Source organism: Dermacentor variabilis, chromosome 6 (assembly GCF_050947875.1).
Source record: "Dermacentor variabilis isolate Ectoservices chromosome 6, ASM5094787v1, whole genome shotgun sequence".
Classification (NCBI taxonomy): Eukaryota; Metazoa; Arthropoda; class Arachnida; order Ixodida; family Ixodidae; genus Dermacentor; species Dermacentor variabilis.
The window spans coordinates 176,083,942-176,149,377 of NC_134573.1; the positions used below are offsets into that span (position 1 = coordinate 176,083,942).

At 42.9% G+C, this 65,436-nt stretch overlaps 3 protein-coding genes across 7 annotated transcripts; 1 reads left to right on the forward strand and 2 right to left on the reverse strand.

Moving 5' to 3' along the window:
• Nucleotides 1–4,276: 4,276 nt before the first annotated feature.
• LOC142585842 (uncharacterized) lies at nt 4,277–11,488 on the reverse strand. Its single transcript, XM_075696888.1, has 3 exons — nt 10,430–11,488; nt 7,750–7,922; nt 4,277–6,342 (listed from the first exon to the last, which is right to left on the reverse strand). The coding sequence occupies exons 1-3, from the start codon at nt 10,826–10,828 to the stop codon at nt 4,347–4,349; spliced, it is 2,568 nt and encodes an 855-aa protein (XP_075553003.1). The 5' UTR covers nt 10,829–11,488; the 3' UTR covers nt 4,277–4,346.
• Nucleotides 11,469–20,971, forward strand: LOC142585843 (dehydrodolichyl diphosphate synthase complex subunit nus1-like). Its single transcript, XM_075696889.1, has 5 exons — nt 11,469–11,879; nt 12,634–12,762; nt 18,284–18,448; nt 19,277–19,367; nt 20,220–20,971. The coding sequence occupies exons 1-5, from the start codon at nt 11,561–11,563 to the stop codon at nt 20,308–20,310; spliced, it is 795 nt and encodes a 264-aa protein (XP_075553004.1). The 5' UTR covers nt 11,469–11,560; the 3' UTR covers nt 20,311–20,971.
• Nucleotides 20,972–26,991: 6,020 nt separating this feature from the next.
• LOC142585844 (uncharacterized) lies at nt 26,992–59,223 on the reverse strand. 5 transcript variants are annotated; one of them, XM_075696894.1, is made up of 12 exons: nt 58,991–59,223; nt 58,258–58,363; nt 56,858–57,049; nt 51,629–51,936; nt 50,373–50,517; nt 49,883–50,049; nt 43,036–43,227; nt 41,623–41,725; nt 38,056–38,112; nt 36,145–36,405; nt 29,853–30,576; nt 26,992–27,429 (listed from the first exon to the last, which is right to left on the reverse strand). In XM_075696894.1, the coding sequence occupies exons 2-11, from the start codon at nt 58,334–58,336 to the stop codon at nt 29,870–29,872; spliced, it is 2,211 nt and encodes a 736-aa protein (XP_075553009.1). In that variant the 5' UTR covers nt 58,337–58,363; nt 58,991–59,223; the 3' UTR covers nt 26,992–27,429; nt 29,853–29,869. The 5 variants fall into 5 exon arrangements, with proteins under 5 accessions (XP_075553009.1, XP_075553005.1, XP_075553006.1 ...); XM_075696890.1 differs by having other exon boundaries at nt 49,883–50,109; XM_075696891.1 differs by having other exon boundaries at nt 49,883–50,109; nt 58,258–58,401.
• Between the last annotated feature and the right edge of the window lie 6,213 nt (nt 59,224–65,436).

Here is a 65,436-nt window from a genome sequence, read left to right on the forward strand (position 1 = left end):
CCTATGTAATGAAAGAAACTGTGCTAACTTTAAGAATGCTGGAATGTGGACATCGTTTTATATCAACTGTGATAAAGGCTATTCATTATTCAAAAGACTATTCGAAAAGTGTTCGGTATTCGATTCACTTCTTGCACTATTCGATTCGTATACGATTTGGTCTCAAAAATCCCTATTCGCACAACCCTAGTTGATAGGAGTCCCATAACTGTTCTCGTGCGGCGTTGAAGGCCAGCCTGCGGAGGCGTACTTGGTATCGAAAGATACTCAAAGAACAGCCAGAGCCCCGAATTTCCGCTTTAATACGTAATTGTCAATGATTATGAAATAAATGTTGCCTTGCGTATACCTCGAGGTATACGCAAGGCAAAAAAAAAGAAGAATGCAATGAAGTTGCTGTTTATTGGAAGGATCCTTCCAATAAACAGCAACTTCATTGCATTCTTCTTCTTTTTTTTTTTTGCCAGTAATCCGTAATTTTTGTTTCCCACGTCCCACGTGCTGAGCTCCACAGTGGAGCTCATCTAGGTGTTTGTACGGCTACGGTGGTGAAAGCTGATACCGCTGTGCTGCAAAGGCGTCTGCGTGGAAGCGGTCACAAAGATTAGCCAGCAAACGGACCCATAGCACTTGCGAAGTGCGTGGAAACTCGCTTATACAGCTTCGCTGTCCGGGATGTATCAGTTGCCGAGACTGGTATACATCTGCAAACGATACTTTTGTTTTTGCAGGTGGCCAAGTTTGAAAGCGGTCATTCGTACATCATGTTATCGCACTCGCGCAGAACGCACGCTTACTGTATATGCCACAAACTTTCGTGAGCGTTGTCGCTAATTGGATAGCTAGACAAGGGTGTCTAAGCAGGCAGCATGCGCGACGCAAATATAGTGTTGAACAATTTCGAACCTTCGTAAGTAACTACGATTAATGTGGAATGTACGGCGACGCATGTATACCAGCTGTCCCGTTAACATAGGCCATGCTTAAGACGCACACACTCCGGCCGCTAAAACACACTAGACACACACGCTAGACACACACTCTGGGCGCTAGCGGCCGCACAGACTCCGGCCGCTAAAAGCACCGTGCATGTCCTCGTCGTACTGGAGCCGACTATCGTTGCTCTTTACATAATTTAAAGTCATTTCTTGGTACCTGTGAGGCTCACGCAGAAGAAGCCCACACACAAGCTTCATCGTTGCGCCTTTTTTGTGAAATTGCAATTGGATTCACGACTTAGGTCGTGCTCTGGAAGGCGGATGACACTTCCGAATGACCTTTTTGTACCGTGTTGGTAACCATGAGAATGCTGAACTTGCCTTCATCGTTGTGCATCCTTCTTCTATGTCACCATCACCCATCATCCAGCATTTACGTGCACCCTCCCCTTGTCCCGAGCAGCAGGCTAGAGCACGCTAGCTCAGGCCGACCTTTCTGCCTTCTTTCGAATAAATTCTCTCTATAAAAAGTACCGGATAATTCTCAAGGAGGTTACTAACAACGTACAGTTGGTTTCGCACGCACAGTAAGTCTCGCTTTCTTTTTTTTTCTTTTTTTTTTCGTAACCCATGTTCGTTGGGACATCCTGCATATTCAGTTCAGGCTCGAGCAGTGAGACTGCATTCGACGACCGCCGACCGTGGTTACAGCTATTGTTGCCATCAAAGATTTTTTTTTTTTGCCTTCTGGACACAACTTCGCCAAATAAATAGCTCGTTTGTTCTCTCATCCTGCTACTGTTTTGTTTGAGCACGTCACTACCACACGACAATATCGCTCTCTTCGTGTCACAGAGCAGCGCTCAAGCATTCTAGACAAGTGTGGACAGTTGGGCGCCATAAATTACACCTGTATTGTCATGAACGGGTGATGTAGCCATATCTTGAAAAAGTAAAGAACCACGATCAGTTATTAGCCCTACGACCAATGATCCAACATATAACTTGGGATGGAACTAAAAAAACAAAGCATGATCTCATATGATATAATGTTTTATCGGAGAAGAAGGTTCCAGCGCTTCCTTTAGAGATGAAACAGTAGTGTCAAAAAGTATCAGGTGCAGCAAACAGGTCAAGTTAACAGAGGTAAGGCATAACTAAACAGCAATCGAAGGTAAATACATAAGTTTACTTAAGGATGACGTTTCGCGCGAGCGGCTACTGTCTAAGGAACGCCAGTGAAAGAACGCCTACGCGGTCCATGGATGGCTGCAGTCACTCCTGGAGTGGCTTGGAAACTTGCGACACAGGCAGTGCTTGCCATGCACCTACAGGCCTGTTCCTCCGAGCGTGTGTGCGCAGCTCGTGAAAAGCGCTCGTGCAAGCTGGCTTTCCCGCAATAATGAGTCCCGTGCGGGGAAGCACGCTTTCGCGCTGAGAATATTTACGCATGCGTGCTACAGGAACATGGTTGTCGCGGGTGTCATATTGAAGGAAAAGGATAAATAAATATTTGACTATCATCCGTGGTTATATTGCGCTCAGTTTTACAAACACGATATTAAGGAAGGACAGGACGTGGACGGACGAAGCGCAAGAACCACGATTTGCGCTTCGTCCGTCCACGTCCTGTCCTTCCTTAATATCGTGTTTGTAAAACTGAGCGCAATATAACCATGAACGTTCACCAACTAGCCCCCTTCATTGCTTTACTAAATGTTATTTCGACTATTGCGCTTCGTCCGTCCACGTCCTGTCCTTCCTTAATATCGTGTTTGTAAAACTGAGCGCAATATAACCATGAACGTTCACCAACTAGCCCCCTTCATTGCTTTACTAAATGTTATTTCGAGTATTGCGCTTCGTCCGTCCACGTCCTGTCCTTCCTTAATATCGTGTTTATAAAACTGAGCGCAATATAACCATGAACGTTCACCAACTAGCCCCCTTCATTGCTTTACTAGACTATCATCCGATTTTTTATGAACCTGCGCCTGCTCAATCTTGAGGCGGACGTTTAACCCATTGCATCGGCCCGGATACCTAGCTGCAAGCAGCAAAACGATAACTCGTAACTTGCTTTACGAGCTATCCACTAAAAACTTTTAGATAAAAAAGCTTTAAAATTAAAATTAACGCATTATAAACTTCATATCGAACAATTATGTGTTATATCATGAGTGTCTGTACATGATCAAAAATGATCGTACGGGATTATTGGATGGTAACTTAATCGTAGTATAAAATAGCCCGCGCACGCACGCACACACACACACACGCACACACACACACACACACACACACACACACACACACACACACACACACACACACACACACAGAGAGAGAGAGAGAGAGAGAGAGAGAGAGAGAGAGAGAGAGAGAGAGAGAGAGAGAGAGAGAAAGAGATAGATGAAGAAAGAAACAATCACAGGGCAGGGAACGAAGACAAGCGAAGTGACAGTTTTCTTCGTTTTTTTCCTTGTGTTTATGAGGTGCTGTCCATCAAAAGCATCTCTTGTATTGATATTACTATTGCATGACAAGCCCCTTAAAGTGTATGTGCGCGACGTTCCCCTGGCTATCTTCCCTTTGGCCTCCATGTCGCCGTTCCACCTTTGTGCAGTGCAGCAAACCGGAACCTATTACTGAGTGACCCTTCCTGCCTGCTGCTTTCTCTCTCTCTCACACAATTCTTCCAACACCCTGTCGGCTTACTTCGACTAGCTACTTTGAGAGCGCCTCGTTGATCCCTTTACATCAGATTCGCTACGTTGCACGTGGCCTCGACCTTATGAAGCGCCAACCTAAGCGTGAATACCAGGAAGCGAATTTTTCACGAATGTTAACCTCGTGAGAGGTAACAGAGGGTCGCATATCCGCAGCGCCACAGCTCATTTTCGCAGATTAGTTCGACTGAAGAATCCGACCACTTTCTAGATAACAGAAGTCCTGCGCACATTGGGCTGTAACGCTGTTCTTTTTTTTTTTCTCTTTATCCTTTTTCAAAGCGTAGGCTCTCGGCCTTACCGAGTGACATCACGGCTCAAATCACACAGGCATTCCGATCTCGCAATATACTGTGTTGCTCTGCTGCATTGTCTTCGAGATTCAAGCATGGCCTTGCACTTAGTTGCTTCTATTATATGTATCGAGAGCATGTCCCCATACACCGAACACGTTTCCCGCAATGAAAGACGCCCTTGTCATCGGGATCTACTATATGAATAAGGCCCGAGGTAAAACTTCTTCGCAACGTTGTGAAGAGCTGCGCGCCTTCAGACCGCACATAAACTATAATTCAGACAGCGAATCTTTGACTTCTTGAAGTACACACGAGTGTATATGAACAAGATATTTTCTCTCTTTTTTAATAAGCGGAGGAAGCTACATATCAGCGTCCAATAGTCAACTACCACCAGAATCACACAAAGCTGTCCCGTCAGCTAGCTCCTTGGGCTCAATAGCATCGACACTGCCTGTCCTCAGTGATTCACTTTCTAGAGGACAAGGAACTGCGTCCTCAGGAGGCGGTCTCGGAACTTCCGGCTCCTGACGCACACCAGTGTCCTCTTTCGCTTGCACCAACACGACACTACTAGCCACGCTCGATGTCCTTTTTTCTGGCCTCTTAGTCGGCTGCTCGTTCAGTTGACTCACTTTGACCACGATATCTCTGACCAAAGGACTCATTGGTCTCCTTCCAGTCGAAGACTGTCTTCGAGACGTCCTTCCCAGCCGAGCTGGAGACGGTGAACGCACAGGCCTTTCTGATCGATGGTGTCGGCGAGGCACGGGCGAATAACGCTCTCGCGACCGGCGACGCACATTTCTATCCTCAGGGCTGTGGCGACGGTGGCTTGGAATTCTGTGTCTTTCAGGGCGAACGCCAATGCGGTCACGCACCGTTATCCTGCGAACTTGTGAGTGCTGCCTTGGAGAGCGCGGCCTTGGCGGAGGTGAAGCTGACAAGGAGCGTGAACGAGACCTGCGCCGTTTTGCTGGCAGGCTGCGGGAGTCTTTGAACTCTCGTGCACTGCGATCTCTCCATTTCTCGACTACCAAGTCGCGCCCAGGAGAGCACTCTCTGAGAGGCTTTTCTACGGTGGAGTTGGTTTCAGGCGCTCGTTTGTTGCCTGGCGGTTCACTAGGAGACCTCCGGCGCTTTATTACCAAACGCTCCCTAGGCCGGACTTCTAGCGAAGATCTGCCCGACCCTGCAGCCATCTCTCGGTATGGTGATGACTTGCCAATTGCAAGCCTAATTGGCGCCACGGCGTTTTTTGATGGTCCACCAATTTCGGTAACTTTAGACGGCGTTGCAGGCGATTCCGTTCGCTGGTCTTCGGGTTTAGTTTGCCTTACTTCAGCAACTATTTTACCTTCGAGGGGAGGAGTCTCGGTTTTGTCGAGAGCCCACTGCACCGACTGCTCCTCAGGTGGTGTGTGCGGTCCTTTAACAATTCTCTTTTCTTTGGGTGGTGGAGTACGATAGATCCCTCTGCTCGATGTATTTGTCTGGTATTCAGGTGGTGCTTGGGAACCCTTAGGAACAGTTTTCTCTCTGAGTGGGGGCGAAACGTAATATGTATTAATTGATTCCTCGGGCCAGCCTTGATGTGGCGTGCGGGGTCTTTCAGGAACTCTACTACCAGGGTGGGGTGGTGTCCTCGGCTGCCTGACTCGCGGTTCCCACGCCCAGCGTTCGGGTGGAATTTCTGATCTCAAAGCACCTCCCCTCTCTTTGTGGGGTGCACTGCTACGCTTCTCAGAAAATGCAGCTCTTTCAGAAGCCCTTCTCCTCTTCAGCGGTGAGGAGCCATTCTTTGTGTACACTTCCAGCCACTTTGGTTGTTTGGCGGGGGACCCAATTACATTCTTGATGCTATTTTTGACAAGCCTTCTTGCATTTATCTGTGCTGCAGACTTTGTTGGAGTGACCACTACTCTGGAGGCACTTCCTTTCTTCTGTGGTGTGAGCGCCAATGCAGGCACCTGGCTGAACTCAGTTCTGTTCTCGGGCTTTACACTGTTGTACTGATAAAGCCGCTGTAAGTCCTCCGACATGTCAGCCTTCGCTTTTGTTGGAATAGCGGGCTGCAGATGACAACTATGCTCTTGGAGGGTAGAGTCACGAGATATTTGTGTGGAAGGAGTTCTAGGTGAATCCCCTGACTCGCTTTGCTCCTGATAGTGATGCCGTGCATCTCTTGTGCTTGTAGTGTAATGTGGTGAGTTTTGTAAAGCTTGGTTTCTCCTGCAGGGGTTTTGAAGAGGAGAATCATGAGTGCTCAGTGCTGTCATTATACTGGGTGAATTGCGCTGCTGCTGCGCACCTCCACTTGCTGTGGCATGTGACGAGTTTTGCGACCCCCGGTTCCTTTTGAACACAAGGTTGTCTAGCCTGCATAAGAAAACATGTGACATTAGTAACAATCACAATGAGTTAAGTCCAATTTATTGACAAACAAAGCAAGGATGCTCAGCACAAACCACCAATGGCATGAGTTCTTTTACAAGTCATTGACAAAAGGTATAAAAGGAGACTGCTTTGGTACACTACTTTGCTTTTTCATGAGCGATGCACTTACCGTTGCATAGCAATCTGGAAACTCCTAGAATTTAAGCTCATACAAATTTTGCTTTTCAATTTTATTTTAAAGCTTGGAATCACCAATAAAATAGCAGACAAGGCCTATTTCTTTAGCATTGTCAATACCACTTTTTAAAGTCTGAACCAGCCAGAATATCTTGAGTGTCTGGGACACAGATTAAATGATCTTTGACAATGATACACTCCAACATACTGACAGAACCCAGTACATAAGAGCACAGCTAAAGAAAAAAAGTTACAGCCCTGTACTGAAAGATAAAGGTGTACAAAACTGAGTGACTCTCTCTGGTGAAATTATGCACAGAATGCATGATCATAAACGTTGGTCTGGAGCCCTCTGCTGTGGCATCCGTCATTGCCAATGTGCTGCAGTGGCACATAAAATTTCAAAAATCAAATACATGACCATGCATATGCATCACTGTAACCCCTAGTGATGGTACAGCATGCGTTTTTGCATCTAACTAATTTTGAATTTTTATATTACCACTTGTAACCTTCAATGTAAGCTTCCTGCTCACCACCCCCTTAACTTTTCATTGAATGGCGCTATAGCAAACGCAACTATATTTTCGTGAACCATAATATAGCTACCACTGCTAACGACTGATGCTTCCGGAACATGACTATATATAGATTAAAAATTCTACAGGTTGAAAAATTCCTTCACAAAAAAAAATATATATATTCCCCCATCATGCTTATTATGAAGGTTAGTTGGCTTTGCAATGCACATTCAACCACATTAAAGAAAACATCTTAAAATGTCAGTTCTCACTTATTTGAACAATATGACCCACATAATGAACATTCTGCCAGTAATACTCTCATCAGCACAAAAGAAACGCTTTCTGCACTGCATAATAGCAAGAAAAAAAAATGTGCACCAGAACAACTTAGCTCTTGTCGAAAAAAAAAATATTCAAAGGGGCTCTCTTAAAGTGGGGTTTCTGACAAAGAGTGACACTAAGTCAGTTAGCTCAGGCGACACAGGAAAGAGGTCTGAACAAATCTTTCATAAGGCAATACACTCTAGTTCTCCAGTAATAATACAGTATAAATTCTTTAATGAGCAAAAGATGTGTTGCCAAACAAGAAGCACTAAACAAATGTTTGTGACAGCAAGTCATTACCATGCTTAACTTTATGTCTGCCACAATAAAGCAGTCACGAAATCTTGCTAGGACATTTACCCACCTTCGCTTCAAGTTTACGATCTCTTTCTCCTTTGAGTCCACAAGGTGCTTGGCCGTCTTGTACAGGATGGAAATGTTGTGCCTCAGCATCTCATTCTCTCTTTTCAATGTAAGAATGGTCTTTTGTGCATCAGTTGATACAAAAGAGGTGCTGGGCTTGACACCTTTATCAACCTGAAATCAAAAGGCAGGAAGCAAACAGCTCTAAAAACACTAAGCAAAAAACAAACAAATAAGGGCAGCAACAGTCATGAGCATTTACTGTAATTATTGTAGTTATTGGTGAGAATTGCTGCTATAGCACCATGACAATGTTGAGAAGAGGTGTACATTGCAAATATAGATGTTTATGTTATGTGTCTGTAGACCCGCTGTGGTTGCTCAGTGGCTATGGTGTTGGGCTGCTGAGCACGAGGTCGCGGGATCGAATCCCAGCCACGGCGGCCGCATTTCAATAGGGGCAAAATGCGAAAACACCCGTGTACTTAGATTTAGGTGCACGTTAAAGAACCCCAGGTGGTCGAAATTTCCAGAGTCCTCCACTACGGCGCGCCTTATAACCAGAAAGTGGTTTTGGCACGTAAAACCCCATAATTTAATTTTAATTTTGTGATGTGTCTGTAACAGGTGTGACTTGATACAGACTTACATTATGAAAAGTAAAAGGTGAAATGTTTGAACGTATATTATCAGAAAAGTGCACAGAGTACATATTTAGATTTGCTTCAAATTAGCTATGCGGTTAAAGACTGCTAAATTGAACACATCTTAGCCAGTGCATGTTTTAGTACAGCAATGCAAAGCTCATGACTAAACAAAGCACAAGTACTAAAAACTGCCCACGAATCTGTGATAAATGATATCACTTTGGAAAGCATGGTCAGAGCAAGGTCCTACAATGTGAATAAAGAAGGTTTAAACATATTGATAAGTTTTTTTTTCTTCCTTCAGCTTTTCTGATGGTCGCTAGCATGGCAGTTGAACGCCACATCGCAGTTCCAGAGTTGAATCCTTCACAAACATTGTAGAGTGACAAGTTGGGCTAGTTGATGGAAGTTCATCTTGTAATACGGGGATAACTGTGCTGTATTGTCCGCTCTGTTGTCCGTGTGTTTATAGCGCAGTAACCCCCGTATTCATAAACATGGCAGTTTTAATTAAACGTCTGAGTGTCGACATGCTTTTGACATTTTGCAACCTATGTACACCAGTGAGCACAAGAATATGAAGAATGGGTGCTTTAAAAAAGTTATTCACAGCATGTAAACAGAGCCGTGAATCACAGAGAGGACTGTACTATTCTGGTAGCAAACCTCATGCTAAACATGTTGGTTATAAGCACATCTATGCTACAAGGAAATGTGTACAGTTTTCTTTGGAACCACCCATGACTCATCAGTGTAGGGTCTTTGAAAGAGGTCCTTAAGTCAATCTATGAGTGACAAGACTTGTTGCCAGGCCTGCGCAACCACACATGATGCACCATTCATTGGTAGCTCTTCAGAATGAGCAGCACTACCCCTTGCAACCTCTGAAGCTTTGGAGCAATGAAAGTTCAACAGGGGTATCAGTATGTTGCCTGCAAGACAAATAATATTGAAGCACAAGGAAGACAACAGAGACGACAGTACAGACACAGGCAGCTAATGCTTCAAGATTATTAGTCATGGAATACCAACTAGCCCACTTTCAAGGCTTGGTTAACTTTAACACTGCATCTGTCACATAAGCAGTGGCTTTGAAACTTTCAACAGAGCATGTAAATTCATAAGTGTACCTCTTGTGTGACTGATTTTATGTACCAAAGCAACATAAGGTGCACAAGATGTTTAGCTTTCATGATGCGCAGAGCATTTGCAATAAAAAAATGACATACTGAAGCAGTAATAAACTCACCAAAATCAGGAAAAGAAATGGCATATTTGTTTATATGCCCAGTACAAGCAAAACATAAGTATGCATTACACCCCACAAGGAGGCTCAGTAATGTGGGAAGTAATTTACACAGTCATTTGGCAAGCTAATTATGCATCTTGCATTGGGTGCGACATATTCGGGACTTTGTCGTGTATATTGGTCTTTTCCTTTTTCTGGATGTGTTGCTTAGGTATGCTAAGTATTGTACAATTCATTTCACTTGATTTCTGACATTAGTTTTCTTGGAACTTGTCTCTCTTTTCATTATATTCACCATTTGCCGAATGGCCTGGGCGATTTCCTGGATGTAAAATATCGATTGTCTCATGTCACGCTTATTTGGAAAGGTTCCACTGCTCTGCTTTGCTAAAAAGGTTCAAACCTTCATTAAGTTAGCCAAGTTTTCACTTTCTGTTTGGACCTCTTTCAAGTTGTGTGGCGTACAACTGAACTGAAATTCATTTGCCACTGACTGCAATATGTCGTCTAGTAGAATCATGAAACCAGATCAATGATTGCCAGTTGCAATACTGAACGCTAAGCAAGTTTCCGAATTACAGCACAAATGGAAAAGCTATGTCTACAAAGATGAGCTATTCGGCTACCATGGGCCCCATCAAACAGAAACAGTAAGAAATTTCAAAATGTAAACAAATAAAACAACGTCACGTATTTGACGTTGTGACTGAAAACATGACATGCGTTATATATCCAATTTTCTTTTTTTCGTTTTTGTACTGTTTAGGCGTGCATGGGGCGCTTACCAAACTTCTCGCTGGACGAGGTCTCGCGATAGCCTTCGGAAGGTGGTCCATTTCAACTGGGTTAGCTTGTCTTTGTAGCACAGAAGCGTCCAAGTGCAACTCGGCAGAGACTGGCGAACGAAAAGCTTTGGAGTCATTATTACTCGCGGAAGACGACTTAGCGAGGTCTAAAGTGTCAGTGGTACTATCGCGTTCCACTGCGTCTCCAGCACCAGGTCTTCCGCGGACTTGTGACCGATTGACTTTCTTTACAGGTGAGACTTCTCTTGGTAGCACAGAAGAGTCCAAAAGATCCAATTCGACAGCAGACGCCGAGTGCGAGTCCTTGGCGTCAAGTGTGCTGTCAGAATGGTATTCACCAAGTCCAAAATAAATGTCTGCATCGCCATCATCTTCCATTGAGTCAACAGCACCTGGATTTTATTCCTATGCGATGGACGCAGGCATACAACACGCGAAACGTACACGGTATACAGCTGCAGTCCGTGGATCACTAAGGTGATCAAATGCGCACAGTGACGTTCACACCAGCACACAGCGCGATGTATACATGGCTCGTGGAGCAAACACCAACAAAAAGAAAAGAAAAATGTGAAATAAGCTTTGCAGCAACGCGATTATCGATACTTTCTATCAATCAGTTATTCTCACAGCGAAACCCATCACAGCGGTCGACCGGAGGATTACAAAGACGATAAAGTAAAGCACAAAAATACAGGGACAAACAGAAAGCTCCAAAGACTGTTCGCGTGCGCTAATTGAGCTAATTAAGTTCAAACCCATGAGCTCAAAACCATTTCCAAGAGACTACTAGCTACAGCTTGCAAAGCAGACAATTCGCGCCATAACATAGATGGAGAGAGCGGCGAGAGGGGTTCGCAGCAAGATCATTAATAACTTATGTATTTTTATAAAGCTAGCTAAGTATAAACGAATAAGTAATAAATACTTTTTAAGAGAAAAATATTTGCAAATCTAACTGAACTGAACGCTTACAACTTGATTTGCTGCGTTCCACCGCATTCTGTGCCGCCCTGTAAACACGACGCCACCAGACGCCTCCTCGCTCTCCGCTCTCGCGCTTTCGTATAACTATGTTGATATGAGCCGGTGAATTTTGCTTTCTGCATAATGTTCATTACTAGCTTTGTGTATAAAGTTATACTGTGTATTTTACACGTATGTCTATACGTCTTAGACGTATTTCTTATGGTGAAACACAAGCTGCTTCATCGGTTGAAGTACTCGAGTGTGCATGATGCAAAGTTTGCCGACGCGAAACTTCCGTGCTCCTCGAGTGCTCACACCGGCATGGACTTACTGCAGAAGGTTCCCAAGCACATAGCTGTTTTAATTGGTGAACACGACATTTCGTATCGAGATGCCGCAAATCTCGTAGTGTGGTGTTTGTTTGCCGGAATACCGCACGTAACTCTCTACGATGCCGAAGGTGAGTTTAACACACTTGCCGACCTCAAGGTTTTTTGCGTCCGTTTCTCTTTACTATCTCATCCACAGCACGTGTCTTTCTTTCATCATATTCTAGTTGTTATCTTCTAGAATAAGAAGTGGACTAGCATTTATATATTTATATCTTAGGTCGGTGCCCCAACAAGTTGTTGGAGGTGATGGAGGAGGAGGATGCCGGTTATGCCAGACCGCTTCACGCAGACTCGGCATATTCGTATCAGGTTTACTTTCACTTGCAGTTACCTTGGCGCCAAGTTGTGCCCTCAGCCCTGTTTCCAAGAGCACTTTAACACTGAACTTTATGATTAACGGCGCGTGACTCTTGGCGAAAGCTTACCACGCAAGCTTATCGCCTTGCTACCCGGCTAGTCGGTAACCTCTATGTAGCGTTACGATGGCATCAATACTGTCGGGCGCCTGATCGTGCGTCAGCTTTTCCCATCGTTTTCCTTAAGCCGCTGTATTGGCGAGCAAGCGACATCCGTGCGCATGTGGCATTTTACACTCGGCGCGCTACGCGTTGGCGAGTACACGTGTGATCTTTCTCCATCGTTGCTAGCGTCACCCTTTCATATTTGTTTCTTTTCTGTCTCGACTTGTGTTCCGCATCGACAGCAGTGAAAGCACTTCTGGTTTGCGCTATACGGACATGTTTGTCTAACGTCGTTCGACGCTGCATGCAGCTACATATTTACGAACCGGAGATTTTACCCTCCATCCTTTCTTTCTCCAAGGGGCATTAAAAGAGAACGTCACCAGACTCTACAAGGAGATCTCAAGGAGCCAGGTTGAACACTTTGGATGCAACGGCCGCTGCAAAGTTGTGCTGCATGTAAAGGGCCAGGAATTGCCAGAAAAGAATGGTATGTCTCCTTAAGGCCGTTCTTGCTGTAATAATTTTGTCTCAAAATTGTATACGCGAAAAAAAAAAAAGAAAGAAATCGTATGTTGTAAAAATTATTCAAACGTTGTGTAATATACTGAGTGCATGCTAGAACATTTAAAAGACAAGGATGATGCCATTTTTTTCCCTCCGTTTTCTTAAAACTTATGTGCTAATAATGGTGCAGTAAACATTGATCGTCTCGCTTACAAAACAGGTTATTGCCATTTAAAAATTAGCCCCAGTTAGACAGGTTTCGGAGTCATTTATAGGTTTCGGAGTCATTTATTTGCCTTTTTGTGGAAAAAGGAACGTTGGTCAGATGAATAATAATGTACCACTTGCATATGTTGTTTTCGGGGTGTGTTCAGATGAGAATAGACTAAGGGGGTCCTACAGTTTCTCGTGTTCAACGAAACTTTTGAGGTGGGCGAATGTCCCTGTAGAAAGGAATCAACCGTCGTTTTGTGAAACTTAGCACGGATTTCCTGAAAAAATTCTGATTTCACTAAAGGTGGAAAAGAGTGTTTTAACAACTTGCAGAGTTTACAAATTTGAAGGCTTATCATTCTAACATTAACGCATTGTACCCTGCAAAATCTTTTCGGTAAATCTGCGCCACTAAGTACTATTTGCCAAAGGGAAGTTAAATTTGTCTTCCACAGTATGTTTTTTGAAAAATTGTCAAACTTTGGTTTCTGAGCAACTGCATCTGACAGACCCCAAAATCAGGTGGTTTTTTTGGGCCAGTTTAGCTAAGGCGATGAAGCTGAAAGATATTTATGAAAAATCTTCAAAAGGTTTTTTGCAAATTAATAAATGAAGTATGCAACTACGTCACATATTTACTTTGTTATAAAATTTCTGAAATGCCAAAAATTGCAGAAATAATGATAATTAAAACATTTTTGAGGTTATTAAAAAAATCATTGCAGGTTTTTATGAAAACTTCATAGAATACCCACCCAGGACTGATAATAAATCTAGTACTGCAGAAAATGTGTTGCATTATTTTATGTGTGGGGAAATTGAGCCTACTTTAAGACCCATGTATGGTCATTTCAACGATGTTTCTCATTCTAATAATAAAACAAAAATCACATTAATTGAATTCTGAACTCATTCTTTTTTTGTTGTAGTAAAGCAGTGCAACTCAGATTGTGTCTGTTCGGCCTCTTTTTAGCCATGAAATAAGTTGAGATTGAGTTTTCAGGGCTCCTGCATCCGTAACCAACCGTGCAAGAGCATGTTACAGCAAGCTTTTAAAGACTGGTCGGGGGAACCTATTTCCGGCATTGACCGCTAATTACATCTGCTATCTGAAATGCTCGCCATGTACATGACCATGCAACAGCCAAGTGGGAAAGTGCGATGATGCCACTACAGTTGATGAGGACAGTTGCAAGACTGTTCCAGAATATTTCCACTTAATTTTTTCCACTTAAATTTTCGTGAAATAAATTTAACTTCCCTTGGACTGATATTACTAATGGTGTAGATTTATCGAAAACAATTTTGGTGGGCTACAATGCATTAATTTTAGAGTGATAAACCTTTGAATTGCAAGTCATTAAAATACTCTTCTCCACCTTTTGTGAAATAAGAATATTTTTCTAGAAATCCACACTAGGCTTTGCAAAACGAGTGTTCGTTCCTTTCTACAGAGACATTTTCCCACCTCATATAAAAAATTTTGCTGAAAACTAAATATAGTCCGGACCCCCCTTAGTCTGTCTATCTGAACGCACCCTGCTTGCATACAAGTTATGAAATTGACATCAGAAAGTTTCAAGGTGTGGGCTAGTTGATTATTGTACACATGTACATAATGAATGTTAGAGGTTTAGCCAACAGAAGAGATACTCTTTAGATTGGGTTTAGCTGTGAAGCCTTGCATTTATTTTTTTTAGAGTATAGAGTTCTTCCCTTCCCCTAGTGAATGTGCAGCTGGATTAGAATGTACAGGTGTAGACAAAAGTAAGTGGAACACGGGAGCTGTGACCGATTTCCATCCTGATGTCCTCAGCAGAAAGCACAGGGATTGAACTTCTATGATCACCAGCCTGTGCACGTGTGTAATCTAATTTCTTGCTCCCCCCCCCCCCCCAACTGCTCAAGGGCATTGGGGTGCAGTTTCACCATAGCTCCCATTTTCCAATTATTTTTGTCTGTACCTGTATGCCTTCTGCAAAATAGTGAAGGCCAGCTGTCCACTGCTGACAATGGTTAACTGGCCTGTTTTTTTTTTTTTTACAATAGGCTGTACCAAAGGCCAACCTTTCAGCTCTTATGATTAAACTTTCCGTCTTTATTTGTCTTAGTTTGCACTAATCATTTATTTGGATTTGCAATTAGAGTGCATAATGTGAAGGAGTGCCATTTATAGCACATCATATCTTTATTTGTGTACATCTCAAATTATCAAAGTGCTGTCCTGCTTTGTGGAACTACCGACTGGTACAATAAAGCACTCTAGTTTTAATCATACATGGACTTGCCGAGCTGCGTTCTTCATATTGTAAACATCCTTTGTCCTCGTTTACTATTTACAGTATTTTCTCTTGCAAATCGAAAGAAAAAGTGTAGTGTTACATCCCTAGAAAGGGGCTTTGGTTTCAAAAAGGCATGCATGTTTTTGCATCTGGGCCACATTTTCATTCAAGTAACTTTTGCACAGGACCAAGTAAGAATTTGTTTGCTTCAGATGTTACTTCAGAATTTGTCTACTTCCATAGCGAATGTTGGTTGTAACAAACACTGTCACTTCACTGAAATGAGATTCAGCTGTACCAGGTGGCGAATAAATACTAGCAGTTCGTCCACAACACCTTGCAGAAAACCAAGCTGTACTGCTCACTTCACATACCACATATTTAGAGACATACTTTGTGGATTTTTTTTATTGACCTCATCAGCAAGCTATGCCTTATGTCATCTGTCACTGCTGAACACTTTTCAACTGTCTCCCGCTTACCTATGTTGAGATTGTGTAACAAATTGCAGAAATAGATAAAGAAGAAAAGCAAATTTATTGCGGTGTGAACTGAACTGTCTTCGACTCAAGAGCATGTAAAGAAAGTAAATACATAATAAGTTGCATGTCTCAGTGCCGATTATTCCGAAATTTAGTGCTGCCCATTGTAGCACACTGTTTCATACAAATTGACTTTGATTGCACTAATGCCCAAGTTGTTCTTATTCGCACCTGCTTTCAGTGCATGCTTGTCACTGGCAGCATCTAACATCAGTAGCATCATTTCTGCAGTGCAAATCAAAGGTATTGTTTTAAAAAAGCTACCTGAAGGCAAAAAAAAAAAAAAATAGTTGGTTAGCTAGTGGCATTTCATGAAATGTAGCCTACTGTATGAGGCCCTAACATCTTTTCTGCATGTTGTGTCTGCCAGGTTTATAGGTGAAGAGCTGACCAGTGCAGAATTTTAAGTGTTGTGCCTTCTGAACATGGTTCATACCCATGAATGGTATTGGCCTCGCTAAAGACGAGGAAAACTATGCACAAGGGCTAATGAAATAAACAAACAATCCAAAAGGAGACATTGCGTAACATTGAAAACAACAGAACTTTCAGCATACTTCACAGAGAAAAGGAAAAAAAAAAATTGTACTGCTTGGCACCCTTAGCAGTGCTACCTTCCCAGTGCTTCAGTGAACTTGCGCAGGGCTGCTGTAGTAAGCCTGTGGCTGGGTACCCAACTGACACACCACCAAATGGCAATAGGTTTGATGCTGATAAAGTTAAGCCTAGATTACTAGTTGCAAATATGAAGAACATTCTGAGGATGAGGGTGAACATTCACGCAACCGGTGATAGTTGCGAGGCAGTTGTTATCCACACACATGTGATGGAGATTCTGTGTGTTAGCTCCCACATTGCATTATTAAATAGTTTATTACTTGGCAGATGTGAAGCAAGCGTCATGCTAGCCTTTGTCATAGTGGTGTGAGGAATAAAACTGCGTGGTTGATATTTAGCGCTGTGTTCTGTTTTCTTCTATCTTTCTGTGTGAATTGTGCACAAAATGATTTTTTTTTCTCAATAGACGAATGTTTCACCATGATATATTATGTAGGTAGCAGTTGACAGTATTTTAAAAGTTCACAAGGAAAAGCATTAAGCAAGAGTTTAATCATGGCAACTGTAAGATGGTCGGGACCAGGAGCTGATTGGCGAGCAGTTACGACTACATCTGGCAGTTCTGTTACAATAACTTCAGCAGCTTTTGAAGTCGAACTAATCAATCTTGTAGGTGTATGGCATGGTGAAGACTTCTGGCAAAGAGACTAAAGGGCAATACAATGGCTTGCAACATCACATACTGTTGAATGTTAACCCTTTAACCACCAAATTAATTTGGAAAGATGTACCAAATTTCCAAAATTTCTTTATGCTGTCAATTTTTTCTGTTATTCTGATTTTGACAATGTATTACTTGATTGGTTTCTGGTTATAAATAACATTTTTTTTTAATCGAGAGAAAATCTGCTCTTGAGGGCAGCTTTCCCTCAATGCCGACTGTAACTCATCTTTGGCAGTGGGAACAGCACAGCAGCAGGCCGAACGAGTGCAACTCGTCATTGCCAATATTGGTACAACCTCCCATTATCAATAAAGCTAAGGATAGGGGTTTAAAGGGTTAAATACCATATGTAAATTTGTAAGAAGCCAACAAACAGAAAGTGAATGGGGAAATGGCGCTGCGGTAGCTAAATTGGTATAGCACCGCATGCGAAATGCAAAGGTTGTGGGATCGTTCCCCACCTGTGGCATGTTTTTTCATCCACTTTCATTTCCATTAATTTATCGTTTCTTTATTTCATTTATTAAGCACAAGTAATTTCCCCTATGTTTTCCTTAGTTTCACTGTTTGTTGGCTTCTCATACGACTAATAAAAATCGGGCCCCTCGGTTAACCCCCTTTCTTCTCATCTGTACATTTGAGAAGATTATAGCCTGGTACAATCAGCACTCACAACCACTGTGCAGCGCAATCCAGGCTGTAGTTGGATCCCAAGTTGAAAGTGTCAAATCGAGGATTCATCTATCATTGTGTTTTTGTACAAAATGCATTCTTGTTTTGCCCCTGCTGTCGAGTTTGCATATTTATTTTCCAGCTGCAACAACTTCATTTTGATGGGACATTATTACTGGAACATAGATTTGAATAATCTGTGTGCACAACAGAAAACAATGAAGATTTAATTGATCAGTTGATTGAAAGGAGTGGCTCCATTTCTTAGGTCATTGCATTTGGCACTCTGTGCAAAGGTGATCAATAGCTGTCCTGATGAAGACAGGTTACCTTGTCAAAATGCTGGCTCTGGACTCAGCCACCCCTTGTTTTACTGCTGTTGATTACCTTGCCTGTGAAACTTTGTTTTCTTTGGATCAGTGCAAATATGAGTGAAATGATGCTCCAAGCATTTTTCTCTTTCTAGCAGTGGCTGCAATGCTGCAAAATCTCATCATTGTCTTGCACTCCCAGGTCAAAGGAATGGCTACAAGCAGCACATAAACGTGCACCTTGCGAGCGGTGATGATGGCCGCCCACACCTGGCGAGCATAGCTCGCACATTTTGCCAAGCTGTGGAGAGAGGAGAGATGGTGCCCAGTGACATCACTCCTCATTTAATACAGCGAGAGCTGGGAGGTGGGTTTGCTCTTCACACCATGCTTCTTTTTAATTTCTTATGACAAGTTTAACCATATACACTTGCATAATAGCTGTGCCACTTTCCTTTTAAATATTTACACAAAATGCCTGGGCAAAGCTGTCACACAGATAGCTATCCAACTGTAAATGTTTTTTAGTGTCCATCTTAACAAAGTGGAACCACAGCATGGACCCATCCAAGCATTCATGACATCAGGAAGTAATAAATGCATTGCCGTTTGACAGCACGAATAATAAAACTAAGGAACAATAAAGATTTCATTGATTGGAAGTACTACTCCATTTCTCACAGCATTGCTAAGCCGGGATTCTTGCTTGCTTCTTAAAAATACAGCTGTTTTCAGCTCACAAGTACAAAATGTGGCTCTTACATAGACAAAATGTAAAACATTTGCAAAGGTGGGGGGAGGGTTGAAGCAGGGGCACATCATCTGTCTGATAGCTGCTTTGAAACTGCCTAGAGTGTACAAGCAGAAAACCTTGGGCAACTTCGTAATTTATAGTAAACATGTTGCTGAGGACAAGCACATGTTTCTTTTCTTTCATCCATAGCTCAGCTTGAACATTCTTTAATGCCTGATTGCGTACCTTGAGATTATAATGATACCTTGAGGGAAGGGGGCCATTGGAGATTTGAGCAGTTTGATCAATTATCAAGTGCATTGTCTGCCACAGAAATGGAAGGGGGAGGGGGGCTAGATATTTTTAACCATGACATTGCAAGCACTGGAAGATGAGTAACTAATTACGATTCCAGGTACATTAAGGAATGTTTTCTTCAGATGTGTGCTTTCTTTGTGACAGATGTTCCTGACCCTGAATTGTTGCTAAGGTGTGGCTGTGTACACAGCCTGCTGGGTTACCCACCATGGCAGATTCGGCTAACAGAGATTGTGTAAGTCTGCCGTCATTGTGCCATACATTTTACTGATGTCAGTCAATTAAGGCTGCTTAACTGATGGATTTTAATGGCATTGTTGGTATGACTGATAGTGTTACACCAAAACACAGGGGCTATAAAGATGGAACTTTGGAAAGCTCCAGATTAATTTTTGATCATGTGGCGTTCCTTATCATGCTGTTCAAAGTTTGAAGCTTGATACGCAAGTGTTTCTGCATTATGCCCCTGTCAGAATGTGGCTATGGTTTCCGGGAATGAAACCCACAACCATGTGCTCAGCAGCAGACTGCCGTAGCCACTGAATCACCTTGGCAGGTGTGACAGCGTAATCTGTTGCTCTAAGCATTCCTGTACTGCAGGAAATGAAATTGTACCGAACTTTTCAGGATTCCAAGGACGTGTACCAACTCTGAATCTGGCTGACAATGGTAGCTTCAGTCACACCATAAGTATGAAGAACGACTTTTGTGTTAACAAGCATTTCCTATAACTCAATTTCAAGTTGCCACAGAATTTGCAGCATATTTCTACATTTCGAATTGGAACCTTGTCATGCAACATTACAAAATAACAAAGATCAGTGGTAGGGTAAAAATAAATTTGAGTTACTCATACAGAAACACAAATATGATTAGTGGAAACCCACGGGGCAGCACTCCAGTTCTCTCAAAAGTTTCGTGTAGAGGCTACGACTTTTAAAGGCATAGGGTTCAAATTTTAACTGTCCAAATTGGCAAAAGCACAGCAGCTTATTTTTTTATGTGCAACTTGCATTATGCATCTATACGTTGTAAAGCTAGGGATGAGAGAAAAAAAAATAAAGGTTGTCTGTGTTGTTACTTGCAGCACTTTGCCAACTCATCACAACCTCCGGCTTTCGGAGTTCTTTGAAGCACTTGCCAAGTACAACAAGAGGGAACAGCGCTTCGGGAAGTAACTGTGATATATTGGGAGCACAACTGTTCTTCACCCAGGACTTCAAGTTGGCTATCCTCCATCATCCATAACCCATTGTCCCAGTGATGAGATGCTCCATTCTAAAGGAGGAACACTAAGTCTTCCTATTAGAGTATGAATGTGTTGTTACTTAAGTTTTATTAATTTGGATGTTTCTTTATTGCTCGAAGGTCTTGCAGGTACCTTTTCCGTTTCAATCTCTTGCCTTCACAAAGACATGCCCTTGACGCAAGATGAGCTTTTCAGACATACAAGTTTGCGTGGGCATTTAAATGAAGATTTTAAATGAAGATTCCAGTAATGAATATCTGGAATTTTTCACCATGTGGGTGGGCATAGGCTAGTTAAGTACAACATGGCCACATTATGTAGGTCTGCTGGAAATTGCTGTAAATAAATATGTTAATTTGGATTCTTCCTTCACTGCCCAGATGTGAAGTTTCCTTTTTTGTTTATTGCCCAAAATGTCTTGCTTTTGACATAACATGAGCCTTTCAGACACGTGTTTGCATGGGCAGGGAATGAAGGTTTTGACCAGTGATGGCAATCCACTTGTTTTTGCCATGCTTGGGCTAATATAGAATGGCCATTGTTAGATGGCTTTACTGAGAAGTGCTGTAAATAAATGTTTTCCACATGTTGCCAGTAGTATTTCCGCTTAATGTTTAATTGCCGTTCACATAACAGTGCCATTTGTTACGGCACACTACCAAAAACAGGTAAGCAAACATTTCACTCCTAAGCATTAGGAATTTTACATAGTCAAATTTTCACTGCACTGCTGCAATGATCACTTTGAAGGAATACTATTGTTCCTCTTCTAGCTGGTTGCCGCGCCATGCTTTCTAAACTTCTATCTCGAGACTGGATGCTTAAAAGGGTGGGAAACACTTTTTGAGCATTAAGAAAACATTCCCAATCTGTAGACAATGCTTCCATGAAGATACAAGCCAAATATTACTATGCATGCAGCAAAGAAACTACAATATTGCATAATATATTGCTCTCTCCTGTACCTTTCAACATAGGCAACATCACCAATGAAATTACATAAGATGCGACAACAGCCCATAGATGTTGGTGATTGGGACATATGTCCACGTCGTCCCAGATTTTCTAGGAAACCTGTACCTTTCGACATAGGCAACATCAGCAATGAAATTACATAAGATGCGACAACAGCCCTTAGATGTTGGCGATTGGGACACATGTCCACGTCGTCCCAGATTTTCTAGGAAACTGGGGGGGGAAGCGGTGGTGGTTTATGTATCCCACCTGTTCTATCATGCCTTCTGTTTTGCTCTTTAGCAACTTTGCGAGACGTTGGCCTTGAAGGAATACCAGAAGTTCACCATGTAGAAAAGAAAGTGATTGGCGGGGCATTGCTACCAGCATTGCCTTGGCTGAAAAAAACCAACTAGTTGAGGAGAAATGGGAAAAGTAAATATTGGACTCGTATCACTTTTCATATTAGGTAATCTCGAAATTTTTTTTTTTCATGAAAATGTTACCGAAAGGCATCACCCGAATTCCAGTGCGTTGCTCAACTTGAAGAAAAGGTGTTTCAAAGCCCATCTAAGCGAAAGATGGCTTTTGGAATTGTGTATTGTCCAACAGCATGTTGGTGTGCCATCTAACTTAGAAAACCGTACTCTGTAGATGGATTTTCTGAGAAGGCTAATAAACTCTGCCAGAGAGTTGCGCAGATGCACCAATCTAGGTGCACATATTTTACAGTCGTATCTGCAATACTAACTGTTTTACAGGCTGCCAGACAGTTTGCTTTTTAAGAACTCCTCTTAAAGCTTCTCTTCCAGTACAAAGATGTTGCATCATTTGCAAAAGTGCCAATAAAAGTAGAAAAGATTATCAATTGTGACTTCCATTTGTGTTGAGTAAAAGAAAAAGTTGCAGCTTCACCCAAAAGGCAAAGCAACGATTGCAATAGCAAATTAGTAGACAACTATGCAAAATAAGGATAGTAGTTTTATCAGCCGTATAAATTTTAAAACATTTACGTACTAAATTAACAAGCATGGTGTCACATGCACACAAGCAAACATGAACACATCCACTCGATGACCGCGGTAATTCGCTGTCAGAATGCTGGAGTGAGGAAGCGTGGCAGCTGCAGTGAGCAAATTGATATTCGTGCTGCCTCTCGCTTCAATGCAAATTAAGCGACGAAAACAGTGCACACAACGCTATCAGCACTCGGCGCACTCTGTCCCGATCACTCTCAAGATAGGGCCTGTGTGGCATATACTATTTTGTTTAACAAATTACAGTACACTGCATTCATTTACATAGGGTCTGCAAGACTGCTAACAATGCTTGAACTATCACAATTGTGTAGATTACATGCTGGATAACTTGCAAAAAGATTACTCTTTTCGCATTAGCAGCATTTAGCTCATTTCTCAATCTTGGCATGGCAACCACTGTCACTTTCAATGCCATCTTTTGCATTTCGGCAAAAATGCAAAGCAATTCCTGGTGGACTACACAAGACTGGAGACAAGTGAGCTATTTCAACACTTCTCTATTAGACAACACTGCCATAAGCAATTAGTAACGTGAAATGTTCCTTGGTTTTACAGTACTAACAAACATACAAATTATCATAACTGTACCCATACTGTCAACCACGGAGCAAGAACATGATCTGTGCTCTCAACGAATAATCTGCGACCATTGTGGTCCTGAATACAAAACTGTGTATGTTTACAAGGTAACTCCTGCCAATGTATATTCAAATACTGACATCTTTGTTCACTTAGGTCTAAATAATTTTGACTAAATACTGGAGTGGCATCTGGAAGGGTTAAGCCAATTTTTCACTCCAAAAAGAATAAAGCTCTAGAAAGAAAAAGCACAGAACTACATTGCACAGCATACAGCATCGATCCACTATACTATTATTCGAAGCACACTTCATTGCAGGAGTGCTTTGTGATAGTTCCGCATATCCAAATTCCCTTTCACATATGATGACCGATGTTCTAGCATGGACATCATGCGGCATAAGCACGCATATAGATGCCGCCACAAGAGTCGTTGCCTGCTACTTCTTTTAATAAACATGGCAATACTGCTTAAAGTGGCAAGCGTCTGGCTGATCTTCCAATTGTTATGTTGTTAGTACCGCTTGCTGCTTTATTTATGGATTTCACATGCTTAATTCTCACACAAGCATAATAACTTACTATGCAGATTCCACACAGTGTGGGAATTTATAATAATGTGAAGCATTCAGCCACACAAAGCTTGTGGTCAAGTGTCATAACTTTTTTCGTTTTGCAATTACTTACAATTACTGCTCCTGTGTACAAATTCATCTTACAATTACTGCTCCTGTGTTGTTTGAGTTTGTTAGGGGCCGTTAGAACCAGACTAACGCATAACCTCAGAGCGCCTGGTGTACCTGTAGTAGAATGCTAAACTCCATCTGGAGTACAATGCTTGACACATCGTCTAGAGAGAATGATGTGGAATGAAGGATGTGGAAACTACCCGGACGGAAGACAAAATAACAAAGTCAGGGGAGCTATCCTATAAGTGCTTTACATAAAAAAATTGATACCATTGAATATGATTGTCTGAGAGAATGGCCTAACCTAGCATAGGAACAAATGGCAAATCTCAACAAACACTTTCCCACATTTATACAGGCTACACAAAATGTGCCCAGACAAATACAGCAACAAACACCCGTGGTGCGAAGGAACACCGACATTGGAACACATAACATTCCGGAGCTACTGTAACCAGTGGGGCCCTGGAGGAGGGGCTCCACCCACCATAACCAAACAACCTCTACTACAATAAACGTTTCTCTCTCTCTCAACAAAGAACACACAGCGAACTATGGCGTCAAACAAAACTAGCAATTGTCAGCCCAGGTGACACAGCACCACCACTATCCACAGCATCTAAGCCTTTGGATGCCATATAGCTCACATAAAAGCATGTGCTAGTTGGCATTCGACAACGCACATGCTCTGCAGCCCTCCTCCTCTGTCACTGCTTCCCTCTCCTGGTGCCCGATTTTCCTTGAGTGACGTCAGTTGTGACAGAGGCACTGGCGTGGGCAATCAGCAAGCACAGTGAGGACCAATCAGCGAGCACTCTCTCCTCCTCTGAACACGCACGCTGCCCTTTCCCTCTGCAAGATACTTAGCCAACAGCACTCGGCCAAACAAAACTATTTGCTTTAAAATGTGCATGTTCTTCAGAATCACTCCTTGGCGCCCAAGAAAAAATTAGGCCAACCTGCCACATGCTTCGTTATTGTGGCGAAACCCTTCGAAGTGACAAGTATCCATGTGATGCCCAAGGTTCCATCCATCTAGTTGGCACTGCTTCCTACTCTTCTTTAGAAGCAAACTGTGTTCATAACTTTCAGCTTATTCTTCTAAATCCTAATAGTAATTTGTAAAAAATAACTTGCATAATCTTCAGGATCTCTTCTTGCCTGCAAGAAGTAGTCCAGCGAAGGGTGCAACCCAGCCATTGCCGCAGCTATAAAACCTATGGTACACATAGATAGTATATGCTGGGAGAAGATTGGACATTCATCACATTGTTGTTTGGTACACTATAAGCGTGTAAACCAGCGTCTTAGAGGTCAGTGCCTAAGTTGATTAATTATCCGGGTCGGGCTGTTCAAGTTGCGCAGTATAAATTACGGATCAGTTTGCAAGACAGCTGAAATCCCACAAGTGTTCCAGCGTTTCAAAGAAACACATCAAATTATCATGTTTTAAGGTTGAATGCACGTAGTCCCCATAAAACAAAATCAGGCCAACTTGTTGCTTGGCGACTTTCACTAATAAGCAGGAGAGGTATTATAAGATCACCACATTTGGGGATATGGTAAATTACACAAGATTTCTTGTGACGGCGCTTTTCTTAGCGTGCCAAGCACATTGCCGTCTTGGCACAGTGCTAGAAATGCTGACGCTCGTAGATGTCAATGCGTTTGGTGCTGATTATACGAAATGTAGCGAGAATGACTATTCCTGAAAGTAATAGTTTGAGAACACTGCCCCAACATCCATTAACAACAGGGCTGCAAACATATGGCTTGTGAGCAGATTTTTAGAGGCTGCGACTGTTAGCAGGTGGTAATTCAGCGCCATGTGTTGTCCCGTGTAACTTCCGTCTGTGTCATTCTGCCTACACTACAACAAATCACAAGATGACCTATCAAGAAACCCATATAGCTACCTTTATTTGCAAATGTACTATTTAGAACTCGACTGCAGCAAAGTCGTCCTGCCAGTGCAGTCTGAACCTTGCACTACCTGTGCTTAGCGTCAGCTTCTGCAGAAATTATGAGTTTACCTCGCTCATAATTGCGCACAAGCAGTGCCTGCTTCTAGTTATATTCTTCCACCAACTCGAAAGCTCACATCTGCCCAGAAGGAAGCTGCAAATGATGTGCGAGTGATTACTGAACATTAAGTGGAATTTGTTCTGTGAACTTCAATCTTACTGCTGGCCTGGTTCATACAACGTAGTGCATGCGCTGTAATTATATATTGTCTACTTTCTCACACTGTTAGTATACTGTGAATCTGTACTAAGAAGTTTAAATAACTATGCTGCAGTACGCAGCGCGGTGGCATAGCCCCATGGCAAACGCAAAATACACTGTTAGGAGTACATTTGTTTATTTAATAACAAAATAGATTGCTAGAATTTCGTATTCGTAGCGACAAGTGTAAAGCAGGAAACTAGAGGAACTATCTGCCAATCTCGTCAACATGTGTGGCCAATTTTCGGATCGAAATAACTAAAGTTTTGGCCCATAGAAATACATAAGCACTGCGTGGGACCTTTGGTCAGGATCGAATTAAATGAAAAGTAGAATTAACTGGAGTAGAATTAACGGAAGTCTACTGTGAATTGCCACTAGCCGAACTCATTTCGGTATCGGCATGCAGACACAGCCATTTTCATTGAAATGGTGAATAGTCCATTCTAATGGTGAAAGCCGTAATGTTTTCTATGTGCATCAAGAACTGAAATGGAGTCTTTTTAAATAATTTCTAGCAACAGATGCTTTCGTTAATAAGAGAAATGCTCGTGCACATGTGGAAATCTTCAACATGTGTGAAGAACTTTTTTAGCAGGATTCAAACAGTATTTTATGTCATTCGAAGGTAAGAAAGAATGACCACCTGTTTTACAACTCTTTCCTCATTGATGCCAGAACACTACAATAATGCGAATGATACAGTGCAGCCAGAGCTCATTGACCTGCATGGAGAATAGCCCCTCCAATAGGAGCCTTAATAAAACACAGAAACATATCTAACAATGCCTTGAAACTGGCATTTCTTTTAGGAAGCACCAATGTCTGCTATCAGTTTTGTTTGAACAAAGCTGCCTCCAGTGTTCAAGGACTAACGTGACATTAAAATGTTAAGCGAAGGACAGCAAATGACACCAAACAGACTGCCTTTCTGCAAGCAAAAGATGCTACACTTCCCTCTATAGGCAACCCACGTGGCTCCCATAAAAGATCAATTTTGGCCCTCCGTTGGTTTTGAGTTGTGCAAGCCTTGACTTACAAGTTATATCAATCACACCACATAGCTGATTTTATTGAGACTAGTGATGTTTGCAGCACAAATTTAAAGGACAACTGCTCAAGCACAGTAAACAACATTGGCAAAGTTTATTTTCAGCAGAACGCAATCCACAAGAAACCAAATGTGGCAAATGCAGTTTTATTGGGCGCGAAGAGCAGGACTGAGTGAATGAGGAGAAGTGCTTGTGCAAGGTAAACTTGGCTGAGTGATTGATTGATTGATGGGCGAGGCTTTTCAAAGCCCCGTTCTATTTACACATTTGACAACACAGTGCAGGGAGGAAGGACGGGAGGTTGGTTGGTGGACAGAGTTCCTCACTGAGCATTCACCAGTAGGATTTTTTTTTTAATGTGGCTGCAGTACCGCACACTGCAGCTTCTGTACACAATGCCCCTACTATTCACAAGAGGAAATCATACTTGACCAGCGTGCTCGCAACGCTGAGCCCTTGAGTGTGTATGAGGACTTTCCACAGGAAGAGGTGCACATCGTGTCTGCACCTGTAAATGGAACACAAAGCATACCCCTCAAGCTCCAGGGCTGGAGAGAGAGATAGAGCTACCAGAGTGCTGGAAACCACCTGTAAACATTTTGAACTACTAGACCCAGAAAATTAGTACCTTTTGGTATGGTGGCAATATAAACAAATTGTGGGGCTTAACGTCCAGAAACTGCACAGAGGGTTATGAGGGATGCTGTAGTGGAGGACACCATATTGATTTTGACCACTTGGCATTTTTTAACGCGCACCTAAATTTATGTACGCAAGTGTGTTTGCATTTCGCCCCCACTGAAATGCGGTCATTGCAGCCGGGAATAGAACCCGCGACGCCTTTCTAAAGCAAGACGTTGCGGGTTCTGTTCCGCTGAGCTACTATTGAGTTTTATTGCCACTGAGCTACTGCGGCAAATTTAGTGCTGGTAGGAGTTTGTTCATTGTACATAGCTGACGTATTGGCATGTTTTGAAAACGCAAAATATAAAAAACGTTTGCACATTGTGTTGATGTTTTGATACAGTTCCAAAATATGGAACTTTGAACAAAAACTAGGCCCTCTTTTATATATCATTCTAAAACATCAACGCTTACTTAGTTTACTTGGAGTCTGCAACTGCTGCCACTATGGGAAAGGATACACAATGCATGAAGAAAGCAGGAGCAAATTTGCTGGCATGCTCATTTGCTTCAAAATGCTGAGCTCAAAAATGGCCATGACTGAGAGCCAAGCCTAGGGCACTGCGCTCACCCGTAGAATATCGTAGCCACTGAGCTACCACAACAGGCGAAATAAAAGCAGCAGAAAATTTTCAGACTTGATCACCGGTTGTCACTGTAAACTTGGTTGCCAGCGACACGGCCGAAAACCATGCTGGCAGGCTATTTAAACGAAAATATTATCATTTCTGCTTGACTTGGCAGCCAAATTAGCATATGGCCATGCATTCAGAGTCCGAATTATCATGCAACATACGATGGGGCCAGTGACGGTGCTGTGGAGCTGTCCGAACTATTGGTGTCCCAATTGTTGCTCAGCGACTGTACTTCTTTAACATTGTACAAGCCATGAAATGTAATTCAGTTGCCAAAAACAGATTGAGTGCATCATCCATATCCATTTATTCGTCTTTCAGTCCTCGCATTTCCTTGGGCGTTGAATGGCTATGGCTGTCAAACAATCTTGTCAGCACTGGCTAACACTCCCAGGGCTAACTTCGTACACAAATACCCAAGACAGTGGCCAGAGATGGTGCATGGTAGCTTAATAATTGGTAAAGCATCACACGCGTAATATGTGGTATGTAGGTTCAGTCCGACCTGCAGCAAGTTATTTTTTCATCCACTTTCATTTTCCTTTACCTGGTTATTTATCCATTTAAAATAAATATAACAATACAGTTCCCCTAATTGTGACACACAACTTCCCCTATGTTGCGACTAACAAGAAAATGAGCCCCTTGCATCCCCTAATTCTTCTCATTTGCTGTATTGTTTGTACATCTTGTTCTTGTTCCCGTCTAGGCTATATGCCGTGATTACGAGATACATTCTTGTTTGTTTAATGGTTCTGCACTTGGTGCTGGCAACTGCGCATGGCGCTCGCTCACATTTGGCAGTTGCGTGCAAAGAGAATGCCATGATTTTACATCTGCTGCTGGAGTTTGCCAGCCAGAAAAGCTTAGAAAGCAAATTCGGTGCATAGTTGCAATCCTTCAAGCTAATACTAAGCTCTTTGTACTGAGAGACTGTCTTGAGAAGGTATAATATACCAGTCTAGTCTAAGTAAATGTCTGCTTTCAGCATCCCTCCCCCCCCCCCTCCCATCACTATAATATCAATCTAAAAATGGCAACCTATTCTACAGCTTTGCCATAACAGCATTTCACTAAAGGACTGCAAATATGTAATTAAAAGGAATTGCGGGCAAAAGTTTTGATTTACGCTTTTACAACTACACAGAAAAAAAAAGAGGCTCATTTCTTTTCTCCGCTTTAGCACATTTCATTTACATATTGCTATTACTTTTAGCAAGCGGTACCTTTAGCAGAGCTTTGTCAACTGTTCATTTATCCATTGAACAAGCACTGAAAACATTTATCTAAAGTGTCTAAAGTGTTAAGTGATGGGTTTTCTTGTTTTTGTTTTTGTGAAATGTCTGGCAGCTCAGAATAACTTACAACAGACATGTTTTTCCTGTCTTACACAGGCAACTTCTTGTCCATGACTGTCCGTTGTTCATATCAACAGTGAAGTATTTACGACAGCCTTTTTCAACAAACAAATGTTATGAAAGATATATATATATATTGCTCTTTAGTCTGTGTTCGGCAATACTTTGTGGATGAACTGAATGCAACTAATGAAAAAATTGTTTTTGAGGAACAAAGGCACTGAAATGAGAAGTAAGGAAAAGGCATACTGCACCTGTAACACGTCACGTCTCATCGGTCTCTGTTTTTGCGACTGGACCTCTTACCCGACCCTGCACTTTCAGAGCTGTGTCTGCGCCTCCGACTTCGGCTCCGACTCCTATCTTTTCTACGGCTCGAGCGCTTTACACTCCTTGAGCGACTCCTTCGTCGGCCATGGCTTCGACTTCGGCTTCTGGAGTGGCTTGTGCTGCTACTTCTCCGACGCCTGTGCCTGTCTTTTCTTTCCCTTGATCGGCTCCGTCGTTTGGTTCGTCTACGGCTACTGCTACGGCTGTGGCTAGAGCTGCTGCTGCTGCGGTAATGTCGGGACCGCCGCTTATCCTTTTTGTCTCGGGAACGACTCCGACTTTTCCTTCGATGAGAAGAGCTGCGGCTCCTTCTGTCGTGTCGCTTTTTGCTTACACTTGTTTTCTCTGATGATGACTTTACTGACTCGCGCCTTGAGCTCTTCTCCCGATCTCTCCTTGATGAGGAGGTGTCGTTGTGCTGCCTATCGTCCGTCTCAGAAGAATTGTGCTCAGGAGAAGAAGTGCTGCTGCTTTTGTCGCTGACCTTTTCGTCTGGAAGTTGCATCTGTGGTGGGCTCAACCAGCCTTCTTGCGGAGTGTTGCCAGCACTTTCTTGTTCTTCCTCGTTGTCATCGGGCACTGCTGTCTCCTCGTGGACGACCTCTCTAGGCGAGTCCGTGTCTAAAGCGTCGGTAGAACTCTTCTCGGCTACAAATACAACCATAACAATTACTTAATCTTCCGCGTAGGTTATGTTCACAAGATGCTAAACAAGAGATACAAAAACATGGAGTTAACCCACAGTGTTGTTAAACTAAAGAGTTACAGCAACATTTATTGCGCACTAATTTGCAGAAGTTGCTGCAGTTGTACCACCGTTGAGCATCTTTTCTTGCAATGTGTAAAGTGGCACATAATGGTAAATTTTATGCCAGTGAGTCATGCAGAACCATAAACATTTTTTCATACCAGTGGCAACCTCACACACTGTTAAAATCTTAAGGTTAGAGAAAAAGGACCACCACCACAGAAAAAGAAAAAATTCTGATGGAGGTGTAGGCATTCAGCCACTGTTGCAATGCTAAAGCAAGACAAACATGTTCATACAATTTTTTCTAACGGTGTGAGAATATTTGAAACTTCGAATATTCGATTCGAAGAACACTTTTCCTATTCGAACTCCTAAACATTGCCGTTGTAAAAGCTTAAAGGCAGCTTCGTCGCAGTACAGCTGTGTTATGCGGCGAAACATACTGACTATTGTGGTGAAGCACATTTGCTATGCAGTGAAGCATATCAAAATTAAGACGGGGGCGTTGTCATGGGGCCCCTCTGACATATCAGCTTAAAGGGGCCCTCAACCACTTTTTATCGAAGTGGAGAAAGGAATTTGAAGTGAAAATGGGCTATCTCAGAAATACTTTGCCGCAAAAAGCAGCTCAATAGGTTCGCCGCAAAAAGCAGCTCAATAGGTTCAGTAGAAGCGGAGTTATTGGCAATCAAACATTGCCTCCGCTGTGCTCCCGTTCCTTCTTCAATGTCTTGCACTGTGAAGGCTATGGCGCAGTGGGGTGTGGCCACAACGCACCGCCTTCTAAATGTCACCATGGCACACGGTTGAAATTTCATTTTGAATGTTAACATAGATGCCACGACTTCCCCCTTTGGTGCCTACAACGCGCTGCATTGCGCTGAGCCAGGGGACTCATGGCGGCACTCCACGGCGGCCATGGTATCTACGCCATGTAGCTGACCGCAGCTTGATGTCAGCTATCGGCCAACAGCAGCCGTCTAAGGGAATGACAAAATATTGCACCTAAAAGAGAGTGAGGACAGGGTTTTCTGTTGAAAAGATAGCGTTTGAGAGAAAGGTGACTTCACGATTCACTTGCGAGCTCGATGCACCGTGTAGAACAGCAAAACTTGGCTGAGGTGTTCACAGCAGCGTATGCTACCCACAGAATATGTTATTTCACCAAGCCCGAGGGGCAGATCAGGGCCCCTGTAAGTACCCAAACTGTGCTGCCTCCTCCACACCAGCTGCCAGGTGGAAACATCCATCTACTATTAATTTGACCAAGTGTTGAAAACATGGTTTCCAACTACAAATTTGACAAAGTAGTGAGCTGGGCAATGTTTTTAGACCCTCAGTCAGAAGTAGTTGAGTACCACCAGGATGAGACATTTCAATGGCAAACTGGGTTAAAAATCTGGCTTTAGAAGACTCAAGAAAAAGTTCAACCAGAAACCAAGGCATGTTCCCAACAATGAAAGCTTCTGAAGAGGCTCCTTTCCACATCAGCACTGTGGAAAGACTTTGAAAGGCCCATCAACCACCTGCAATTTTCACTTGCTTGTGGCAGCAATTTTTACTGTCACAAGCACAGGTTGAGATATATGCACATGATGAAATTTTGGGCCAGAAAGAAGATCCGTGTGAGTGGTGGTGTAAGCATGGTGCCTACTGCCAGCTCGACTCGTGAAGGGATAACTGCCAATACCAGATTGAGGGTGTCGCTTCTGCCTGAACATGTCAAGCAGCTATCCTTCCTTCACGAAAACATTAAATAAAAGCGGTTATGATACTGTCAAGCAAAAGTGCTGCACTAGAGAATTTTGTTGATCACAAAGCAGAATCTTCCTGTACATTACTTGCTGTGCAATAAACCGACTTTTTTTTAGTACCTCTGGTTAGCAAAAGAAGAATTATTTTTTGGAAGACCAAAATTATTCTTATTTGAAAAAAAGAAACTCAATTCAACTCGCACTTGGTTTTCATCATTTGAATATGTTTCTAATTTGAAAATTTTACTTTCACACGTCCCTAATTTTTTTGTTAATTTCTTACATTGAAATTGAAATTGGTTCTACGTGTTACAGAAAATAAGATCAATGCCCTAATCTACATGTGCTGGCATGGTTCCCTACACTTCTGCCTTTCTCTTTTCACAAACTGAACATCCATGTTGACAGCATTAGTCTTACAAGCCATTATCACTGCAGCCTACTGTTATGTGCAGCCACGCAGAAAGCAGTTGAATGATGCTTTGTCACATTTCACTTGTCAGCGCTGCTGTACCTACCTCACAGCAAACACTGAAATTTTAGAAAATACTGCCACAATTTTCTTTGTCTATATGTTTTTTCAAGGATCCTCAAAACAACCATCTGATTACTCACAATGAAATGTAAATAACAGGTGTTTACACATGAAATCTGTGCAGCATGGCTGGAAAATTGTTTGCTTGAGGAATTTTGAAGTTTCTGCTACCAACAGCAGCATACCACAGTTTTACAAAGGCAAAAAAAACCCCTAAAGTTGCATAGCTTGTTCCAATTGACATACAATAGGCAAATACAAAAAAAAAAAAAACTGCTATAGAGGCCTGCTGCTGTGAACTTTGCTTTACTCTTCCTATCCTATTTACAATGGTGAGCTGGCAAAGACTGTATTCTGTAGTACACTGCCTATAAGCATATAATTTAGTGACTTGGCAGGGATTATGCTGGCATTCAATGTACAGCTACATGGTTTGCCGAGGGGCCTCCTGAGCCCACCTTCCATGCATGCAAACACACATAAAGTGGGCCATTGCGCTTTATTTGGCTGATATTGTGCAGCTGGCCATGTTCACAAGTAGACAACACTAGTGGACGACTTACTGCCTAACGAAGCAGTACATAGCTGCAACAGCCCAAAATATAATTTGAAGGGGATGGCCACGTGTTCACAGATAAGGGCAGAATTTTTTACTTTTGTGAGAAATAGTGCGCTGTATTTTCTAAGCCATCCTCTCTGGTACAACGAAAAAAGTTTCAGGGGCCCTTTAAATGGTAAAGAGCAAGGTCTTATTCCAAGAAGTGCTCCTGTTTACCAATACAGTTGAAACTCATTTTAACGAAGTGATGACCACACTCGAATTATTTCATTAAATCAGGAAGTTCGGAAAATTGAGTAAGGGATTTTTCGGTCCTTCGAAATCTAAAGTTGTAACATAGCAACACCCAAAAGGTACCGCAGCATTTCATTTTCCGCTAACCCATGCCTGCACTGGCAAAATGTCTGCAAGGGTGGCCCAACTACTGCCACCCCTAGCGCCATCTCATACGTAAGAATGCTAGCGACTTCAGAGTCCATTATTCCGTGCATGGGCGCGGCGTGCAGCTTCATCAAAATAAAGGTAGGGCCGTGATTATGGTGCCTAGATGTTCTAACGCGATAGCATTAGAGTGCACGCTCTAACAAAAACCATTCTGTGTTGAAATTAGAAAGAAATCACAGCTTTTTTTACTCATTTATTTCTGAAAAAGCTTCATTAAATCATGTTAATTCAAGCTAGTTTCTTTAATTCGGGTTGATGACAACATTGAACCTTATGGGTACTTGCTGGGGAATGGATATTTCTTTGTTAGATTGTGAACTTTGTAAAATCAGGTTTCGTTAGATCGAGTTTTACCTGTGCCTTTACCATCCTGTCCACTTACCGGCTTTGCATGTTCTAGCGATTTCACACCACGTATAATCTTGGCACAGATAAGCAGGGCATGCAGAGCCAGCATATGGCCAAGGAAATTTAAGTAGCAGTTACGCATCTGTGTTACCCTTCGCCTTTCTACCATCATATTAAGTAACGAGGTTCACTGCTAAGGTGCAGATCAAAATTCTGCTTGGCAACCATAGTCAACAGGAGTTCGTGTAATGCAGACCCGAAATATAAATGATGAATTGTGGTACAGATAGTGCTGAGTCCATGGGCCAAAACTCGGGGTGTGCGTGCACTGAATTCAATTCGATATTCTAATCGAATGTCGAATCGAACCAAGAAAAAGAAGCCGAATAGCGAACTGAATATTGAATATCAGAAAATTTAACACAGCACTTTATGCTTACCAACTTTGTGCAAAAAAACGGTGCTGCACATGCTCAGGAGGCTACTCACATTACATAAGAATGTTGCTAGCTATCAATAACTCAGGTACCTAGGAACCAAGCTGTATAGCATTGTCGAATTAGTACGCCAGCATTGATAACAGCTTAGTTTGTATATGAAGGTCTGGAGAACGTTTTTTATCAGTAGATAGTCTGTTGAATAAAATCAATAAATTTTTCTCTGCGATACAATAAATAGGGGAGTTATCTTGTCCCATATACCAATGAGGTTTTCAGTTTAATAGTTGGCCATACTATGCTTAACAGCCATCTTCTATCACTAAGAATATAATGCGTTTCGGTTTTTTACAGACAGGATTTTTCTATCTTGATAGCCACTGATTTCTGTGAATTATCATCAGTTCATTAACATCATTTGACTTGTCACCAGTCCTCACAGTCACCGGTGACACACGGGTCAAGTGGAGTCAGTGCCAATGGTAAAGAACGGGTGCCCTTTCACTTTCAGTTTTAGCATTGTTTGCTACCTGTGGTAGTCAAATCAGGAGGCCCACGGTAACTTCATGTGACGCAAGTCGGCACGTGTGCTAAGTTTGTGAACTGCAAGAACCTGCATGTGTAAATGCTATTGAACAATATCTGATATGATCTGTGTGCCCTCCTGTGGCTAATCGGCCCGATCTTCACACAATTTCGTGCTTTCCATATGCGCTGATTTTGTTGTTCCCTCTGTCCATGTTGCATTAATCGTTTCAATCAGTCTCACCAACCTGGTCGAGCTGAAAGATATCATATACCATGGGAAAGCCTCGCCTGTCAAGGCACCAACCCCGGCAGGGTATTTCACTGAACATTAAAAAAAACTGAACTTTCAAAATGGTGAATACTAGCAGATATTTGATTTGGAAATAAAATTATTTGAATGTTTGCTATTTCATTCAAAATCGAATATTCAAGTGTATTCGCAAACTCCTAGCAAAAACTGATCCAATTTTGAGAGGACTTGCAACACATTTTGATGAAACAGTTATTCCTCCACATCTGTGACAAACAAGGATTGAAGACCAATGCAACAAAAGCAGTGCATTCAGAAATAATGTGCAACCATTTATGTCCCTTTATTATTATTATTACTTTTTCCAATGAGCCTATTGACATGCCCTTCTGTCTTCCTGTTGGAGACAACATGCCAACACAGGTTGTCGTCTTCAGTGACACAACAGAATGCATCATGTTGCATAAAATGAGATCAAAATGCAGAATGGTGATAAACGCAGTTGTTGCCAGTTTCCTTTCAGAAGTGGTGTTATTTAGAAGCACTGCCCACATACCCCCGGCCACTGAACTTGCAAAGCCAGCATTGAAGTAATAACCAATCTACTCACCAGGCCTGTTGCTGTTACGCACGCCCCCGTCTTCCGTTACCTTCTGAGCTGCCTGCTGCTGCTGTTGCTGCTGCTGCTGCTGCTGCAGCCGGCGCTCATGCTGACGGTCCTCTTCATCAAGCTCCTCAGCCACCTGGTGCTCCCACTCGGCAAACGCAGCCCGCTTGTCACGAATAGAGCGCTGCAGCTCTTCCTCAGAGTCGTCTCCGCTTTCAGCACCACTGCTCGACTCGCTGTCACTGCCGTAACCGCTGATGCCGCCTGAGAATGGTCATGCCCACAGAGCCCTGCTTATCAGATGTCTCTACTACTGGCCTTAATAGACACAGATAAATGAAAGATGGCAAACTCCTGAATGGTCTTGCTTTCTGAATAGTAATTGCTTTAACATCATAAAACATTCTAGCAAGATGCTTGCCTGACCGCAGAAACTAACCACATTTCTGATGCTGTTCTTTTTCTGCCATTAAACTCAACAACTATATGTTGTGAAAACATAAGGAGCAAAATGAGACAGCTCCAAACAGATGCTCCTTGCATTTGGAATCCAAGCAAACGATTCTATATGCCTTTCCTCGTAGCAAATGACACCCTCAGTAAGCAATATGCACAGAGGTGATGTATCACTTTCAACTGCTCTTATTTCTGGTTCCCAGATACCTTATATGTTATCTGTGAGCAGCATAATATTGAAGTAATGTCACGTGAGGATTAAACTTGAAACCATCATCTCTTTGTATTTACAGGGCAACTTTACAATGAAAGTAACGGAATAAAATGGTAGGGCACCAAAGATTGAAACCAGGCAAAAACAAGAGGTGGGTTGTTGTGTCTCGCTGAATTCTCCATTAATTCTTGTGCGCTTTATTTTTTTACCACTTGGGCATATGAAATATTACCCCGAAACCACTTTCTCCACTGTAATCCACATGTATCACGTTGGCTACATTGTTAAGGCATTACCCAAACCATATTATAATATTTTGGCACACAGATTATAGCTATATATTTGAATAAACTTATCCAACACACTCACATTTAACTTAAAAAGAGTTTAATGATTGCTACCGGACTAGTGAGTGATTCTCGTGTTAAAACAACTGAAGTGTAAGGCAAGGCAACAGCAAACTTGCCCAGAACTGAGGTCAGAACTCCTCTACAAGATGTTCACAGTTGGGTTTGGTGTCAGAAAACTGATGTTTCCTGTAGTGAAAATTCCTACACTATCCAACCTTTTTGATTGCTGATGCACCAAGCTTAGGAGCTTTCAATATTCAGCAAACACAGTGGAACTTTGCAATATTTTTCTGCAGGGGCCGACAGGATGTTCACTCAGCCCAGTACACACTCCTGTACAATACTGTGTAGTATACTTGAGTAAAGGCCGCACACCCCAAACTTGGCAGCCCATATTTTGGGGGGAGGAAAGTAAGGTGGCAAACAAACAGCATGTCTGATCCTGGATCTTGAAAACGTGGCACACAATGCCTTCAGACATCATCATTATTACCTGTAGGTTACAGGCATTTCTAATGCGATGGACAGCAATGAGGATGACTGCCTTTTTAAAGGTGCTCGCAAACTGCGTCCTAGCAGCAGCGACGCAAATATAGATGGACTATTAACAGGCACATCTGCAGACAAAGGCCGGATAGAGTGCCATTATTACGACAAAAAAAAAAAAACTTTTATTTTCTTGCTTTCATGGACCAAAAATTGGACTGAACTGAAGTGACCACACCATGCTTAAATTGGAAAAAAAATGGAGCCCTTACACAAGCATATATATGGCATTGTAGTGCACACGCAAAAAAAGCATTTTTCTCGACACCAAATCCCAAAGTGTGAATGCATCAGATAAGCCTGCAAAATGTAACATGCTGCATTGACAGCAGCCTAGAGTGTACTTACCCAATCCACCGGTAATATTTGCCAAAGCGGAGGAGGATCTGAGCTGGCGGGCAGGAGCTTTTGCAGCAATACAGCAGAGGGGAACCATTTTAGTGCACTACACAGAGAACACAACCTAGACACAGGGGAACACCAAGTCTCCTGTTCACAGACACAAGACAAGATGTGTCAACAAACACACAGTTTCTGAAAACGCAGCCTAGACATTTGCAGTCACTTTTCTCAGACTGTCAAAAACCAGCTATACTGCATACATTTCAGCTCACTTGATATCATAGCCATGAAGTCCCGCAAACGTGATCTCACACACACGCATACCAAAAGGAAATGACATCCAGGCTTTCTATTATTATACAGCCCCACCATTCTAGCATTACAGATAAATAATTAAGTAGAGGCCTACTTCATGCATGTGAACTCAGGCGCATGCATCAGCCAGCCTTCTATCACTCTACAGGATAAAGAAGCTGATTTTTTGAATGGCAAGATAGGCTAACACCCTTGTAAACGTCATTTTACACGTGTTTACATTTTCTGTATATTATAGTCCGTTGCTTGAAATAATAAACCAGTTGTTAGACTGCTCTCGTGTTGTGTACTTCCTCTCGTCCTTCGTCCGGGTTGCGCTGCCCACCCATAGGAACAGATAAATAATACCTTATATTACAAAAAGGCAGTTACAACAAATTTTAGGTAAAAGAAAAAAAAAGACAGTCCTTTCACATTGTGTTCATTCTCTCTTGCTCACAGCCTTGATACAATGTGCAGCGCTGAAAAAGGTGATAAATAATCCTGCACAAATTTTAATATTTTCGTTTCCTTTAACTATTGTGCCTCCTTCACTTATCGTAGTGAGAGAGAAACTTTCACCTTATTGCTTACTGGAGCATTCTGCTAAATTACAGATCTCGAAATTAATGAGGTTCAGCAGACATCTGCACAAAAACTGGGTGTTAGCTTTTTGTTTGGCACAAAGCAAGAGGTTCGTGAAGCAAGCTTTTCAGATGCAATTAAGGTGCACTTGCTACTTAAAAAATATATTGCCACATAATACCTAATGCAAGAAGTTGGAAGCCTTTGTCCAACATTGTCAAATAATCAAGGTGAACTCGGAGATTTACTGTTTAGTTTTTTAGTTTAGTTTCCATACCAGTGGTGGAACAGCCATTTGACCTTGTGTGCAGGTCTTGGCGCAGGCAAAAATGATTTGGCACAGTGACAAGCACTTTTGGTTGTTAGTGACAAGTACCCTTATTTAACTCTAAATACTGGACAAGTCAAAATTTTTTTCTGCCCGTGGTGCCAGCCCCCGTGTTTTTCACCTTTCCTCTCGAAAAGATTTTGGGCCAGACTCCAGATATCTCGAAATCTCAACTTTGAAAATACCAGGAAAAAGGCAACTCCATAGCATCGCCTGCACACGTTTTTCACACGGCTGCCGCTCACTAGCTGAACCAAATGCCACGCTTCACTCACTGCGTATCTCTACCCCTTCTTTCTGTCTATCACCGCTCACTTGCCCTTGCTCGACTGCTCGCTGGCACTACACTGTGGCTCATACATGCAGAGGTGAGCTGGTCTGTCCTTTTTCCTCCTCATTTAGGACGCTGTTACTGATGGATCAATGTGGTCACAGCGTATTAATCGTGGCCTTGCTCAACATGATAAGCACTTCAGAGAAGACACGAGCAGCCTATGCACGGTGCCCTTAGAAGGCAGCATGCGAGCCCACAGCATCTCAGTTCGATCGCGGCTTGATAAAAATACTTGCTTCAAGCTTGCACAATAGTGAAGCTTTCACCTCACCATCGTACAAGCTTGAAGTCATTTGTGGGCATCTGCTAAAAACGTGACAGTTGCACTCTTCCACAGTTCAGTTTCTGTTATTGATGTGAAATTGTCCAGGATTAATTATGATGCAGAAAGTAGCAGTGTCCGCTTTATGGATGTCTGTAAACTGTTATGCTTGGATGACTGGCTTCAAATATTCCAATAGGGTCAGTTGTCTCGACTCTGGGCCAAGCAAGCTGCCTTGGCACAGCGTCAGTAAAGCCAGCGTCCGGTGCCAATGCACGCGAAAGTTACTGACAATATCATTGTGGCATTTTGGGAAAGCTCCCTGTGGTCTCAATCTCTCCTGTACACAATGAACGACCACTTTTTTGGATGCCTGAAATATCAGACGTTGAAACCCTTTGTTGCCTAATGTTTCAAACTTTTTGCTGTGACAGCACGTTCAAGACGGCATTAAATTAAGGCACCATTGCTGCCATTTTGATGATCTCACAGCCTTGAACCAGCGCTATCGCGTACCAATCTGCTCAGTGCTGTCATTAGGCCTAACTGCTTCGATGTTCGCTGTCAAGCTTCCTGCTGCTCAGTGCCATGTTTTTCAATTAAAGGATTCACCACTGTTGGCAATGGCGCCTACTCTGCTTTCATAATCCTCACCGACGGTGCAGAAAGGACGGCAAGAATCTAAAACGTTGCATAATGCCGGTTCCCGAAAGTCCGCTTCGCCACAATTAAGTGGTGTTACTCAGCAAAGCGTATACATTGTTCTGCAGTGAAGCACACCAAAAGTGCGAAGGGGCCACTGTCAAATGACATAAAAAGCGTTCCGAATAAACACGCAAGCACTCTCCGTCACCTGTCACAGTAGGAGCACCGAGACACTAATTATTTGTACTGGCAGATCTTTAAAGCTATTTCTAATGTGGCTGTCGCGATTTGAGCCCTTGAGGGCAGTTAAAGGCATGCATTCGTTTTCGACTGCCCAATTTTTCAGAACTTCTCGCGGTCCCTACAGAGTCCAAAAAATTGGATGTTGACTATATATAAATTAGCCGTGGAAAATGTGAAGCTGATAAAAAATTCAACCTCAGAATCTGCTTTTCCAACCGTGCAGAGTTTCAAGGAAAGTCCATAATCATAAGGAATCTATATGTCAGCAGTTGGGTACACGTATTACAAGATGAAGTGGCAGTGCCAACAACTATGTTAAACAATGCGCGACCAGACATTATCCGAGTCTCCTTCTTACTCAACATCCTCTTCGAACAAGCTCCGTGTCACACTGGTATGAGTACTGTCAAACAGCAGCACAAAGGGCACAAAAGATAAGACTGCACAGCAGAAGTACATATAGAACATTGGTCAGAAATGCAACAAAATTGCAGAAGCAGCAAATGGATAACTGACAGCATTGGTTATTTTCATAGCTATGGCCACTTCGTTGACTTCCACAATGACGACGACAATGGTGGCGCTGTTACAATTTTTGGTTTCAGTTTTACAACCAAGGCAGGATCTACAAATGGCGGCTTTCATTCTCATGCTTCATTTGGCGTAACTTTCCGTTAAAAGTCGTTTTGGAGCATGAGCGAGCGATTGGCGCAGCTGTTCCACCACTGCATACAAACAAGCAAGAATACTGCAATAATGCTAGGTCTAATAACCAAGAAGGATGCACTCTGAAAATTGATTGCGCATCAAATCCTTCACAAATGCACAAGAGCGGCTCTACAATGATTGCTACACACAACTTCAATGCTACACTAAAGCTACCTTTGAGGACTGCTTTCTGGAAAACCTCCTGGCATAAGGAGTGCATCTCTTCATTGGTCACTTCGAGCAACAACTCAGTAAGCATCCTCCGTACTTTCAGCATCTGAAAAAGTCACAGGGCCGTTCCTTAGCACACAGCATGTGCTTACAAATGTCGGCTACAGTAATGACCAATTACTTCAGCTACATGCATAATAACACACTAATGCACAGTTGGATCAAGGAGGGGGCTTCAGAAAATGCTTCAAACCTCCTTAATCATAAGGAACAATAATTACCCAACTGATTTCGTTAGGATAGTGTTTACCATAGCAGCACACATATTTAAATTTCTTGAGGCAGAAATTTGATGTGCAAGTAAAAATTGTATGAATCTTTTAAAGAAACACAGCAATACTTCCAAGTTTGCTTGACAGTTTACCACTTAGAAGCCAGAGGAACAACACAATAAGGTAATTAATAGACAAATAGCATACAGGCTCATTATCACACATGCTACTTAGAATGAAAAAAAAAAGAAATAAGGAATGCTAGCTGTCTTCAACACACATCTTTTGCCAACACTTTTTCTTACTATACCATGATTATTGTGAGTTATTTCACTTTTGAACTAGTAGGCATCACACAAGAACACATTGTTTCAAAAATGTCATGCTCTCTCAGCATCACACAGTCTTTGCATATCTAGCATGAAATCACTATGTGCTACCTTAATCCCATATTCAAAAAAGTTGTTTGCCTGAAAATTACACCTTAACTTAGGAAAACATACCACATCATAACCCCTCGTCTGATGCGATCAACACACTTTGATGACACTCACGGCAATGCCTAAGCAAAGATGTCTCAAATGCACTGGTCCAAAAACCTGTTTCCCAAGAAACTAGCCATAAGAACTGCCCAGGAGCACTCAGGTCTGCCAACACTAGGATTTGGTGAAATTTATTACTCAAGGTGTTCACTGTTCATAAAAAAGAGAGATGTGCAGACTTTGTTATGTCAGAAGACTACAGGCAGTCTGCTCTATAGCCACACCAAGAGTGATGTGCGTCACAGAAAAACAGAAATGGTCATCCAGGAAGGGCCTGCTCGATAATTGAGCAGGTCAGATTTACCAATAAAAAAAGACTGGTGGGCAATGTATTTGGATTCCTTTTTTAAACAAAATTTACCCTAAGCTGGATACAAATGAAAAATATAAAACAAATATGTGTCAATACGACAATTGTAACAAGCTCCACAAAGCAGACATTTTAGAATAAAATCTTGAAAGTTGACAAGCATGAGCATTACTGAATCGCAGTCCCTTCTTCAGATGAGGGTCGGACATATGCTCCATTTAGTGGAGCCTAGACATAACTTACAATTCGAGGCTCCATTATGAATATTGAGGTTGGTCCCTTATTAGCTTACCATTTCCTGATGCTGCTCTTCGGGAGTCTGGAATCTGAAATCCTCCTCTCTTGTTCGCGCAGGCTCTGGCTCTGGTGAGGATTCGCGTAGTGGTGGCGGCGGTGGAGCACCATTGCTTTTTGGTGACAGCCTTGCACGACCACCTTCACTGAACATGTCAACAGCATCCTTGTCATCTTCAGAATCAGAATCCTAAAAGAGAAAAAATCTAGTAATGACATGCCACTCCCATGTGAATACATCAGTCAACCAAAGAATGCAATTCACACCATCAAGCTCTTCGTCAACAGCTACACCATGAAGCAATGTAGCAATCTGGCGACAGAGGTGAGTCAGTCAAAGCTCATTTTGAGAAAAAGAGATGCTGTGAGATCAAGCAAGACACAAGCACTAAAAAGGGGCAGGACAAGTGATCATTCAAAACTGCATTTTCTGTTGAAAAGTCACGTTATACAGCGAGTGAGCAGTAAAACAAAGGAGAAAAAAGAAACACAAGAAAAAAGCATGAATGGTAATTATTATTAGTCACGTTCAGGCACTGCACAGCGATACACAGCACAAACTATGTTTCCCCTAACAATGACAAATCACACCACCACAGTTTCATGGCAGCGGAATCGGCACTCTTCTGTTCAGCATCTCTGCAGACAATACATTTCTGATTTATTCTGGATAACACATGCAAGCAATGCACCTAAATGTGGCATTAAGTTGCATGCACCACGACATGCCACACAGGGCTGGGCAGTATTGAAGCTACATGTATCTTAGATTCTACCTTAATATACTCTGGGCATCTTGTATCTGTATTTTCATACATTCAAAAAGCCTTGTATCTGTATCTTTATTTTCAATATATCGAGTGAAGTATTGGGCATCTTGAGGTACAAGATACACCTCTTGCAAAATCAATAAAATACCCAGTCATAGAAGGCAAGCAAGTGATTACAAGGGAAGGTATCCTTATGTTAACTAACACTTCTAATTAATAGCATGGCCAGGGGCATTTACAATGCATCAAAACAGTGAAATCAAGAAACTCTGCACCATCTTGTTTTAACAAATGACAAGTGCCCGCTTGCCTCTATTTTCTTGTAAAAATAGCATGCTGTATGGTGCTATATGACCAAAAGAAGAAAAGGAGCTAACCAAAACTGAAAGTGATTGTCATAATTCGTTAGAAGAGTATGTGGCCAATTAGCCTGAGTTACAGAAGACACGGTCAAAATACAGATAATAAACAAAATTCACTAAACCTTTTAAATGGTCTATTTTAGAGGACATTTTATAACGCAGCAGCACTTATGCTCAGACTCAAAGGAAAAGATAAAAAAAAGCGTGAGAGAGAAAGAGAGAGAGGCTACAATTTCACCGGAAAGGCGAAGCAGTATCAGTGATAGCGAAGTATACAACAATTACATGAAGGAATTACACTGAGAGACGCCAGATTCTTGATGGTGCAAGAGGACTTGGGCTGTGAAATTGTACTGTTTCCTACTACAGTCGAACCCGGCTATATCGAACTCGCAGAAAAACGCCTATCAGTTCGATATAGAGCATAATTCGATATAAGCCTGCTAAATAATTGGATGTCATAAAAGCACATACCATTTGTAAGATCACTTTATTGGTGAAACTAGCTCAGTTTCGCATAAAATAGTCCTGCATTTTCTTCTGCTTGGGAAATTTCACTGCCTGCGACGCATGCACTTCTCCACATTGTCTAAGGAGTCGGAGCAGCTGAGGCCGCAACCTTTCACATTTGCACAGAAGCACCGGACTAGTGCGGGCGCACCAATCACTTCGGAGGATGTGGCCAAAGGACTGTCGTTGCTTTCCTCATTGTGCCCACTTTCACTTGTGCTCGGTACGATGTCAGCAATGTAGTCTTCGTTTTAGGGCTCTCCCGTGGTCGCGACAGCATCATTTGCGCTCACAAACTCGTCTACCGTTGATTCGTCAACAGCTTCCAGAAATTCTGACAGCTCGCTCCAAACTTCGGCAACACCAGCAACAGCTTCGTCGCATTCATCAGAATTTAGTAACGACCGAGCATGCTTTTGGAAGTCAGCACGGCTGAAGCAATTTCGAATGAACCACTAGTACACGGCCATGCATACGTGTCGGGCGCCACGGGCACAGGGTCGCGAGTTTGGCCGCTTTAGCCCTAATCACCCCCTTATTCTTCAAGATTATGCTGAGAGTGCTCCTTGGAATCTTGCACACTGTGGGGACATCCGATTTCTCACCGCATTCAACCCGATTTATGATTTCGAGCTTCACGACAAAAGGCGAATTCTGCCACTTCATCACGGCAACACTGCGGTAGAAGGCGCACACACAATGAACCAGAAAAGCAGCGAGACAACTCGCACTTTCGCCATCTTGCACGACGAGGGCACAAGAGCCTCTGATTGGTTGTCTGAGCAAGGGCTGTGGGTGGGCCAGGATCATTTTTTGCAGGGGGTTGTCGACGGCTCGCTTGACGCAGCATGGTCACGGTAGGGACAGCAGTTGGATCGAGCCGCGTCGCCGGGTTTCCCCGTAACCGTGAGGGAAAGCCAACTTCTGGGGGCACTTTTCTAACACTTGACGTTCGATATATCAGGAGTCGCTGCTATTTTTGTTCGATGGAAGTGTAATTTTTGCTATATATACTCATTGTAACTATACCTTGTCCAGAAATTGTTCGATGTATACAATAATTCGACGTAAATGGGTTCGCTATAGTCAGGTTCGACTGTATGAGGTCTTGCGATTTCTAATGTAAGGCAGTCACTTCAATCAACAATTCGAGGTCACCAAAGTTTTTTCAAGTGCATGGAATATGTACCCCATACAGTCGATCCCGAATATATCAAACCCGGATACAGTAGACTCGCGATAATTCAAACTCTGATAATTCGTACTTTCGGTTAATTCAAACAAAAATCAAATTTTTGGTTGGTTCGCCATGTTTTCAATGTATTTTAAGGCCGCTTAATTCGAACACCGTAATTCGGTTAATTCGTACTTTTTGCTTGTCCATACCGGAAAATTATCGGCTATCGTTGCCACCACTGGTGAAAAATCTGACTTCTTATATCACCACAACAGCGGAAAATGTTAAAATAAGCGCACTATGGCCTAAAAAATAAAAGAAAGTGAACAAGAGCCTAACAAACAAACGTTCGAAACAAAATCCTCCCGAAGGGCACATTGTTGCTCAACTTTCCGTGGCTTGCTAGCATGCTTGCTAGCCAGTTCAAAGCAGGAAGTTCGAAATTAAACCACATAACCCTCAAAACTTGTGGAAATGACGACTGTCCACCTGCGTTTGTCAAAACGCTCAAAACTGACGTAAAACCTGACGTAAAAACAAAGAGCACGAGAAAAGGAAAAAAAAAAAAAAGGTGCGAAAGTGACGCGAGTAGCATCGGCCGATCCCGAATCACGTGACCGCTCGCGCTTTTCTTTCCCTGGTCGGTCGCCCGCGTTGGTAGCATCATGTCTCCGCGGGGGAAGTACTGAACCCTTTCTGTGAAAGAAAAATTGGCAGCCATAGAAGAAGTTGAGGCTGGAGCGAAGAAGACTTCTGTGGCATTGAAGTATGGAATCACAAAAAGTACGCTGACAACGATTGTGAAAGCGAAAGACAAGCTGCGAAACAACGCAGGCCATTTCGCTCCCGACAGAAAAAGGCTTAGGGAGGCGGCGCATCCAGAGCTTGAGAAGGCAGTTTTTCTTTGGCTGAAGCGCACTCGGAGCTGCAGTCTACCAGTAAGTGGACCAATCCTGCGAGAGAAGGCCGAACAACTGTCTTTGCGCTTTGGAATTGAAGACTTCAAGTGTAGTGATGGATGGGTGTCGTGATTCAAGGAGCGACATGGCCTCACTTTCAAAACAGTAAGTGGAGAAGCGGCAGCGGTCGATGAGGCGGTTACTACCGACTGGCAGCAGACGCGTCTTTAGAGCCTACTGCTTGAATACTCCCCGGCTGACATTTATAATGCTGACGAAATGGGACTGTTCTTCAAGTGCCTTCCTCAGCAAACATTGTGTTGCAAGGGGGAACGTTGCACCGGCGGAAAGCTGAGCAAGGAGCGGCTCACAGTCATGGTTTGTGCCAATATGGATGGTAGTCACAAGCCCGAACTTTTCGTTGTTGGCAAATCGAAGCGTCCGAGATGCTTTAAAGGCGTCCGAACTCTTCCCGTTTCTTATGCAGCAAATACACGTGCATGGATGACGCAATCTTTGTTTGAGGATTGGCTGCGGAAACTTGACGTGCGGTTTAAGCGCGATAAAAGAAAAGTGCTGATGATAGTGGATAATTGTCCCGCTCACGGTGACGTGGAGGGGCTGGAGGCAATTCGTCTTAGTTCCTCCCTTCAAACACAACAGCTGTCCTCCAGCCTCTAGATCAGGGGGTAATCTAATGTCTGAAGATAAACTACAGAAAGCTACTCCTTAAGAGGATGCTAATATGCATGGATAATTCCATGTCGTACAGCGTAACACTGCTGTCGTCTGTGGGAATGCTAGCTGACGCATGGAGTGCAGTAACATTGGCAACGATACGGAACTGCTTCCAGCATGCCTTCCGCATACCAGGCCACACCAGTGATACCTTGCCTGACTGCGCTCGAAATGAAGGTGAAGACTGCCTCCAAATGGAGAGCGATGAATCAAGGCTAGTGCTTTCTGCACTCTAAGCACACAACATAGCTGCTGACCTCAGTGAATTTGCGGTTGCCGATGGTAAGCTCTGCGTGTGCAGGGAAGACACCCTGGACGACTTGGTGGCTGAGGTGCTGCCAGCACAGTACAGCAGCGAAAGTGAAGAGGAATCAGAAGAGCAATCCGCTGTGACAGCAGCACAGGCCTTCCACTACCTTGCCGAGGTCCACAAATTTCTGACTGTAGAAGAAAATTCTCAAGAACAACTGGCTGCTCTTAATGGAATAGAGAACTTTGTTCTTAATGCACATGTAAAGAAAAAACAATCAACAATTCATGATTTCTTCAAACGGTCTAGTCAGCCATAGATTTCCATTAAACTTGTTCTGGATCCTTAACCTCTGCTCTGTTTTTACTGTGTAATTAAAGAGTGAAATGTGTAAAATATGATTTAGCTGGATAATTAATTGCAATGTGCGCTGCAATCTTGCTCAGAGTCATATATGCGAGAACTTCCGATAATTCAAACTTCCTGATAATTCAAACAAAATCCTGGGGTCCCTTCGAGTTTGAATTAACGAGAGTCTACTGTACTTACTGAATCTTTCAAAAATGTCCAATGCACACAATGAAACAAAATTGGAGCAAAAGTAGGGAAATTTTTATAGTAGGGAAATTTTTATCCCCACGGGCGTAGTATAGACATAAAACATGAGAACTTGCGCAGTGGAGTACTGTATTTACACAATTGTAAGTAACCTATTTGTTAAAATTTGAAAATCTGAAGTGGGGGGTCGACTTACAATCGAAACTAAAACATGGCACCGCATAAAAAGCGAGACCAACGGGCTATCAGGGGAGCTACAATGCAGTTACAATTTTGTTTGCTCTACGGCCCCACCCGTAGCTTTCCGCTATCCTGTGTGTTTGTTTGCTTTTCTGAAGGGTTTTTCAACATTTTTTAGATTTTTACAGTGCACACAGCACTCGTGGGGGGGGGGGGGGGGGGTGTCGATAGTTCATGGAAGTGCCGCTGTTCAATTTGGGGTGGCACCCTCAGAACAGTGGCATTTGCGGGGAGTATCAAGAGTTCATGGAAGAGCAGACACCGCTCGCGTGTTTCTCTTTCCCTGTAGCTCTTTAGTTTCATGTGTTCGATATGACTGCCAGCCACGTGCTACTTCCATGCTTCCTCAATCATCATGAATGCTCCGAGTCCACTAAACAGTCGGCGCTCGTTTACAGCAGCGTTGAAGAGGGTTGCCATCCTTTATGCTGAAGAAACAATAACTGCGCAGCGGGCTGCAAGTTTGATATTTCTTAATGGATGGTGCGAGTGTGGCGACAGCAGCGAAAAGGTTTCCGCGGGCCGTCGGGCCGCTTTCCGGAGTTGAAGGCCAAGCTTGCGGCGTACGTCGCCAAAATGCATGATCAGTCCGTGCCAGTGACATGCGACATGGTCATGAGACAAGCCTGGATCTTCGCCTTTTAAGGACCTGCTCTACCGTGAGTCGAGTGGCTGGCGGCACGAGACCGTGAACTTACACCAACCGGACATGTCAAAAGAGCCTCCCTGATGGCTCTGTGTAGTTGGGTGCTTTCGGCGTGGACTTATGTATGGATGCAAATGCACTTATGTATGCAAATGTGGAATTTCGCTGGACGACGCTATGCTGCGGGACCGTAGCAGCAATGATCATGCCAGCTACTAATAAATTTTCGTTATGGAATGCACCCGTGGGTACGCTCTTCTTTTTTTCCCCCTGTCACACGCGATATGGGGGGTGGACTTGCACTAGAGTCGACTTAGTCATGTAAATACGGTAGGCTATGTCACTTTGGTAGGCATACTTTACAGGCTATATGTACAGCTATCAATAGCGCTCTCTGAAGAGTTCTGTGCGCGCAAAGAAACTACACTAATTGTATGCTCCTAATGTGTCATTTGTGCTTTTAATAAACAATGATTCATAACGTACTTTGTAATGACAGAAACTTGCTAACTTTAAGGATACTAGGATGTGAACACTGTTTTATATTAATTGTGATAACAGCTGTTCATTATTTGAAAACTATTCGATTCATATTTGATTCAGCCTCAAAAATCACTATTTGCACACCCTTAAAGCAATATTCAGTGTATAATATCTGTACCACACACTAGACATGGTGCGCATAGCTCACTTACAAACTTTGACTTCGTGTTTGATGGGTCGTCATCTTCAGTTTGCTTGCTGAGCCTTACACGTCGCTCTGTTTCTTCCTTTTCACGTTCCAGCTTGCGCATCTTTTCCCTCTCCATTTTCTCCAAGCCCTCACGAATCCAGCCAGGCAAGGTTTTGCGCTTTGCGGCATCTAGGACATCAACAGACATGGGAATTTCCATGTTAATCTGCCTGTTCCTGCACTTAAATCCTGAAATGACACAAGGTAACATTTTAGAACAAGGCATAAGTACATTGCAAAAATGCTTTCCAGCAAAGAACAAGGACACAGACACCAGGAAAGGAGATTGTTGGGTCTCATTTCTTGAGGAGTCTGTAACTCGATTTCAGCTGGGAATCATTTTGCAATGTGCATCCAGCGACCTCAGGCACTGAACGTTTTCAGGCAAGGTATAAGCAGACGTATCAGAGCTGCCCATAAATGTCTGAAACATAAGAGACTTAAGGGCTCACCTATCTGTGGCACCTCCTCTTCATAAAAGGGAACCTGGATGTCTTCCCTGTCATCGCACCGCTCTTTCCTCAGGAACGGCGGTGCACAAGAGTTCTGGCCCACGCCCCAGTACTGGTGGTAAGGGTCCCCGGTGTTTGGATAGCTCTGCGAGAGAACCAGAAGAATGTCGCTGAAGTTTGCGCGCAACACACTTTTGTCATTTAGCGTGAGCTTGTGTCCACGCTTTGCTCCACTAGTCCTACCCCACACAATTCTCTAAATTTCCCATGTCCTGCACTTTACCAGAAAGCATGCCTGTAAATGGCCCAAACATCGTACGCAGTTCTTGGCCTCCCTTAAACTGTCATGCGCCTCTCTCAGTGTTATGAGGATGTGGTCAAGTGTTCATATCCACAATTGCCAACTGATTTTTCAGATATCTTTTCTCCAGAAGGGGGGCGGGGGGGGGGGGGGGGGAAGGAGGGAGCAGGTAGGACATATTCAATTACTTCGACTTCGGATTTACAGCATCGCCACAAATCCCACAAAGGCACTGTATCAATGTAAAGAAATATTTTTACTGCATTTTGTTTTGCTGGACTTCTTACACATTACCTTACACAGTGTGTTGCAAATATCATTGCTGTGGACAGTGTGGTTGCACAACCCTTTGCAGACTACTGCATTGAGACAGCAGTGTCTTTCAGGATAAGTTAAATGTAAAGTGCATAACTACCACAACATCTGAAGCAGTTGTTATTGCACAGAAGCCACCAAACACTTCACAAATGAGTATCTACAAGTCATGTGATGCTGGGCAAACCAAATTGCAATTTTACAATGGTCTCATTTGATGGGTATTACGTAAGGGTTATTTCTGACACTCACTTTTTTCAGACTGCTCCCATTGCTTGAACACTTATCACAGTCTCCTCAAAGACTAAAAAATCAGTTGGCAACCATGTCAACAGCCAGCAAAAATAGTTTTAATTGATACGAAAAGTTATTTAAAGTGACAATTTGTGGCACTTCTAGCATAAGTTTATGTTCCATAGGAAGCACCATGCCTTCATTATTATATATATATATATATATATATATAAAGCCTTTAATGATTCCAGTCACATCAGCCCCCCAAAATGTAGGTGTGTGCTGACCCTTCACAGAGCTACCACTTTCAAACAGCGAATTATGCCTGAAGATCCTCCACAGTGTTACAAAATAACCACAGGGTGCCTGCTTCAATTGGCTGGAGCAATGACTGAGCTGCACCTACGTCCATGAGTGGTGGTGGGGGTGCGTACTGGGCGTACTGTTCAGCACCGCCATGGTTGTAATCGTAGCTCTGGGACGCGTGCGGCTGGCTTGAAGAAACATGACCATAGTCAAAGGTCTCTTTCTCAGATACTCCCATGGGTGGCATGGAAGCGACCGTGGGAGGGCCCATTCCCCCAGCCGGCATCGCCTGGTGTGGACCCACTGATGACTGCCAGGATTTTCCTTCCCCAGCACCCCAGGACGATGATGCCGGTCCTCCCCAGTAGCCGCCTGTCGGTGGAGGTGGCCCAGATGGTGGCATACCCCCTGATTACACAAGCAGAGAGCACGGGAAAAACTAGAAGATAAAAGTGCATAATATGGCACAGTTTTCTTTCTTGAGAAGCACAAGCAATATGCATAGACGAGCAAGTTACACTACACAGGTGACTGAAAACAAGACACGTGGAGGATGGAATATGACACGAAATGAAGTGCGGAACTCAAAATGACAGTCTTCTTGTCTGTGCACATCTGGAAATCCGGTTCATGTCTGTCTTGTTTCTTGTAACCTTTCTAGCACAACTTACTTGAATGTGGAAGACGAACTAGCCCCTCTGGAGACCTCATTAACTGTTGCATGTATTATTTTATGCCTTGTTCCACCTTCCATTCATATCGTTTTCAGTAAACTGCATAGCACAACTTGCTCGAGTGTGGAAAACCAGCTAGCCAAGCCTTATCAAGTACTGTGCAGAATGCTGAAAAAAATGAATTCATTTTAAGATGTCCCTGATCATCCATTGACGACAACATATGAAGGGAAATGTTTCAGCTTCACCCAAAGTGCAAAGCAGTGACAGCACAGTACAATTTACAGATCACTGTGAATCTGAACTCTGTAGTCAGGCTTTGTATGTACCTACATATAAAGAACCAAAGCTTCTGTCTCTTCTCCACTTCTCTAAACAGTGCTTAACTCCTTTATGTTCAGTTTCTCTGGCATCTCTGTGCTGCCAGTATGGCTTAATGGGGTACAAAAGTTTCAGAGACCAAAAAAGCGTGGAAAAATATTTTTTTTTTGAAATTTCTATATTGCAATGAAGCTGTATACCACAAACCCCCAACAGCACAACCTTGTCTGTGGACAGAAAAGAGCCAGAAAGAACTATCATCATCAGCAATGGCTCACCCCGCTACCCCCTAATGGCCTAATAGTGTCCGTGTACAGAAAAGTGCGAGCAAAAAAACTTTAATCATCAGCAATGGCTCATACCCCGCAAGCAAGCAATAAATGCATGATAGAGAACAACATGTCAAAAACTGTTATTCTCAATGGCTCATACTTGCGGAAGCAATGGCTCATACCACCGCAAGCAAAAAAAATGCAATTGCTCATGGCCCCCTATATCACAGTGTATATCACAGTAATATGAGGAACGTTTGCCAGAGTTTATTGTTTGTCTTGTTGTCATATTGTAGGTGGTGGTCCCCTCACAGTTTCGCTGTCCAACCTGGCCTTAACAGGGTGGAATGGAATGGGTCCTCATTTTTTTTTTGTTCTTCAGGAACTTATGCATGATCTTGGAAATTTTCATGCATCTTGGATCAATATTTTAATCGTAAGTGTTTCATGTGATGTTGGCAAGCTGAATTTTTTCTGATGAACACGCAAATAACGGCCTTTTCTTGTGATGTGTGATGCTACTCCATGTGCCAAATCACTATTAAGAAAAAGCATGCAAAAGAGTTGTCCCTACAAGCAATTTCATTCGTTGTTTAAGACACGTGACGGTAAGCATGCCGTGCCATTTGCAGATTTTCATCATCGTGTGCTCGAACTTCTCAGGCGTGCTAAGCTTGGCACACAACAATGTCAAATTTAGTTTGCTACAAAGCATATTCGGCGAACAGAAAGGGAAATAAAATGTGTTCAACTTTTGGAAGTGTGCAGTAGCTATGGAAGACGTCAACGATAGTTTGCTACCAGTGCCAAACGCAGTCAAAGCCTTCCCCAGTGACTGCAGAAATAGGCTTAGGAGTTATTAAGGCTACTTGAGACCAGTGTCCCCCCTTAACTACTTTCATCTCGCTACTCTTTTACAACTGTCTTTTGTGTCTTTGTACACAACACATAAAGAGCCTCCTGAGCCATTAGAGCTCTCAACAGATGCATCATCAATATCATGCTGATGCAGTTAACTGTGACGTTAATTTTTGAGAGGGCAAGGTCCTAGGCATGAAGTCGGTCAAGATGCCTTCTCCTTTTGAAACTTTATACAGTTAAACCTCAACATAACTAACTGCAACACACATGAACCTTGTTATAGTGAAAAGGGAAGTAAGAAAACAATGGATATAACGAAGTAAATGCAATCCCCCCTTGAAACCCCCATAGAGATCCACTGATATTAAACCTCCCTTTAAAAAGAAATAAAATTGTTCTGCCAATGGATATAATGATCTAGATTTGTCTCCAAAAGCAAAGATACCAACGTGCACTGAGTGTATCGCTTTCCACCAGGTTCCGCACTCATTCAGCATGGCAGATCAAAATTCCCGCAACGAATACACCATTGAGCAGCACTGGTCTTTCTCAACACCACGCGTAGCTGCACGCATGGTGCCATGCACAAGCAGCACATTTTCTTATCTTATTGCACCTTTCTCTCGGTGCGGCACATAGCTGGTGAAGCTAGGCTCACTCTCCAAGATCGCTATCTCGGAGGCCACGCCTAGCTGTGCCACATATTTATGATGCTGCTTGCGTGCAGTGAAGTAAAAATTAGTGCTATAGTGTTATATTTTTGCCAGTATAATAATCAGCGCAACAAAATCAGGATAGTGCCTTCATTTCTCTCTCTCACTGCAGCGCACCGCGCTGTGCTGATGCAGCTGCGTGACCTCTGAGATTGCGTGAAATTGGCACGAGCCGGCCAAGCCAAGCCAGCACACTCACACAGCTGAGCCGTGGGGACATGAGAAAGCGGTAGTTCAGGTAGTTTCACTTTTAACGGCCAAACGCATCCACACATACATTTGCGTTTCTGGCACTGTGGCAAGCTGTTGGCCGCATACTCCAATGGGTACCACGACAATATGAGCAAGCCAAGTGGAAAGCAGAAGCAAAAGACCATCACATTGGAACTTAAGAATGCTACTGTAATGGCTGTCACATCAAGTGCTAAACGTCACGTGCTGCACTCAATAGAGAGTCTATTGCTGTTGTTTTATTGAATTCTCATTGCATACAAGCCGCAAAGCTATAGTCTTCTTTGCCTGTTTAACATTGTGCATATCATTGGGCATATACTGCAGCAAACGGCAATAGTTGGTGTAACGAAGTAATGGATATAACGAAGTAATTTCGGCTTCCCTTTCAACTTCATTATAACCAGGTTGAAGTGCATAGCAAAATTCTCAATATAATGAAGCATTTAACTTTTTATAACTTCTTGTCCATAGAACGCCACATATTTTATATCCCGATTTGAACACCATATATTTTCGTACCTCTTTAGGGCAACTGTTAGGTCACAAACCCCAGTGCCCTCTTTCAATTGACTCTTTTATTGGTGTCACTCTAATGCCACCATGATGCCAAACCCTTTCTACGTCTATGGCCACATAGCCAGTCATTAGGTCCTTCAGGATGGCCAAATGTTTTTGTCACATCACATTACGAGCCCACAAAATGTATTCAACATTAGCATAGTACAATGCTGTCAGATTTACATCTTTCCCACTTTACTCTGTTACAAAATTTGTACTGTTTGATAATAGGTATGAATGATGTTCCTCTCATGATGTCTTTCATCGAAGTAACTACATGAAATAAAAATATGCCTTGGCTTTCCGCTTTCACTTTATGTTTGAGGCTCGCTACAGCATTGTGATGTGTCAAGTGCACGAGTGCCGTGATTAAAGTGGGTCAGCCATGCGAAGGTGACGATGAGACACTGCAGTGGTGGCAGAGCGCGCCGAAGAAATAATTCGAACAGCAGCAACAACAAGCGAGCAGAAAGAGAGGAAGAAGAGGAAGAGGTCGGGGAGATGTGGAACAAGAAGCCTGTGTGGAGGAAGGAGTTCGCCAGTGCTCCAGGCGTAGGAGTGATGTCATCGGACGTCAGGCCCGTGCTTCGTGCCTTCTACTGGACTAGGGCGACTTTCCAGGGGGGTGTCATTGCGTTCTCATGAACTGCGTTCTCGTGAATCGCATTCTCGTGATCGCATGCAGGAAGATGCTAAGCGACGTCGGAAAAATGAAGTTCACGCACCGGGACCTCTACTGTGCCGAGGCCACCTGCCCTTGTTCTCGGCGTCGCAATGCGACTTACTCCTACATTACTGGATCCCGGGTGTTCGCCTGAGGGTGACCAGGATTTTTCTTGAACAGTGCCTGTCTTCAGCACCGCTTCTATGCTGTGAGGTCTGCCTCCGTCGCCACCTCGAGTTCATCTCGCAAATCCACTGCAGACCATGAAACTGTAGGCCCTTTCTGACTTTGAAACTTTCTTTGGAGACTTAATTATTTTTTTGTGTGTGTGTTTGATTAGTTTCTCTTTGTGCTGCATGTTCTTTAATGAATGGCTTGCACTGTGAGAACAAACGACTTTGTCACTTCATGCGCTGAGGCAGTGCCTCAGCTAGGATTAATCAATTGAAAGAACCTCATCATAGGCATACATCATCTGTGACAGGCCAAGCATTGATGCCTAGCTGGCACAACCCTAAAGCTTCCTCTTAACTGTGCCACCTGCTGCAGTGGCTGATAAGCTACGCCGTTCTGGTGCTGAGCATGCAGTAGCACATTCAATATCTGACCACTGCATGTTATTGCAAGTTAAACAAATCCAGGGTACTAATATTATTGTTCACATCATACAGCCCCCAATGACTGCTTCCTAAGAGTGACCAAAACTTTTCTCATGTTCTTACTTTGCTACAGGCAATTGAAAGTGATGGTGATGTCATGGCTGCCATTTTTTTATGCATCACTTACAGCATGTGTATCGCTTTGGGACATCAAGACTTCTTGAGTGAATTGGTACAATTTGTTTCAAATGGCACTAATTTGAAGCTGACATATACAAGAGAGAGACAGCAAGAGAAAGACATACACTGGTGCTCATCTGTTTAGTCGTCTCTTGTGTATGTCTCGTTCACACCAATGCACAGCAATGCTAACCATGCAGGTCATAACCAAGTGTTGCACTTGGTTTCAGAGAAAGGCATGTGTACAACATACCAATTGGTGGTCGCATAGGTTTGTGAGCTACAGATGGGGGCATCCCAAGAGGTGCCTGAGGTGGTGGCAAGGGTGGTGCAGGCACTCTGGGGGCCATAGGTGGGGCCATATGTGGTGCTGGCATAGGTGGTTCGGGCCTGGAGGGTGCCTGCTGCATTTGGATCCATTGCTTGGCGAGTTGGGCCCAGTCCACTGAGAAAGCAAGGAGCGAGACTTTTCTTAGGGCAGATACTGGGGGAGGAGAAAAGTGAGCCCCACAAGATCCCTACAACTGAGGTAATTCAAGAAACTATTCATACTAAGCAACTACAGAGGAACAACAGAAATTATATTAAAGGATGAGATGGAGAATACTGACATGTGAAAAAAAGGTGAATTTCAAAAGCAAATAAATTTGGAGAGTTATTTATTGCAAACGACACTTATTTGCTTAACATGAGGTAAAGCATGTTTTCATTCCCCTCTGTTGTCCTGCATGTTCTCTTGCACTTTTAACTCAAGTTATGCAGTACCAGCGAGCCCACCAGCCTGTTCTTTTGAACTTATTCGCTATTGGAGATCACGATGTGCTTAGATTTGATCCTAGGCCAACAACAAATATTTCTTGTACACTCAAAAAACATTCGCAGCTACTTTCAGTTTTACAATACGCAAGACCAGCCTTTCTGGGCTCTAAAGCACCAATTTCATGATGCTGAAAACAAGCGACTGCCCTTAGATTGTGCAATAGAAGTTGTAAATGAAACAAATGCTATCAGTGGTCATGACATTTCAGACACAAGCTTGCTGTACTTCAACAAGCCCTCAGCCTCATGAGAACAAAATTAGCATTGCTGCAGTGCCTAATTTATATTACTCAGAATTGGATGGTTATCACCAGCACATTATCGGGGAATGTGAAGGAAACACAAACCAGCTTTGCTCTACTTGTTTAATTTACATTTCCTTTTCTTTTTCAAATGAGCCAACCTCAAGCACAATGTTTAAATGCGCCTGGTTGGCGCAGCTCGCGTCAAGCGCAAACTCCGTGCGAGCGGTTTTGTGCGCGACAGCGACAAGCGATGGCTTCGAGCTATGAAACAGGCCGACGCGCGAACAGATCACTCATTCTCGTCGCTCGATCGCTCGGTTTTAGAAATCTAGAATTCGTCACTCGTCGCCCAGAAGTGTTGTGAGCGACTAGCCAACTCCATCGCGTCGCATGTCCCCGTCGCGCGCATGATCGCTTGCAAGGGGTATACTTCAAACAAATGGTTAAATGTCAGAGCCTATTATGATAGCGTAACTAACGGTAACCAATTGCTAACTACGCTGTCTGCGAAACATTAAGGCCACAACAATGCTCTACGTTTACACATTATGTTAAGAAATGAAAATAGCACACATGTAATGTTCCTTACCTTGTTCATGAGGCACGTTTTGATACATGGAGGCATGAATCGGCCATTGATTCCACGGTCCAGAGGGTCCGGACCACATGATTTCTATTTACCGCAATTTTTTACACTGAAGAAAAAACAGGCAACTTGCAGTCTCTTTCATGGCTGCTAAGAAAGAAGCGAATCAAGGCATGCATCACAAAAAGCGTGCGAACGGTCATGCGGCGTCGTTAACAATGCGCGCACAATACCTATAACAGGGCTTTCAGACGTGAGTTCAGCATTCTGATATGACCCCCTTGCAGATAATCCAAGATAGGCAGATTAACGAATGTACTTTCTATGACCGACGCCTGTTCCTAGATAGATTTTAATAAATTACAAGTAGCGATCACAGTACAAAGTGTTTTATTCCCGCACAAACGCTGCACAAAAAAAACCTTATGGGATTTCATTCAGCCTCTAAACATTTAAAAAACTCGCATATTTTAGCTTAATTAGGTATCACACCCAATGCAGTCGAGATGAGGACAGATAAACACAAATAGAACCCCCTCTTATTAAGGGAAAACGCTTCACATTACGCCAGCGCCGGTAGCGCGTGGAACGAACTAATTCTGATTTCAAAGTGCCGATGGAATCATTTGCTGCAACTGTTGTTTCAATCACGGACTGTCCGTAATCGACAATTCGTTCGACAACGTTCAACGACAACGTTCAGATCGTGGCATACTGCTGAACTAATGAAATTTACCTTGGGTGATTGACTGCGGCAAGAGTTGCGCTGCAGTACTGCAGGGCTCCGACGCAGCCGGAGCAACGATGTTCCGTGATCCGAATTTTGCAAACGGCCAGGCTAGATGCCAAAATACATCATGGTCCACATACACAGCACCTTTTTCTTCCAGAGATCAAAAATAGTAAATCGTTGCAACCTGAAACGTGCACAGTTTCTCGGGCTAACAAGATTAACAAGATGGCGTAAAAATCAAGAATTGGTAATGATGATAGTGGACTCCTGCGGCCTCTGCGGAAAACAAAAGAACTCGCAAGATCTCTTATTACAACTGTCCAGCGCCAACCGATTCCAACTAGTGCCTGCGAATTTCTTAATTTCATTACCCCACTTAGTCTTTTGCCGTCCTCGACTGCGCTTCCCTTCTCTTGACACCCATTCTGTAACCCACTGGTCCACCGGTTATCTCATAGAGTATGGGTTATCTAACCTACGCTTTACATGACGTGCCCAGCTCCATTTCTTTCTCTTAATGTCAATTAGAATACCGGCTATTCCTGTTTGCTCTCTGACTCACACCGCTCTCTCCCTGCCTCTTAACATTACGCCTATCATTCTTCGTTGCATCGCTCTCTGAAACTTATTTTCGAGTTTCTATGTCGGTCACCAAGTTTCTGCCCCATACGTCAGCGCCGGTAGAATGCATTGATTGTACACCTTTCTTTTTAATGATAATGGTAAGCTACCAGTCAGGATCTGACAATGCCTGCCGAATGTGCTCCAACCCATTTTTATTCTGTAAATGTCCTTCTCGTGTTCAGGGTCCCCCTGTGAGTAATTGACCTAGGTAAACGTCCTCCTTCACAGACTCTAGAGGCTGACTGGCGATCCTGAACGCTTGTTCCCTTGCCTGGCTATTGATCATTACCTTTTTTCTTCTGCATATTAATCTTAATCAACCCCACTCTTATAGATCTCTCTGTTAAGGTCCTCAATCATTTGTTGTAACTCGTCCCCGGTGTTGCTGAACAGGACAATGTCATCTGCAAATTGAAGGTTGATGAGATATTCGACTTTGATCCTCACTCCTAAGCCTTCCGTTTAGTAGCTTGAATATGAATTCCTTCCAAGCACGCAGTGAATACCATTGGAGATCTAGATTGTGTCTTCTTGTCTGACGTACCCCTTTCTTTATAGGTATCCACCTACTTGTGGAGAGTTAAGGTAGTTGTGGAATCTCTGTAGATACTTTCCAAGATACGTAAGAATCCTGTACTCCTTGATTACGTAATGCTTCTATGACTGCTGGTATCTCTACTGAATCAAATGCCTTTTCGTAATCTATGAAAGCCATATAGAGAGGCTGATTGTACTCTGTGGATTTCTCAATTACCTTGTTGATGACATGTATGCAGATGGATGCCATTGTAGAATATACCGTCCTGAAACATGCCTGTTCCCTTGGTTGACTAAAGTCCAGTGTTGCCCTTATTCCATTGGAGATTATCTTGGTGAATATTTTATATGTTACTGAAATACTATAATACTGCTAATGGGCCTATAATTTTTCAAATCTTTAACGTCTCCCATTATTGTGCATAAGTATAATTTTGGCATTCTTCCAGTTCTCTGGGACCCTTGAAGTCAATAGACAGTTTATATAAAGGGCTGCTAGTTTTTCAAGCATTATGTCTCCTCCATCTTTGATTAAATCGACTGGTAGTCCATCTTCTCCTGCTGCATTTCCCCATTTCATGTTTTGCAAGGCCCTTCTAATGTCATCGCTAGTTATAGAAGGAGCCTCTGTAACCTGCTCATTACTACTTCGAATGGAGGTGTTGTGGCTGCTTTGGGTACTGTACAGGTCACTATAGAATTCTTCTGCTATACTGCTATACTATATTTACTATATTACTACTTACTATATTAATACTTACTATATTTTCGCGATTGCTGATGATATTACCTTGCTAATCTTTCAGTGCATACATCTTGGTTTGTCCGATGCCAAGTTGCAATTCCTTCTCACTGATTTCAGGCTGCATCCATATTTTACTGCTTTTTCAGTCTTTCTCACATTATAATTTCGAATATCCCCTATTTTCTCCTTGTTAAGTAGTTTTGACCATTCTGTGAATTCTATCTGATCTCTTAAGTTGGACACTTTTATTCTTTGTCGTTTCTTTATTAGGTCCTTTGTTACTTTGGAGAGGCTGGTTTCCTCGGTGCCTTACCTCCCACTTCAATTGCTGCTTCTGAAGCCAACCTAGTTACGCTTTCATTCATTGCTTCTATGTCATCTTCAGCTCTTTGTTCTAAGGTTGCATATTTGTTCGCCAGTGCCAACCTGAATTGGTCTGCTTTTACCCTTACTGCATTTAGGTTGGCCTGTTTCTTCTCCACCAACTTTATTTACTCTCTCTTCAAATTGAGGTGAATCCTAGCCCTCACTAACCTATAATCACTGCACTTTACCGTACCTAACACTTCTACATTCTGCGCTATGCTGGGATCGGCAGGAAATATGAAATCATTTTCATTTCTTGTTTACGTTTAGGGCTTTTCCAGGTCCACTTCTTGCTCCAACACTTCCTGAAGAAGGTGTTCATTATTTGCAGCTTATTCTTTTCCGCTAATTCTATGAACATCTCTCCTCGAGTGTTCCTAGAATCCACGCCGTAGTTGCCAATTGCTTGTTCACCAGCCTGCTTTTTCCTCGCTTTTGCATTGAAGTCGCTCATGACTACAGTATACTGAGTTTGCACTTTTCGCATCGCTAATTCAACATCTTCATAAAACTGTTCTATTTCTTCATCATCGTGACTGAAGGTTGGAGCGTAGGTTTGTACTACCTTAATTTATTCTATACCTCCTATTTAGCTTTATTACGACTGCTTCTGCCCTCTCATTAATGCTGTAGAGTTCGCCAATGTTGCCAGCTATGTCCTTATGGATTAAGAATCCTACTCTGAACTGCTTCTTATCTGGTAGTCCTTTATAGCAGAGGACGTAGCCATTTGTCAGCACTGCATAAGCCTCGCCTGTTCCGTCTTGGACAGGCGCTAATCCTGCATCTAGTGCCTGTCCTGTGGCTTTCTTGGCTGTTCATGTGTGTCTTCCTGTGTGCTTATTTTCCAATGCAGGATTAGCGCTTGTCCAAGACACAGGATTAGCACCTGTCCTGTGTCTTTCTTGGTTGTTCGTGTGTGTCTTCCTGTGCGCTTAATTATTTTCCATCGATCTGCAATGCACCATCTAGCCCATATGCAGTTGTGTCTAAACTATCTTTCAAACAATGAGGGCTCTTTTATATGTGCACCTTCATTAGCGCCTGTCCTGTGCTTTTCTCAGCTGTTCGTGTGTGTCTTCCTGTGCGCTTTATTTCCATCGATCTGCAATGCACCATCTAGCCTGTCTGCAGGTGTTGTTAAACTAACCTCACTAAGGCCAATGATATCCCAAACAATGCCTGATAGTTCCTCAAAGAGTCCTGCTAGGCTAGCTTCACTCGAGAGGGTTCGGGTGTTAAACGTTGCAAGGGTCAGTTTCCATTGCCGGCTTGTCCAGGTCCAGAGATTCTTAGCACCCTCTGCTGCGTTACAGGTCTGACCGCTGCCTTGGTCAGGTGCTCCGCAGCTACTGGGGACTGAGGCCCATGAGTTAATTGGATGAGTCATTTGGGATGGAGTGGCTGAATACTGCACCAGGGAGGCCAATTCCTGTTCTGGTGAGGGAGTGTCTTTTTGAAGCTTAGTGGGTCTTCCTAATTTGGTTGTACCTGGATTAGTATAGCCCCACTTGCTCTCAGCGTTTTTGCCGGTGTCAGGCACCACTCCAAGCCTGGAGATCTAGTGTACTTTTCTCATTTCAGTTCCGAATGGGGCAGTCAGGATATGATACATATCTGATATGTTTACACGCGGCTGATTACGCGTGTGTGAATGCAGTTCCCGTTTCACATGCAAATTTGCTGCTTCCTCGAATAAAGGCATACTTTGTAGCACTGCCATACTGCGTCACACAACAGTTTGCCACAAACACAAAGTAGTGAAAAGAAAATGTGATCGTGCTTCTTGAATTTCAAGCATCTCGATCTGTGCAAGAGCAAGGTGCCGTTAAAGTAGTGGCCCATCTAGTAGCTCCCAGAAACTCCTCTATAGGCTAAATGACGAACGACACTGATCCAATCATTGGGTTTTGCCTTCCTCCATGGGTTTCGCGGACATGAATGGGACAGTTGACATCAGTGCTGCAATGCTGACCAAGCAGCACCTTGAGTATTGAAGAGGAGCAACGCTCAAGTGCTCAAGTATTAATAGTTGTGTACACGACTGTGGCCCGTTGTTTCCCTCCCCCTTGTACTTGTGGGTTAATTGTGTACACCACTGTGGTCTTTTGTTTCCCTCCCCCTTACTTGTGGGTCGTGTATGTTTACTGTCCTGTTTATTTAGGGTTTCTCTTTTTTTTTTCATGGCTGGGGCGTGCAATTGACATGCCTGCCCATTGCAAAGAGTGAAGCCGCATTATCATTGTCATCTCTGGATTTGTCTGCTGCGAGAGTTGTGAAAGTTTTTGAGATAAAGATGCATAGGTGCGTGCCTCAGATGTTCATGATTAATCTGGCGACTAAAAACCTAGTCATAATGTACAACAAATAAAATTGTGCAAGTGTTGCTTGGAAAATCATGCTTCTTTACACATAATGCATCCAATTTCTTCCTTTGCTGCTGTACTTTTGCTCCAAAGTTTCCACTTGATGCATCCAGACACCTTTAAAGTTCACAAATATGATCATGATGGACAAAGTGGCTAGTTGGTTGACATTCATCTTGAGAACTTTTTAAAGTGAAACAAAAACACGAAACACAAGAAACAACACAGCAAGGCACTTGTGTGTGGTAAAGAAGGGAGAGATAGAAATCTCTCGTCAGAAACCACCAACATGATGTAGAAAAGGGATATGTTGGCAGATTGAAGAAGATTGCTCATTTCCTTATCTCTCAGTATCTCTCTCATAAATGTATACCTTAATTATTATATCAGCCTGTATAAGTAGTGCCTATATATAAATATATATATGTAGTTTCCATAGCTTCAGTTGACGTGTTAGGTTTCTTAAGGCTGTTCCACCTGCTGCTACTGGAGCAAAAAAAAAAAGTTCTATAATCAACATGATAAGGCAGTTTCAATTAATATAGAGTTCATTATGGCACTCGAACCCACGACCATTGGTGCTAATCATTGTGAAGTACATTAGCCACAGTTAAATAAGATAGAGTTAATTAAGGCACTTGAACCCTTTATCTTTGGTGGGAGTCGAACCCACAACCTTTGATGTTAATAGGTGAATTAGGGTTAATTTTGCAAAGCCCTTGCAAAACCATCACTACATTTGCTTAGGGGGGTATGCAATGCTTTATTAATGGTTCGGATGCTTGTTTTGAGCTTGTTCTTTATAGAAATGTATGCTGTTCTGTGTGGTATGGGTGATTTAAATGAATGTATGCACTGTTCACTTCACTTTGCCGAGCGCTTATACATTTTCAAAATATTGATGCTGCAACCGTGTCACCAAGACGGTGAGAAAATGTTGCTGCTGTGAGCAGCATTGCTAAACAAGGAAGTGGTTTTGGTATGTACTATGGTGCAGAAGGCTACCATATATCGGCAGTGAGGTGAAAGAAGCCAAAGGATGTTATAGTGAATGGAAGACCTTAAAAAACAACAAGCTAAAGCTGTAGTTCTATAGAGTGGACTGTCCTTGCATGGCTATGAACATTTTGTGCAAGTAATACTATGTGAATTGGTCAGAACCTTACAGCACATAAAATGTGCCTATTGGGTGGTGCTGCCACTGCTTATTCTTACTTTGAATGAAACTGCAACCTTCTGTAAAAGCTCAGTTATCAAGGCATTGCAAAGCAAGCTGGTGTAATGCAACAATTCCTTTCACCTGATTCCATTCCTTTTTTACCATCCACCACTCATGGCTAGTTGGCCTCAGTGATAAGCAGGCGAAGTGCTGCTCGGACCACTGATGAAGCACCAAAAGGAAAAGAATTGGAATTCAATTGTTACGTTGTCCAGGTCCTAGCTGGTTTCATTTAACACCAATTGATATTCAACCAGCACTGCTAATTCTTTATTTTAAGATGTGCATGTTTAAGTTAGAGATGTACACTAAAGAGGACCGCTAATTAGTTGCACTTAAATGGTAAAAGTAAGTCTTAATTAACAGAAGTGAATGCTTAAGCCACAAAGGAAAAAAAAAAATTCGACAGGGACACTTAAGACAGCCTAGGCGTGGGAATGCGAAAGCAATGTAGCCACTTATGTGAAGTGTTTTTGCTTAGGTATTCACCTGCATATCGTCGTGCATATTGTAAACTTGCAGTGTTCCTTTTCAGACATGTTGACGGTGGTACACCTAATTTTATATGTGGATGCAGATTTAGACCCTTGGA

Excerpts from the sequence above, each read along its gene's own strand:
- LOC142585842 (XM_075696888.1), bottom strand. The coding sequence starts at position 10,828 with ATGGAAGATGATGGCGATGCAGACATTTATTTTGGACTTGGTGAATAC. Across the intron at positions 7,923-10,429 it reads CTCGTCCAGCGAGAAGTTTG|GTTGATAAAGGTGTCAAGCC; the intron begins GTAAGCGCCCCA and ends TTTTGATTTCAG. Across the intron at positions 6,343-7,749 it reads ATCGTAAACTTGAAGCGAAG|GCTAGACAACCTTGTGTTCA; the intron begins GTGGGTAAATGT and ends TTTCTTATGCAG.
- LOC142585843 (XM_075696889.1), top strand. The coding sequence starts at position 11,561 with ATGTTCATTACTAGCTTTGTGTATAAAGTTATACTGTGTATTTTACAC. Across the intron at positions 11,880-12,633 it reads AACTCTCTACGATGCCGAAG|GGGCATTAAAAGAGAACGTC; the intron begins GTGAGTTTAACA and ends TCTTTCTCCAAG. Across the intron at positions 19,368-20,219 it reads ATTCGGCTAACAGAGATTGT|CACTTTGCCAACTCATCACA; the intron begins GTAAGTCTGCCG and ends TGTTACTTGCAG.
- LOC142585844 (XM_075696890.1), bottom strand. The coding sequence starts at position 58,336 with ATGTGGTCCGGACCCTCTGGACCGTGGAATCAATGGCCGATTCATGCC. Across the intron at positions 51,937-56,857 it reads ACCTATGCGACCACCAATTG|GGGGTATGCCACCATCTGGG; the intron begins GTATGTTGTACA and ends TTGTGTAATCAG. Across the intron at positions 50,518-51,628 it reads CCCCACCACCACTCATGGAC|AGCTATCCAAACACCGGGGA; the intron begins GTAGGTGCAGCT and ends GTTCTCTCGCAG.